The 72089-nt window shown below is 36.0% G+C and overlaps 1 protein-coding gene and 1 long non-coding RNA gene across 2 annotated transcripts; both read right to left on the reverse strand.

Annotated features, from left to right (window-relative positions):
- Positions 1-356: 356 nt before the first annotated feature.
- Positions 357-43009, reverse strand: LOC123819417 (ovostatin homolog 2-like). The gene is made up of 36 exons (XM_045839764.1): positions 42852-43009; positions 42361-42544; positions 41690-41846; positions 40406-40458; positions 39976-39996; positions 39390-39558; positions 38815-38899; positions 35522-35639; positions 31858-31969; positions 31294-31403; positions 30813-30971; positions 29930-30157; positions 28878-28932; positions 28294-28439; positions 27812-27961; positions 25592-25762; positions 24661-24799; positions 22093-22186; positions 19636-19864; positions 19137-19266; positions 13855-13973; positions 13132-13183; positions 12294-12377; positions 11396-11572; positions 10564-10645; positions 9821-9977; positions 8137-8211; positions 7095-7260; positions 5828-6039; positions 4695-4904; positions 4123-4247; positions 2961-3051; positions 2524-2592; positions 1688-1790; positions 907-982; positions 357-484 (listed from the first exon to the last, which is right to left on the reverse strand). Exons 1-35 carry the CDS (start codon positions 42914-42916, stop codon positions 930-932), a joined length of 4350 nt encoding a protein of 1449 aa, XP_045695720.1. The 5' UTR covers positions 42917-43009; the 3' UTR covers positions 357-484; positions 907-929.
- Positions 43010-69917: 26908 nt separating this feature from the next.
- On the reverse strand, positions 69918-71514 carry LOC123819339. The gene is made up of 2 exons (XR_006785803.1): positions 71404-71514; positions 69918-70381 (listed from the first exon to the last, which is right to left on the reverse strand). It is a non-coding gene; the product is annotated as an uncharacterized LOC123819339 (long non-coding RNA).
- Between the last annotated feature and the right edge of the window lie 575 nt (positions 71515-72089).

Consider the following 72089-nt stretch of genomic DNA (forward strand, 5'->3'; position numbering starts at 1 on the left):
ATCCAATAAATTTATCAGTTAATTTGTGATTCTGTAAGCAACCCCCCCACCATTCTTTGATGGTCTTTTACTGAAAAGACTTTATGGTTTTGTTGTTTTGTTTCTTATTTTATTTTCTTGAGCTCACATGAAGTCTTATTCAATTTAGTCTCTTTTTCTCCTCTTCATGAACCCTGACTTTCTCTCTTTCTCTGAATGTTGGGGCATTCCATGTGTGCTGTATGTCATAATGCCTAAAAACTTGAATTCAGAATTTATAACAATAAAGCAAATTATTTGCTATCAAATGAAGTCCTGTGTTTCTTAGGATGAAAATTATGGGCTACTGGAAGAAAAGAAAGTCATAGACTCTGATGTGAAATCACAGCATTTAATGGATAATAAAGAAAATCTGAGAAGAAGTCATAGCAGGTTGTAGATTCTGCATGGTTTTCTTTCATGTTTGATTCAGAAGAATGTTTCTTCAAAGCAAATACCTTTCTACCTAGGATTTAAAACATTCTTTAAACAATAAATAAAAGTGGGAATGTATATATACATAAATATAGATATACAAATGTATCTATATACACACATACACATTTAACATGTATATGAATATGTATAAATATACATACATACATATATAATGACCTATCTACCAACTTATGAAACAAAAATGAGAGATTTTTAAAATGAACTATCTGCATATTCTTTCATGCTATTTTAAAGAAATTAATAGAATCTTATTGTTATTAAGATTTTATATAATCTTATATAATATAGAATGCTCATCTAGTGCATAGCTATGCAAACCTCCTTAAATACCAGAGACTTCTCTTTGTTGTACTCAATATTTCATCTTTAGGTTTTAATTATCTTACCAGATGTGTTTTCAGTGGTTTATATTGGATACAATTTCCTTACCTTTTTCTGTGTTTTGTTTTGTCTCACAGGGAAACTGAAACACTGCTGATATTATAAGAAATAATGGCATACTCATCTGGAAAATAAACAGCAAATTCATCCATAGTAGAGCTCAAACTTTCTATAATCAGATTATGTTGGACAGTTGTAGGTACATGAAGCCTATTCTTTTCAGTAATTTTGCAAGACAGTCAATCACTTCTCTATTTTCTAAATCCAAAAATATGTTATTAAAATTTAAGGCACTTGATAATGTAAATATATTCTGTTAGTAAATGACAGAGTCAGAATTCAAATACCTCTGGACAAACTTTGTAGGACATTCAATATGGAACTAATAGCATGAATAATCCAGGGAAATTTTTTATGGTCTCTATAATATCTTAGTAATTGGTATGGAACCTAATCTGTTAACATTTCCTATAACATTTCAGAATAATCCTTTTCAGATTGAAGTTTATAAAGGTAGCGTGAAATGGTAAGTCTTGCCATGAACAACAAAAAGGACTTGACACTTAGCATAGTTTGTATTCCAAGTTAAAAGGGAGCTCTTGCACATTGTATCAGAAGGATTCTAGGTGTTAAAAAACTCTGGTAACTGGAAACTGGCCCAGTCAGAAGACATATCACAAAGGAACAAAAATTCAATATATAAAGTAGAACCATTGATTGTATAGTCTTTGCGGACTGAAGATGATTTTGGAAAATTTTGTAGCTCAGAGAATCTTAGATCTAGATAATCATGTTCAACAGCTTTAGGGCATGGTTGTGGCTTGCCTACCTTTTTCATAATAATTGTACACCATGACTGGGGCTGGCTGAATGTTGGACACAAGGTTGCTTTGCTCAACAGAGAAAGTGAAATTGTTTGCTGTTCCAGAAACCTATAAAACACAAATTACTAATACATCAGAGAAGATCTGGAAAAAAAATTTTCTGGAGAAAATTATTTCCAGAAGTTCATGATCTGTCCAATTAGATAGATGGAAAGTATCAATATTATACGTCTTACATAGGGACTTGATCTTAAATAATTAGTGAGATAAAATGAAATTGTACAAAAATTTGAGTTCTATTGCTTATATTGAGCTGCAAGAAATTTGTCTGAAAGCAGTAATGTAGGCACTTATGTGAGTGGCAATAATGTACACATAGAAAGGATGACTAGGAGGTTGGGATGGCTTGTGGGGGGAGTGATGGGGAGAAAATGGAGTCAACTGTACTTGAACAACAATAAATAAATAAATGAATGAATAAATAAATGAAAAGGATGACTAAAACTCATGTCACCTTCATCAGAGTTCAAGTAAAACTATAAAAGATTTATAGAGCTACTCTGTGACCAAACTATGTGAGATGCAATGAGGAATGAAAAACAGGGAAATTATGTTTCTAAACTTAAGAATTATCTAGTCAGATAGTCAAGGCATGCATGAAATAATGTTAGAGTTAGCCGGGAGAAGATAATCATGAGGATAGAAGACCACTGATAATCTGTAATGTCCAATATTGTTTGAGAAACCATATCATGAATATCTATAAGGAACAGACTCATTCAATTATCCTTAGAAGAAATAAAGAAAACCATGGAAGAAAAACCATTATTGCTCAGCTTACATTTTCCAAGTAGAAAAGAACATGGTCATTCTTGACTTCAGTTTTCATCACTTGGCCATTGTTTTCAAGCTTTGAAGGAATTGGCAGAGAAGGTTAGGCAATTATATTAAAGAGTACTATTTCAGTACTGAATACTTTATAATTTTTATTTAACCAATTATCAGGACTCTAACTTATGGAATGGTTCCTTGTGCCATGATATTTTCATAAGCACAAAGAGGAACTTAAGAAACAGACTACAGACTATGGGAAATAATGCTTGCTAATTGCTATAAGTTAAGAACACCATCCTTCAACATTACGTCAAAAATAAAAATATGAACTCTTGAATAAGTTAGTTTAAATGAAGAATTCCATAACTTGGTTTTGCTAACTAGTTATTGCGTCTATACACTATTGCTTTTTCTGTGTTGAAAGATTGGGTTTCTATTATTTACCTCCTCAATAGATGACATGGCTGGAGTAAATCCTGATAGCATTTTTACATCAACAAGGACCATATTGGAGTTATTGCGCATTCCAGTATATCTGAAATTTAAAAACAAAACACTAGTTTAGACATCAGTTTAGAAAAGTGACTTATGGCAAGTGTGGTGGGTACATACATACTAATGAGCTATACATCTGGAGAAAAGGCACAGCTGAAGAGAAAACACCTGAAGAAAGCCATTCTCAAACATCTCAGAATGGCACGGTTAGAATGATAAAGGATGAGATGAAATAAAGCAACATAAATTGCAGTAAATAATGAATTATCTGAACTTATAATTTCCCCAAATCCTGCTTTTAAGATTACCTGAAGTCTCAAAGTCAGAATTTATAAACAAAGCTTGTACATTAATATTACATTTGTCTGTGGTAGGTAGATTAAGATGTGCACAAAACCTAAAGGAAATCTTTGGTTAAAAAGTCAGATGTTGGTAGAGTCATAGAGGAGACATGTCCTTAAGAGAAGTTCTAGGGTGTGTTCCTAACACTGGATAGGATTGTTGGGATGTGAAGTTAATTTAGTTCTTATTTTAGTTCTGGTGTTCATGAAACTATCATTTGGAAACCCTAAGAAAATCCTTCAAAATAATGTTTCGTAGTGTTTCTTCACATATTAACTAAGGTTCAAACCCTTTGGCATGTATAGTTTATATTTTAACTTAAAAGAATTATTTTGCTTTTCTATCTGAAAAATAAAAATTTAAATATTACTCTGTATAATTATAGAAAAAACATTTACAGATATCCTCCTCTAGGCCCACCTGTGCATGTTTTTAGGTGGAAAAATAGTATCTCCACTAATAGTACTTCCATAAAAAAATGGAAGCATTGCTGGAGTGTCAGTGTGGCAGAAGCCTGCAAGTTATATTTGCATGCAGTACAAATTGTACTTGTATAATTTTAGCTCTGATTTAGTTTAAGTACTAAATTGTTGTGTCTATACAGAAAGCTATAAAACGACTGTGCTATAGAAATTACACACTAACAAGTAAACTCACATCATAGGTATCATCATTCATATTTTGTTATTTTGCTATAGTTTAAAATAATTCTTTTTTAATATATTACCCTCTCTCTAATGAGGAAGTTGATATTAAAATCGATACTTACTTGATGGTTACTGTCAGGTCAAAAGTACTCTGAAATATATCCAAAGAGTTTTTCTTTACCATTTCCAAGGAAAGGAAAAATCCAGATTCCTTCCTAGTTAGTAGCACATTATACCTAAGGGTAGCCTAGAAAAGATAGCAAATCATTAAAAAAAAAAAACCATCCATTTATTCAGTAGTAAAAACTAAAGGACTTGTTTCTCTTATTTTCATTACTAATGCACAATATCTTATATTTCTCTTCATCAAGGAATAAGGTTAAATGTAATTGTTTAGTTTTCAAAATACACAAGAATCTTTATAACATAATTTAATAAAAATATCAGAATACTTTCTAACAGTGACATTCCTCAAGAAACTTCTCAGTTACCTAGTTATCCTTAAGAGTAAATACTTCTTCATAAAATAACTTGCATTTTCAGTCAATGAGTAGAACATATCAATGGGAGAAAGAGTACAAATAATCATAGAATTATGAAAAATGGTAGAATAACACATTACATATAACTGAACAGATAGTCTGACATTTTTACTGAGAAATATTCATCTCCCTCTCAGGTAGGTATTTATTACCTGGATAAATGCACAGCCATGTCCTTCCACATCTACTGTGTATTGTCCGTATGCTTTAGTTAGCTCCGAACGTTGGACCAGTAAGCGGTTGTCATTATTAACCTGGAAAATCTCACTGGATTCTTCACCGCTAAAGGTGACATTGTTTTGACCATTAGAAAATGTTAACTTCATATAGTGGGTTAAGGCAAGAAGACAGACAGCAGTGTCCTGCACAGAATGGTAGAAGCAACGATATGAGCTCTCTTATGCTGCAGTATTTAAATCAGTCCACAGAAACATTCCTAAATAGGTCAATAGAACACCAAGAAGTGATATCCTAAAGATCAGGAAACTATATGATTGTGATAGTTGTTGCCATTTAAATTTCTTTTTTTTACTGATCTTAATCAGATTTTATTGTCCTAAAGGATTATATAAAGTATAATCTGCTGTTGAAAGCAGTACCAAATATTTTCTGATTTGATGTTATATAATTAAGTTGCCGTGCGCAGTGCTTATTTGTACCCAAACGTCTTTGAAAATGGGAAGTCAGACTCTTACGAGGCTGTTGGGAGAGTCACTAAGAAGGTTTTACTCTGAAATAAAGACAATAAAAAGAAAGCAAATAAGGAAGTGAAGATTTTCCCCAAGGGAGTAAAACTGCATTTCCTTGCATTTAAATGTTTTTTTTTTTTTTTTTTGGTTAGAAAGACATACATCATTTTATGTCATACCGATTTCTTCTGTTATACATTCATTTCATTTGCTTTTCCTGATGTGCAAACCACAAAAATATTTCTTTTTGACCATAATATCTAACTTATCATCAAGATTCTGGTGTTTATGACAACAATCTCTTCTAGACTTACATTCTATTGTTACTGTGTAAATGGAGATATAAATCAGGCATAGATTCCTTGAAAAGGGTTCTCATTTTATTCATCTGCAAATAGATAATTCCAAGTAGAGTTCCTGATACACAGAAACTGACCAATAAATAAGTGTTAACTAAATATAATAGGATTTATAACAGCAAATATCCTTTATCTCCTCAGGCATTTTCTATGGTTGTCTTTGCTGTCTAGAGTATGGTAGAGTAGTGTCTTTTGCATCAAACCTATTGTTATTAATATCAGACCCACATCCATCACCTGGGTGGAAGAGAAGCCTCCGTGGGAATTCATCTGTTGGACAAGCCACTGCACAATCTTACTAGCATAGGTGAGGTCAGGAGTTTTTTGGGAAATGATGGCCAATAGTACATAGCAAGTCTTCTCAGTCTCAGCAGCAGGTGCCCAAGGAATAAAGGATGGGGATGCTTCTGTCTGGGGTTTCTTAGCTCTTTCCCAATATATCACATTATCTGAGAAAAAAAATTTCACACAGTCCCTATGAAGAGAACTGACTACACATAAGAATGATGCAAATTTCATCATTCTTCTTGACCTCTGTTATGGTCTCAAAGGTACCCCTCAAAACTCATGTGTTCAAGCTCTACTCCCCCAAATACAGAATTGACAGTATTTGGAATCAGGGCCTTTGAAAAGGGGATTAAGTTAAAAAGAGGCCATTAGGGGCCTAATCCATTATGATTGGTGTCCTTATTAGAAGATGAAATTTGGACACATGTAAGAGACACCAGGGACATGTGCGCACGTGCACACACACACACACACACACACACACACAGTGTGAATACGGAGGGAGTAGATGGCCAAACAAGAATAAGGCCTCAGAAGAAGTGACACCCGCTGACACCTTGATCTTGGAATTCTGTCTTCAAGAACCGTGAAAAAATAAAAATGAACTTTGTTGTTTAAGCCATCTAGTCTGTGGCATTTTGTACAGCAACCTTAAGAAACAAATATAGCTTTAAATAGCAACTTCCAGCCCTGGCTGGCGTAGCTCAGTGGATTGAGCTCGGGCTGGGAACCAAAGTGTCCCAGGTTCGATTCCCAGCCAGGGTACATTCCTGGGTTGCAGGCCATAACCCCCAGCAACCGCACATTGATGATTCTCTCTCTCTCTCTCTCTCTCTCTCTCTCTCTCTCTCTCTCTCTCTCTCTCTCTCTCCCTCCCTTCCCTCTCTAAAAAATAAAAATAAATAAATAAGTATTAAATAGCAACTTCCTAAAATCAAAGTGGTATGTGATTAAGTTTTACAAGCAGTTTTTATTTGCTATAGTATGGTCACTAAGCTGGATTTCCTTTATTTTGCTCACTTCAGGAGAAACTACAGAAAAGAGAAAGTAGAAAACAGAAAATAGATAATGTTCTTTAAAGATAGAGGGCCATTCAGAAATTCCATCAGAGAAACAGAAATATACCAGTGAAGAGAGAGTTCCTGTATGATCTCTAAGTGTCATCACTTTATTCTCAAGGTCATCTCTGTTAGCAAAAGTAAATAAGAATGCTTACTTATTTTTGTAGCAGATTGATCCAGAATGTGGAGTAAGGATTTCACTTGCTTCTCTTTTCCAGCTAATGCAAAAGCATAAGCTAGCACTGCATAATCATAGCCATCGCTAACACCATTTTCCAATGCATCCTCTAGGCAAAAAAGCCCATGCCGTAGGGCAGGAAACTTGTCATGCAGAAAAACAACATATTTTAAAGTGATACCTGAACACTTGATAAGCTCACTGAATATTTAAACTAATCATTCTTTATACCATATATAATATATCCTTGAAGTATACTTTACATACAAACCTACTCATATATATAAACATATGTATTATGCTTTATAAATATCAATAAAATTAATTTTAAATGGATTACTAGTATTTGAGAAATAAAATTTAAATAGTCTGAAAAATGCCAGTTTCTATATTGGATAAGTCATATTTTAGTTAATAATAAAAATTTCTTATATGTGGCAAAGAATACAAACTTATTTTTATACTTAAGATACTTTATTCTAATACTAAAATAGAAACTTTCTAAAGATGATTTTCGAGATTTTTTCTGAAGATGATTTTTGAGATATGCAATGACTGTGAAATTTCCTAGTATCTTCTTTCAGGAATAGATTATGCAATCAGATAATTTGACCTTTGGATTGGGAGGCAGCCAAGAAGAGCAACACGTAGGTTGAAATGTTTACACATTGAATTGGTTAGTGAAACATAATATTAGGTTATGGTTAGATGCAGAGATTGGAGGCTTAATCTGAAATCCATAGCTGAACTTCAGAAGATCTGTAAACACCTGAAACGGTATGAAAAACTTCTGTATGTGTGCCTGTGTGCATATTTTCCCTAGGGAAAAACCCAATAGTGTTCATCAAAGGTTTCTATGAATGAAGAATAACTTGAGTAACATCAGCTTAAAGAGAGGTAATAAATAAAATGTTCTTTTGATGTTTCACCCAGTGTGAGAATTTCAAATAACTCCTATTTCACAGTCTGTTTAAGATGCATTCGAATGACTGAAACTGAAAGATGATGGGAATCCTTACAGTGAAGCTGAGCCCAGCTTCCAGGAACGCTCCCACAATGTACGCAGTGAGTGAAATGTCCTCTTCGTCTTCTCCCTAATACACACACATGCACAAACACAATGAGTCACACAGGAGAGCAATGCACAAGAGAACAGCTGTTCTTCTCCAGTGAAATGAAGTATAAAAAGAAACACAGAAACAATTACCATTATTCCTTAAAAGTCACCTAAGAGTGCAATTTTTAAATTAAATTGTTAATAACCATACTACCTGAGCAAAAATCCAACATAATCCAGGATTCAACATAACAATGAAAAATGGCATAAAATTAATCTCAAGTATACTTAATGACATATAACTGTATTTATGTTGCCTGATATTAAGTATGAATTCCAAGCAATTCATACAAAGAGTCATATTTTACTTTATTTGATATTAATTTGAAAAAGCAAACAAAGAATTTCTCATGGGATGGACCAGAAAGTTGTGAATATTCCTCAACATCCCTGGGAACTTATCCTGGAAAGTAACAATGATCAGGGGACTCGGATTCTTGTAGTGTAAGACTAGAAAAGTGTAAGTTACGTGGTTTACAAACTGTGCATAGAAACATTATGGGGAACTTAAACATTAAATGAACCAGTATGCACACAAGAGATTCTGATTAAAAAAGTCAGGAATAAGATACAAGGAAATGAATTTTAATGACTCTAGTGACACTGATGCAAATCACATTCCAATAGCATCTGGGATCTGCTGCTCTAGCATAAGCTTCTTCAGAAGAAAATATTTCTGAGTTCACTTATCAAGGTGTAAATAACTGCAGATTTTGGGTATGAAAATAAGATGTGGGGACCAGTGCAAGTTTTTACTTTTTTCTTGCTTCTTTCTCCCACCCATTTTAAAATGTGCACACACACACAGTTATGGAAAAAGATTGGGTAAGATCAGACAAACTGACATACTGACCAGTAATGAATCCAATCAAAAGAAATGTGGATGTGTTTTAGAAGGGAACATGAAAAATTCTGATTCTTCACATAACAACAGATTCTATTCTCTATCGGGGCCTCCTGCTATGAGAAATAGGTTTGAAATAATTTAAACACATTTCCCCACACTAGTAGTAATGGAATGCAGGTGAGCGGCAATCTACAAAGAAAGTAAAACAGGAGAGAGGATGCCTAGTGATTTAGCTACATATGAACAGGAAAAAGGAAGGAGTGATTATTTCATCTGACTTGTGGGGTCTTCATGCTTTGACTTGAGAAGGTATTGGAAGAGTGCTTCATTGAAACAATGTAAATTACTAGATACTCTCCCTGAACTTTCTTGTCACCCATGAATAGGAATAATGACCTATTCAAGGCCCCCTTCATTAACATACCTTTTGGCTCCAAACTTATGAATGTTCTCTCTCAAAGTTCTTTTCTCTCCCCATTCTCCTATTGCTAGTTTATATCCTAAAATAGATTGATTCTATGGAAGAGCTAAAGACAGTAAGGCAAATAATAGATTGATGAGTTATTTTTATCTAGCCGTGTTGCTGTTGACTAACACAACATAGGCCTATAACTGCCACAGACTCAGAAGGGGTAATATGCACACAAAAAATTTTCAAGTTCCAGATTAGTTAGGCCAGAAGTAGGGAAGGTAGGCAATACAAAAGAGCAGGGAAAGGCTATTTCTGTTAATCTCTCACCTCCCAGGTATTGTTGAAAAGCTTGCCATTACTTCTAAAACAGCCACCGCTTTCCTGTTTGCTTGAAAGCCAGATCAAGGTCTGTTGTTGAACTCGTTCATCAATGAAAACATGTTTCTTCATTGCCTCAAATATCTTAAAAGTAAGGGCACTGAACCTGTAATGCATACCACCAGTGAGGGGAAAGTTAGAAAAGAAAGAAATCATAATGTCAGCTACTCAAAGGATTCATCACCATTGTTTTAATCTGGCTAATGTTGACTGTAGTTAGTATTGATAGTGGCTCTTTACTTTGGGTCAATAAAAGGTTTTGAACAGCAATATGTGAATATTAGAGTAGGTAATTTCCAGCCTGTTTATACACAAAGTTCAAGCTGTGTAGTTCATTAGATTATCCACATGTGGTGAGAGATTGGGTGTAATTAGATACTTTGGGTACTTCTAGTTTTACTCCCCACATCTGCATGGGACTCTAAGAAATGCAGATTAAGTTGTGGCATTTTCCATGGAGTCAACAAGCTGTGGGAGTAGAGAGGGTGTCATTTAATTTGCCATGAGACTCTAGGTATATTGTATTAGAACTAGAATAATCAAATATTTTAGTATTAATGATTCACCTCTGTCGATTCCCTTTGAAACCCACTTTACTTTAAAATCTCCTATGAACTCAAGTCCTCTCATTCTCCCATAAACCCTCCTCAGATCCTCTCTACATTATTTCAAATAAAATGTTCATGTCTTACCGTATGCTTCCTTCCTGATTCCTCTGCCAAAATACACTATATGAGCCATCCGAGTTTTTGAAAGACAACTGTTTTTGATAGCCTAAAATACAACATTGTAGAAAATTGTTTTTTTAATCAAAGAAAGTCAGAAGAAAAAGAATGGTGTAGCATAAGCCTTGTGTTTTGGTGTTAGACAAACATGAATCACTAGATGACTATTTTAATTTATTTCTGAACCTGAGGTTCTCTATCCACATTGAGAAAAAATAACTTTTACCTCATAGAGTTTTAATGACAAATAAGATATTACATGTGGCAGAGCCTAGTTTAATAACTAGCATTTACAATATTTCATAAAGGTTCTTTTGTTTTAGTGTTATCTTTCTGAAAAGAAAACCTAAAGAAATCATACCCCTGGACTTCTCCTTAACATCATATTTTACAAGGTTTATACATCTTTTTCCTACATGCAAACCCAATCACTTCATTGCAATGAAGCACAATTGAAAGATAAATACAGAAGTTGATAAATAAACCATTTCTAGCTACTATTAATAGCAACAACAAATAAGGTAGCTTGGCAAAATATTAAGCACTAAAACATGAATTCATAATTTGAACTGTCACAGTTTTATATTGTGGCACTAAATGACTACACAGGTATTGAAGTCTAAAAAATTCTAAAAATACCAAAACCAAAAACCAAACACATAGTTCAAACTCAGAGCACCTTGGGGCAGGTCTGCTTTTTGCCTATGAGACTGCTTCATAATATCAGGTTTTTGGCATCTTGGGATTAGTAACAACTGATTTCATCTACTATGGGCAGAAATTACTTAAACCTTCTCACCATTAGATAAGAAAGCCAGAGCCTTAGATTTAACTTCCTCTGTCAATTGTTTAGTAGATTCCAGGTAGTCAAGGACATAGGTATCAGATGCTAGGAGAGCAATATTCTGCTCTTCACATCCACAGGGCATTTGGAGAAGATTCTCCAGATTCTGCATTGTAAATCCTAGAATATCCCCTAAAAATAAGAAAAGCAGAAAGCTACTGTTACTTCAAGTTGGTTTATGAGCATTAATAACTATAGTCTAAAGAGGCATAGTAGAAGTAGAAAATATTTAAAATTGAGTCTAAAAGGTGGAAACAAGGAAAATTTTCTTGAAGTAATTTTAAAGAGAAGACAGACATGAAGGGTGGAGTTAAAAGAGTTTCTGGTATGAAAAGTATTTCTGAAAAATCTCATTACCAGAGAAAAGAAAGTTTAAAAAATGTGTTTGTTTCCTTTTTTGTTTTTTGAGAACCTGACCCTATGAATTATAAACTGTATTCTATCCCTTTCCCCAAAAGTGTTGATGTTAATGATAGAGAAATTTAAATCTTGCAAAACAAGTTTCTCTTATTACTGAGGAAATTTCCAGCATTTGTAACAAGCAAAGATTATTCTGATTCTCCAAAGGGGAATTTAATATTTTACATTAATAAACTATAATAGAACTCTTTGTTTTCTAAACACCAGTCATCATCCACTAGAACAAATGTTTCCTAGGGACAGATTTGAAAATGGTGCTGTAATTCTTTAGATTCCTACATGGAAACAAGCTTAGAAGATAATCCTCAACAACAATTATCTTCAACTGATAGTAAATATAGAAAAATCTCTCCATCAAGTTATTTTAAGGAATTTTTAAAGACAATCTCCATCAATATTTTCAAATCAACATGAAACTCGAAGTTTAACTTACCCACAACAGTGAAAAAGGCCCTGGCTGATCCTTTTACCACATTGTCTGGCAAATCCAAAACCACAGGCATGGAGGCTTTGGTGTCTGGAAAGAAAATATCAATAAAACAAATAAGGGGGTGGCTTCTTTTTATAAGCAATAGCAGAAGACTTGTGGAACAAACATATTACATAATATATTACATTATTTCATTTTACAAGTTGCTTGTTAGAAGAGGTAAATTGTGGTTTTGATTAGTTTAGAATAACAATACATTCAGAAATGATATGTGCATCTGTGTGTTAGATAGTGGCTACTATTCTTCATTAGTTTAGTGCTTATACTACTGATGTATAAAAATGTCAAAAACTATTGACTATGACATATAAAAAGCACACACAATATATAAATCTTGGAGACACCTTTTAGGCATTAAAGTCATATTATCAACTAGATAAAACAATACTGTGATGGCCATTTAGCAGGCAATTGAAGGGCAGTGATTATTTCATCCCAAGATACAAAAGTAAAGGTAACATTATGTGTAATTCAGGCATAATCCCAATTTCCCACTCTTCAACAGTTTGTCACAATCATATGACAAAAGAATCCAAAAATAGACAAGATAGGAAAAATAGGTTGAGGCAGACCAATAAGCTGGGTGAACTAAAAAACAAATGATAAAAGCCTGTAACTACTATAGTTTTTCTTGGCTAAAATTATACCATAAAAATAGAGCATGAAATAAAATAATCCTCTATTAGGTGTTTTGAATAAACATCTGACTGAGGTACTCAGTATGGGAAGCATTGATAAATTTTCTTTAGGACTAAGTTGACCACCTAAAAGATCTTCTTACCTTTTGTACAGATAAGAAAACTTTGAGTCATTTCTTTTTCAATACCTTCAGGCTGTCAAAGAGTAAACAAAAACAAATAAAAAAATAATGAGTCTGGATCATCTTTCCATGAAGGAAAGGTAACAAGCCTCATCTTACATAAGTATGACTAGACATATTTGCCCTGGGGAGAAGATCCATTCATTGTCCTCTTCTTTTTATATCAGGAAGTTACCGTACATTAACAACATCCATTGAAGGCCCTGTGCTCCCATTGTTTGGACAGAGATAACTTCGATGTCATTTTGGGACACTTTCAACTCCTCTGATACTGCCTAGCATCTCCAATATACAAAGTGTTCTGCAGAGTAGGAACATGCCACCAGGTGAGGGTGATGGAAGCTACATAGAAGTGTAAGGACAGGTAGGTTTGTCTTGGATTTGAGTCAGTTAAAAAGGGGAAGGGAAAAAGAAGAAGCATACATAAAACATCATGAGTCAGAAGCAAACAAAAAGTCATCAAGCCTATTTTAAGTGATAAGTTTTACTATTCTGGGTCAGGTATTAGGTAAGAAAAGGATGAATTTTATTGCTGTTTGAAATAATTTCAGATGACATGTTTTGTATCAAAAGTAACTACTGTCAATTAAATACTAAAAAAAAGAGAATGTCTTTTAATATTTAACCCATTAGATACTGTCCCTTTCTCATCTGGAAGAACGTGATAGTTGTGCATGTACATACCTCCACCAACAAACTTTTGACCACAGCATCTTTCCAATTTAGATTCTGCTGCTCAGTTGCTCCATTTGGGCACGCACTAGTGTGTTTGGACTCAGCAACTACAGTGATATTCACTTTACCTGGAAAACATTTCCAAACATAAGTGAAAGTGATTATTGGCCACTTCTGTAATGGGAAATAATAAATAGCCCGTAAACCACATTTTGAATTGGATGCATTGAATTTTATCATATTTATGCTTAAACCAAAATATTTTCCTCTTTTACCTGACAGGAAATAATATGGTATATTCTGTTTTTACCTGTTTCAAGATTCCTCATGTTAAATACATGATTCATTTACTTAATTAGAACATAAAAAATTCTAAAGAAAAATAATAGTTCTGTAAAGCCAACTGAGAAGATTACTTGATATTGCTTACAAGGTACGTATGACAATATAGGGACATAACATCAGATAATCAGGGCTTCTAACTTATCCCAAATCAAATAAACAAAAATAATAAAATATGACAGTGTGGAAAGGGTACTGAATTTAAATCAAGTGCTAAAAAGGAATCTAGTTTCTTATTCCCTGTGATATCACCATACATGAAATAAAACTAATCTTTCAATAGTATGTTGAATAGAAATGGACAGTTCTACAAGGAGAACATACAGATGGCCCAGAGACATATGAAAGGATGCTCAGCAGCATTAGCTATCAGAGAGATGCAAATTAAAACCTCACTGAGATACCACTTTATGCTGGTCAGAATGGCCATCATAAACAAATCATCAAACAATAAGTTCTGGTGAGGTTGTGGTGAAAAGGGAACCCTAGTGCACTGTTGGTGGGAAGGCAGACTGGCACAACCACTGTGGAAAACAGTATGAAATTTCCTCAGAAAACTAAAAATGGAACCAGTGATCCTACTGCTGAGATTATACCCTAACAATCCTGAAACACTAATTCAAAGAACTTGTGCACTCCAATGTTCAAAGCAGCACAATTTACATTAGCCAAGTGCTGGAAGCAACCTAAATGCCAACTAGTAAAGTAGTGGATTAAAAAACTGTGGTACATTTACACAATGGAATATTATGCAGCAGAAAGAAAGAAGGAACTCCTACCTTCAGCACAGCACGGATAGAACTGGAGACCATTATGCTAAGTGAGATAAGGCAGGCAGTGAAAGACAAATACCATATGATCGCAACTGTAAGTGGAGTCTAATCAACAAAACAAACAAGCAAGTAAAATATAACCAGAGATACTGAGATAAAGGACCAATGGACAGTAACTGGGGTAGGGGAAGGGGATAACAGGGGAAGAAAGGAAGGGTCATCGGGAACATGTATAAAGGACCCATGGACAAAGCCAAAGCGAGAAAGATTGAGGGTGGGGGGTGGGGGTAGGTGGTAGCAGGAAAATGGAGACAACTGCATGTGAACAATAAAAAACAAAAACACACACACAAAGAAAACACAACAACATCAACTAATCTCCAGTTTCCCATTGTAAAAATTAGTGGATTGGAAAATCCACTAAATCTTGCTTTAATATTACCTGTAAACCTATATACCAATATGCATAACTAAAACACTGTTCTTGATTTTCTTTGTTGTTATACTTCATTTCTTTTAAACATTTTTATTGTATTTTTCTTATTACTATTTAGCTCTCTTATACTCTTTTTCCCCTGCAATCACCATGCTGTTGTCTATGTCCATAAATCCTTTCTCCTCTTGCCCTATCTCTTTACCCTTAACCTCTCCCTCCACCATAGCTGTCATCCTTCTTTCTATGAGCCTGGCTCTATTTTGCTTTTTAGTTCAGTTTGTCTATTAGAATCCTCATATAGGCAAAATTACATGGTATTTGTCTTTCTCTGACTGGCTTATTTCACTTGGCACAATGTTCTCCAGGTCCATCCATACTGTTGCAAAAGGTAAAATTTTCTTCTTTTTTATGCCCAAGTAGTATTTCATAGTGTAAATATCCCATAGTTGTTTTGTCCACTCATCTATTGATGAGTGGGCTGCTCATCAATGGCAGCATTTGGGCTGCTTTCATGTCTTGGTGATTGTAAATAATGCTGCAGTGAACATAGGGGTGATTATGTTCTTTTCAATTAGTGTTTTGAGTTCCTTTGGATATACTCCCAGAAGTGGGATTGCTGGTCAAAGGCAGATTCATTTTTAATTTTTTGAGATATCTCCATATTTCTTTCCACAGTGGCTGTACCATTCTGCATTTTCACCAACAGCGCAAAAGGGTTCCCCTTTCTCCACGTCCTCACCAGCAATTGTTTTTTGCTGATTTATTGATGATTGCCATTGCGGTAGTTTGAAGTAATATCTCATTGTGGTTTTAATTTGCATTTCCCTGATGATTAGTGACACTGAGCATGTTTTTGTATATCTATTGGCCATCTGTATGTCCTCTTTGGAGAAGTGTCTATTCAGACCCATTGTCCATTTTTTAGTTGGATTGTTTGCTTTTTTGGTTTTGAGTTTTATAAGTTCTTTATAAATTTTGGATCATAACCCCTTGTCAGATGTGTTGATGAATATGTTCCTCCATCCCATGGGTTGTCTTTTATTTTGTTGATGGTTTCCTTTGCTGTGCAAACACTTTTTAGCTTGATGTAGCCCCCATTTGTTTTTTTTTTCTTCTTTTGTTTCCCTTGCCTGAGGAGATATATCAGATAAAATATTGCTGTGAGCAATGTCCTAGAATTTGCTGCCTATATTTTCTTCTAGGATTTTTATGGTTTTGGGTCTAACACTTAAATCTTTGATCCATTTTGAACGTATTCTTGTGTGTGATGTAAGAAGGTGGTCTAGTTTCATCTATCTACACATATCTGGCCAATTTTCCTATCACCATTTATTGATTAAACTGTCTTTAGCCCATTGTATGTGCTTGCTTCCTCTGTCAAATATTGACTATAAAGGTGTAGGTTTATTTCTGGTCTCTCCATTCTGTTCCATTGATCTATGTGTCTGTTTTTATGCTAGTACCAGGTTGTCTCCATTACTACGGCCTTATTGTATAGTTTGATATTAGGTAGCATGATTCGCCAACTTTGTTCTTTCTCAGGAATGCTATTGCTATATGGGGCCATTTGTTGTTCCAAAATTTTTTGGAAATATTTGTTCTAGTTAGATGAAATACATCATTGGAATCTTGAAATGCTTTTCCTGCATCTATTGATATGATCATGTGATTTTTATCTTTTATTCCTGGAACAAATCCTACTTAATCATGGTATATGATTTTTTTTAAAGTGTATTGCTGTATTCAGTGTGCTACTATTTTGTTGAGGATTTCAGCATCTATGTTCATCAGAGATACTGGCCAATAATTTTCTTTTGATTTTAAAGTGTCTTTATCTGGTTTTTGAATTAGGATAATGCTGACCTTGTAAAATGAGCTTGGGACCCTTCCCTTCTCTTGAATTTTTTTGAAATAGTTTGAGAAGGAGAGGTGTTAGTCCTTCTCAGACTGTTTGGTAAAATTTACCTGTGAAGCCACCAGGTCCAGGACTTTTGTGTGTTGGGAGTATTTTGATTACTGCTTCAATTTCACTAGGTATAATCTGTCTATCCAGATTCTCTGATTCTTCCTGATTTAGTTCTGAAAGATTGTTATGTTTCTAGGAATGCATCCATTTTGTGGAGGTTGTCAGTTTTTTGTCATATAGTTGTTCACTATATATATTTTTTTACAATTGTTTGTATTTCTTTGGTGTCAGTTGTTATTTTTCTTCTTTAATATCTGATTTTATTTATTTGGGTCCTCTCTCTTTTTTTCTTGGTGAATCTGGTTAAAGGTTTGTCAATCTTGTTTATCATTTCAAAGAACAAGCTCTTGGATTCCTTGATCTTTTGTATCATTTTTAAAGGTTCTATTTGATTTATTTCTGCTCTGATCTTTATTATTTCCTTACTTCTGCTCATTTTGAGCTTTTTTTGTTGTTCAAGTTCCTTTAAGTGTAAAATTATATTGTTTATTTGAGCTGCCTCTCCTTCTTCCTTCCCTCTTCCTCCTCCTCTTCCTCCTCCCTCTCCTCCTACTTCTTCTCCTTCTTCTCCTCCTTCTCCTCTTCCTCCCCCTTCTTCTTCTTCTTCTCCTTCTCCTTCTCCTTCTCCTTCTTCTTCTTCTTCTTCTTCTTCCTTTTCTTCCTCCTTTTCTTCTCCTTCTCCTTCTTCTTCGAGAATGGCCTATAACGCTATGAATTTCCTGCTTTGGATTGGTTTCACTATGTCTCATAAATTTTGGGTTGTTGTATTCTGATTTCTATGTGTTTCAAGGTATCTTCTGATTTTTTTCCTTGATTCTCACTGTTAACTAATTCATTGCCTAGTAATTGATTTTTGAAGACCTTGTGTAGTTAGAATAATGCAAAACTTAAAATCTAATAGGAAAAGTAGTCTTAGACAAGTGAATATTATGGGTGAACTAAAATGATCTCATAAAAATACTCTGTTGGTGATAGAAGGAGATTTGACTCTAGTGGTGAACACACAATACAATATATATAGATGATATATTATAGAGTTGTGTATCTGAAACCTATACACTTTTAGCCAATGTCACCCAATAAATTAAAAAAAACAAAAATACAATAAATATGAGATATAAAATTAAAAAATTTAATGACACTCAACTTTTTAATTTAGTGATAGTGACCATCATGCATGGAGCTCATCTATCTTCTTTGTTTTCTAGACTCTTTTTAACTTTTTCCCTTCCCTTATATTTTCAAGAAGTATGTACAAATATATATTTTTATATTGCAGGTAATATCTGCACTGAGTTATGCTTCTCAATGTTTGATCTCCATCTAAGTGTTTTTTTGGTATCTCATAATGTATTTAATAAATTTGCAAATCCTGTCAAATTTATTGTGATTAAGGAGTAATTTTTGTATGGGTAAAACAGGTTCAGGATGTTAGGTGAAGGAACAAGTGAAAATTAAATTGGTTAGCATTAACGAAAATGGGGCCTTCATTTGGGGTAATATATACAGTCTTAATAGTTCATACAAATTAGCATCTATATTGTATTATGATCACATTATGTTTTTATATAAATGAAGAATGGTTTTGCTTTACACAAGCATTACCAACAAGAAATTAGATTATAAAAATAATATTTTTAATGAGAATTTAAAAAAAAGTCGAGTTAAAAATGTGATGAGGAAAATTGCATAGAGAATTTAAGGAAAATAAATAGAGGCAATAAAAATGGGCTGGTTTTCCATGAGGGATTGACATAGATAGATAGCTGCTTACCTAATTTCTTAGGTATAAGAGTCCAGACATATGTTTTCCTCTCTCCAGCTTGAATAACATCACTGCCATTGTTTTTAGGGGTGTGGACATTTGCCTCAAAATTCTGAGATTCTTCCAATTGAACAGAAATCTAAAAAGAAAGTCACGGTAATGAGGGTGGCACTCCAAATACTTTGCTGTTACTATTCCTCCTCCAATCTTGAGAAGATTCTGCTCTACCTAATTTAAATTAGCAGAGATAAAAGATACCAAATGACTCCTCTCATGCAAAGATAAATATGGTAGAATGCATGTCATGAAGTGACCTTCTCAAAGCAGCATTTAAATCATTGCTGTGCATTAAAGCAATTGCTTTCATTTGAGGATTATGGCAACAATTTTTATTACTTTATAGTACAATTTCACATTTGAGAATGAAAATAATATGTCAACCTTCAAGGAAAATATTAAGGACTTTGTTTGCCCTTATTAGACTTTGTCTCCAAAGGCAACAACTTACCTCTGCGCATGTATTCAGGTAGCTGAAGACATTGACAATCACATCAGATTGTTCATTTTGGACAACTGAAAAGGGGAGGGTCATTTCAATAAAGAAAGACTGTGAGACTTCCAGAGCAGTTGTTGATGAAATGCCAAATCCAGAATCACCATTTACACAGAAACCATTTGTATCCCATTGAGTTATAGTGTCAGGGATGATGAATGAAAGATTTGCTGAACCTGAGGAACTAGAAGGATAGATTATTGGTAAAATCAATTTATTTTGTTTAAACCAGGAAACTAAATTTAGTCCAGAGCAAGCAAAAAAAAGGTATTAACTGAAAGTTAAAAATGAGTTATATTGTTCAGATGGGCATTAGATAAAAGCCTTAAAATTTAACCTTAAAAAGACCACATTCCTTTACACACATTATTTTTTAAAGTAAGTTATGTTACATCTGTCTGCATGAAATTAATGAGAAACAATACTGAAGAAATATTAAAATATGTGGTCAACACACACAAATGAGTGTTATATTACATATTTTACAAATATGGTAATGCTTTATATACCCCAAAAATAAAGTTTAAATAAATAATAACAAAAAGAAAATAGAAATAAGGACTTCTGGCCAAGATGGAGGTGTAGGCAGACACACTGTGCCTCCTGGCACAACCAAAAGAAGGACAACAAAAATTAAGAAACAAAAAAACAGCCAGTACTGACAGAAAATTGAACTGTATGGAAGTCTGATAACCAAGGAGTTAAAGTAGACACATTCATCCAGACCAGTAGAAAGACCAGAGTTGGGCAGCCAGGCAGAGAGGGGTTGTGGCAAAAACAGTGGTAGCTGGTGGACCCTGGGGGCGCAGGTGGTGGTGCAAGGCAGCAGCGGGTGGACCCAGTGAGGTGGAGGATTGTGGAGAAGCCTGGCGTGCAAGGTGGCTTGCAGAACTGGGTGGTCCCACATTCTCGTGCAGACAAACCAGGCAAAACTGGGGAGCGAGACAGGCCACAAAACCCAGGGTTCCAGTGCCAGGAAATAAAGTCTCAAAACACCAACTGAAAACACCTGTGGGGTTGAGGTGCTGGGAGAGACAAAAAACATGGCCCAAACAGAAGAATAGATCAAAGCTCCAGAACAAATACAACTAAATGATGAAGAGATAGCTAACCTATCAGATGCACAGTTCAAAGCACTGGTGATCAGGATGCTCACAGAATTGGTTGAATTTGGTTACAAATTAGATGAAATAATGAAGGCTACAATAAGTGAAATAAAGGAAAATGTACAGGGAACCAATAGGAATGGGAAGAAAACTGGAACTCAAATCAATGGAGTAGACCAGAAGGAAGAAAGAAATAATCAAACAGAAAAGAATGAAGAAACAAGTATTCAAAAAAAATGAGGAGAGGCTTAGGAACCTCCAGGACATCTTTAAATGTTCTAACATCTGAATTATAGGGGTATATGAAGGGGAAGAGGAAGAGCAGCAAGTGGAAAAGTTATTTTAACAAATAATAAAGGAGAACTTCTCCAAATCACCATTTACTTCTCCAATTCACCATTTCTGGCAAAGAAAATAAACTTCTAGGAAGTCCAGGAAGCTCTGAGAGTCCCAAAGAAGTTGGACCCAAGGAGGAACCCACCAAGGCACATCATAATTACATTAGCCAAGGTAAAAATGAAGGAGAGAATCCTAGAAGCAACAAGAGATAAGGAGACAGTTACCTACAAAGAAGTTCCCATCAGACTGCCAGCTAATTTCTCAAAAGAGACTTTTCAGGCAAGAAGGGGCTGGAAAGAAGTATTCCAAGTCATGAAAGGCAAGGACCTACATACCAGATTGCTCTATCCAGCAAAGCTTTCATTTAGAATGGAAGAGGGGATAAAGTGCTTCTCAGATAAGGTCAAGTTAAAGGAGTTCATCATCACCAAGCCCTTATTTTATGAAATGTTAAAGGGACTTATCTAAGAAAAAGAAGATAAAAAAACATGTATAGTAAAATGACAGCAAACTCACAATTATTAACAACCACACCTAAAACAAAAGCAAAAACAAACTAAGCAAACAACTAGAATAGGAACAGAACAACAGAAATAGAGATCACATGGAGGGTTAGCAACAGGGGAGTGGGAAGATGAGAGAGGGGAAAAGGCAAAGAGAATAAGTAGCATATATAGTAGGTAGAAAATAGACGGGGAGGGTAAGAATAGTGTGGGAAATGCAGAAGCTAAAGAACTTATAAATATGACAAATGGACATGAACTAAAGGAGGGGAATGTGGGTGGGAGGGGTGTGCAGGGTGGAGAGGAGTAAAAGGGGGGAAATGGTACTACTATAGTAGTATACTCAATCCAATATATTTAAAAAATAAAAAAAATTTAGAGGTTCAGCAATAGAAAAATGATTTTTTAAAAAATTAAAAAATAGAAATAAAGACACATTGGATACAAAACTGTTGAAAGCTCACTCGACACTGACGAGATCCCATATCCATGTCTCTGGAAAGTTTGTTCTTACTGTTTCTGTTACAGCCCGTTCTACAAAGTCAGACGCCTCCATGACTTCACCAGGTAAAAGAAAAGAGAGATGTTTTATTTTGGAAGAATAAAAATACATGTTTCCATGACATGGACCTATAAGCTGTGCCTTTAAATATATATGCTTAGTGTGAAGCACTATAAGAAATTGCTCCTAGTGCTCATTGCCAATAAATGTACATCTCAACCTAGGCATCGGCATTTTGATGCTCAAATCTCTCCCAATAAACAAATAGTCAGCTTACATTGTTCCTCCACAGCTCAGTTTAGAAAAAGTGATGTCTATTCACTGAATTGGGGTTCTCATCGAACATCCTGGTGTCAGCCAGAAACCAGTTTGGTGCCTGCTGATGCCACTATGCTAACAGGACTTTCACTAAAGCTTTTAATGATGTTAATATTGCTGATTCTAAAGAACACCTTTTTCTTGCGTGGCCTCTAGGCTATTTGACATTCTTAATCACTATGTCCTTTTCAAGAGTCGCTATTGTTAACTTCTTTAATACCAGCTTCTTCTAGTTGTCTTCTCACCTCTTTGCCATTCTCTTTTGAGGATGTAATCTCCTCATCCTTGACTTGTTCCTAAGATCTCTGTTTCAGGCCCTCTTTTTCTTACTGTGCTCTGTTTCTGCATTCATATCCTTAGACATGGCTTTATTATAGTACTTATGCTGAGATTTCCTAATCTGTGTCTCCCATCTGGACCTCTCTTCCGAGCTCCATGCTGTACATACAGCACCCTTGTGCAATTTCCTTTTTGGATGCTTTACAGGCATTAAATTGTTCAAAAAGTTAACTAATTATATCTTCCCCTGCTGGTCTCCAGGCTTTTCCATCTCCATGACAGGTACCAGAATCTACCCATTTACCCAAATTGGAAATTTAAAAATTGTTCCTGACTCCCCCACCCACATCCTGCACTTCATATCGTTACCAATCAAATGAAAACAACTTTTTTACTAGTAGTCCAAGTAGCATTGTTTCTCAACTCAATTACTAGCTTTTATAACATTTCACGCAGTCTTAGACAGTACAAGTCCCAATCCCCTTTTCCAAAGAGCAGCAATATCTTTTGAAAACACATATTAGAATGTCTACTTAAAACTTGTCAGTAGCATGAATTACTGCATTAGAATGAATTCTGAATTCTCTAAATGTCTTACAAGATCTTCATGAGCTGTCTGTTTATCCCTTTTGCTTTAGCTATCTTTACTCTTCCCTTTGAACTATACCTTCTGCCATTCTGAAATGCTTTAACTTTCTACCTTATTTTTCATAGTACTTTTCCCTCTTGAAATGCCCTTCTAACTCCTTTTGTTGTGTATTACCATTCACATTTCAGGTCTAAGTATAAATGTAACTTTTTCCAGAAGAACATAATAAGCCCTTGAGAAATTTAGGTCTTTTCTATTGATCTTATTTCCATTTAATGCACTCTTGTCAGCTTTCTGAAATTACATTTCACTATAAAGCTTCCCTCATAAACTAAACATTCCAGGAGAGCAGAGATTAAGCCATTGCATTTGCAATACATAACTAAACCCCTGACCTCAATAAATGTTTGTTGAGCGAATAAATAAATGAATAACTGAAGAAAGAGATCATATGAATGCCTTTGGGTTTCAGTACATTTTAGTTAAAGATATTAAAAAGTTTAGATGTGTCCGACAAGCTCAAAATATGGTTTGATTTAGTAGCAGAAAAGTTGATAACTTCAACCTCTTGACCAAGACTTCAAAGTGGTTTCAACTTCTGGACTTGAACTCATGGAATCTATCCTTATAGAAAGTTGTGAGGCCTTTCTTTTTTCTCAAATGGTGTTTCTCATACCCATCTTTAGGATCAGCCCTACTTAAGTTACTCCTAGACTAATCTCAGTGGTAGGTCAGAAGGATTTAAGGGATGATATTCAAGTGTTTTCAGATTTAAAATATAGCTTTGATTTGGGTTATAATCTGATGACTTGTTTCATTTTGTTTCTGTGATGAAATTTCTGTATTGGAAATCTACCTAATTACTTTACTCATCTAAGACTGTGACTGAGTTTTGTGCTTAAAGTTCTTCCAGTAGGAAATAGTTCTTCCTATTTGAATACACTGCTCTGATGCCAGCTGTATGGCTGTCTGGGAATTAACATATTCTCTGCCTTGAACTCTGTGAACTATGGTCTATACATAACAAGGGCATAAGGGTCTTTTAAAGACACCTTATTCTCCTGTATCATACTCACTTATAATAACTGTCCTTCCATATCACAATGCATAACCTGCTCATATACACTTCTGATATTGTGTTCTATAAATCAAATTAAACTTCCTTTCATATCTGAAGCTAATTCTTCCTTTTAGCCCAAACCATTACCATTCTGCTTTATTTTGCAGGATGTCTAGTTGTAACTAAAAACATGGCATAATTTACATGTAAAATTCCTATTTTTATAGTTTTATCTCAAATACATCTTTGGCCATTTGCCAGACACAAAATTCTAGATTACTCACATCTGCGTTCATATAGGGCACTGTACATTGGTGAATGTCCTCTCTGTAGATACAATGGCCTAGGGAATGGCTCCCACTCCATTGAACATATTTCTGGTTTCCGATAATGGAGATTGGTAAAGACTTTCAGACCCATGGCCTTCAAAGAAACAAAGAACAAAAGAAAAGTTGTGAATTCCTTTCATGCAAGACCTAAAGAAGATCTATTATCTACATTATAATGATAAATATGCATGTATCCTCTGCTAACAAAGGTCTGGGATTTTAGAAGACAAATCACCTGTATTTGAGGTATTGAAAATTTTTAATTTGGAGGAAAAAATAATAATCAGTTTGATTTATCTAGAACTCATTATGCACTAGGATTTTGCTAAATATTTTACATCATTTTCCATTTAAGTCTAAGGAAAAATACTATTGAAATAGGCACTATAACTATCCTAATTAACATCAAACACACATACAGTCTCTCACACACTTACACAATGTACAGTTTGCAGTTTGAAGAGCTGGAACTGAAATAAAAATCTATGTAATTCCATGCTCCTTTTCTTCTATACCCGTGACTTCAACTATAAAGAACTTCCAGAGAGGTCTCAGCATATCTAATTGATAGCCCTGGTTTGGATAAAGCCCTGATTATATTACAGCTTCTTGATTCAACTATTTCTGTATAAGATTTGTTACAATAAATTGAAGACTGTCTCATTACTTCAAACATGAGGTTTTATAATTTCAGCCACCACTTAATTTATTTTCAACAAAAGCTAATATCTCCTAAGACAATTTCTGAGTGCTCTTTAAGCAAATGACTGATACCTATCTCAAATAATAGGAAAAAACTACATAAATAATAAAATATAGATATATATTATGAATACTAAAATGAAAATTGAGATAAGATAAATTAAAAAAATTTAACTGCTCTTACCTTGACAATATCATAGGTGTCTCCATCCCCATTGATGCTCACAGGTGTATAATATAAACCATTGTAAAACATATCCTTCTGAGGAATGCAAGGGTCTGGCTTGCCATCGTCAAGGTTGAGACCGTGATAGAAATAACCATGAAGTTCTATATTTGGAAGCAGGTTGTACACCTATGAGAAAATCACATGGCTCTCAGTGATGTTAAGCACTCCCTTTATTTTTACAAAATTGGTGAATTTGTGCTGTAATCATTTATTGTTTTTTTTTAAAGTAAAGCTATAATACTGGATCCAACATTTTGTGTCAACTCATTCTTCTAGAAGAGGAAAACTTTGTTTTAGGTGGTTAATAATATGTTTTAAAAAATTTCAGCTTTGGTGCAGGATGCAGATATCATGTAAGAAAGAGAGGCCTGAAGATCCACAGCTTAAGCCAAGGCCTAGAGTACAGATAATTCATTGCAATTACGATGCTTGAACTTCCAAATCTTGAGAAAAATTGTAGCTGTCTGATTCTAAATCTTCTTGTACATCATTTTAAAGAAAACATGATAACAAAGAGAAGAAGTAATAATATCCATGACTTGTGTTTTTAACATTACTAGGGTACAGATAATACTGTGACCTTCTAATTACTTGATTGTAGAGAAATAACACCAAATTCTAACAGAGCTTCTACTGCTGCTAAAGAGTCTAGGGCATAGAAAGCTAGAGAGGAGGGCTTAAGAGACAATCTGAAAAAGAGTAGCCTAGAGAAATTAGAGGAAATACACACAAAATCAACTTCAGATAAGAGAACGTACAACATTAAGTGTCAAAAAATGAGTCATTAGTCCTCAGACTCAGCAGGAAACAGGAAAGGGGCTTGAAATGAATGGGCCCGAAAGTGGCAATTCCAAAAAGCCTGGCTGATGGGAAATTATCAGATCATTCCAGGAGGTGTGGTGACTCTTGGGGACAGGGTGCTTTTTCTACAACACACAGGTGCTATAGACGTAATGTTGTTGCCTTCTCAAAATTCCTATGTCGAAATCCTAATGCCCAGTGTGATGGTATTAGGTGGTGGGATCTTTAGGAGGTGATTAGGTCATCAGGGAAGGACCCTCAAGAATGAGATTAATACCCTTATAAAAGATGCCCGAGAAAGTTCCCGGTTTCTTCCACCAGGGCAGAAGAAGTCTGCAATCAGGGAGACACTCTACCTGATTGTGCAGGCATGCTGATCTCAGGCTCCTGGCCTCCAGAACTGGGAGAAATAAACTCCTGTTATTTATAAGCTACCCAGTCTCTGGTAGCCCAAATGTTACAGAAGGCCAAATGGATTAAGACAATAGGTATACTTTTAATAATAAAAAATTTAAAAATTATTAAAATTTTAAAATGTTTAGTTTAATAATTTTTAAACTAAACATTAAAAAATTATTAGTTTTAAATATGATCATAAATTTCAAAAACAAACCATCAAAATTGAAACAGACTGATGGTACAGAGAACAAGCTGACATTTGCCAGAGGGGAGGGGTGTTGAGGTACTGGGTGAAAAAGGTAAAGGGATTAAGAAGTACAGATTGGTAGCTGTAAAATGGTCATTGGGATGTAAAGTACAGCTTAGGAAATACAGTCAATAGTATTGTAATAACTATGCATGGTGCCAGGTGGGGACGGGAAATAAGAAGGGTCCACTTTGTAAAGCATGTGGTCATCTGAGCACTGTGTTGTACACCTAACACTAAAACAAAATAATATTAAATGTAAAGTGCAATTGGAAAATAAAATTTTAAAAAAATTTCCATATTTATGTGTACTTGTGTTAAAAGAAAGGGAAATAATCAACAGTTATTAATTACAAAAAACTTGGTGTGAAATTCTAGGATTCCTAGTTTGAAGATAAATACCTAGATAATAACTTTAGACTGTATCCAAGCACATCTTTCAACACAGAGATTTAACTCTAGGTTTCCACACACATATAATTATATCTGTGATGTTTTTCAAAATCATATTGTTGCATGATCCCTAACCTGCTATAATTATCTACAGAATTCTGTATTGTTATGAGTGCTGGGTCAGCCAAGAGAAATAAGTATACAACCCATGAAGGAACAATGGAAGAGAATATTTGATACTTTCAACATGTTCCACCTCAAAAATATCATCCAAAAGGTTTGATTTGTAGGAGTCCAAGTAAAAATGGGGAAAATGCAGAAATCAGAGTGCTTACACTTTCAGCTGATAGCTCTTGCTCTGGTTTCAGGAGAAGAACACTTTTATCCACAGCCCGGAGAGCGCAGAAGGAGTCAGGGGCAGCTCTAAGGTACAGGCTAGTCCTGGAGCCAGGGTGTCCCTGCTCCTTAGAGAACTTTATGCTAACCTGAAGGAGAGAAAGAGAAGGAATGAGAGGCAGCTTACTTCATGTAAATGCTCAATCTCTTCCAAATAAATACTTATAGATTTCTGCACCTATCTCTCTCTCCTGGCTACTGTCACCCTTAACTCTCTTTGCAGGGCCATTCTCCCATCATCTCAGGACTGGCATTGTGGTTAAAAGTTATTCATTCTGTTTGCTGGTTCTCTCATCCCCCTAATGATTCATTACAAAACACTTACTGTGAGAATACCATGTAAAGTTTATAGTACTGAGATGACAGGGAGAAAACTGCTCACCCCTTTAGCTCAGGACCAGCAAGAAACAAGAAACATCACCTTGTTTTTAAAGCACTTGTCAACCTGGAATTTGACAGTGTCAGCCACAATTTCCCCGCTGGGGTGAAGGGTGTAGACGAGCATGACAGCCATAGGAGCCAGATCAGCGCTGACGTTGACAGGGAATGAGAAGTTTCCATTCCAGGCTGTGTAAACAGGAGATGTCATCAACAGATACAACACCAAAAATTTCCTGGTTCATTGGGTACACTTAGATAAAAGAGAATGACTTATGATAGAAAAAGCAAATTGGGCTTCATTTTAAATGCAAATGAATTAAATAATGGTAACTATATATACAAATATGAATATTGCATAATTTAGGCAACAGCAATATTTGGGTTTTGGGTATCATTTTTCTATAATGTATTGACAAACTGGCAGTAATAGAAACAGGTTGAAATCTCCATCAAAATATTTAGTAAGTTACCTTGGGCCATGCTAAATGTTGCCTTCCATTCACAAATCATAATGTTAAGCACTCTTCTAACATAACCTCTTGACTCTATTACTATAATATTTTCTTTAAAATAAGGAAAAATGAAGGTAGAATACATATTAAAAAATAAATGCATTGTATAAACCTTTGTTTCTGATTTCCTTTTGTCCACTGAAGATGATAGCTCCTTTTGCCATCATCTGTGCAGAAAAAAGAAAACACATATGTGGAATCATATTATTTAAAATATCATATCATCATTAAATAATTTATAATCTAGTGATACTTCTACTCTGTCTGATAGGGTATTTTCCATGAATAAATATTAAAAATGGAGTCTGCACAACTGGAAAAGAACAGAGAAAGTTACAATTGATTGCGACCCTATTATGTGCTGGGAACTTGTTGAAAAGTAGTATGCAGTGTCCTGTGTAAGGGGGTGCATAAAACTCTGAAATTGTTTAGCCTGCCTGACTTTCAGTTAAGCCAAGACATTTCACTCCCTCGTCTCTGCTCTTGTATTTGTAAAATGGAGCTATTCAGAAGGTGGAAGAGTGAGTTAACTCATGTAAAGCCCTCATAACACTGCCTGGCACAGAATACCTTGGAGACGTCTTATTATTTTTAATTACAAATATACAGCTCAGGAAGCTAAGGCTTAGAGAGTTTAAACAATCTGTCGAATATCAACTAGCTTGCATGAAAACAAGGAGAGGGTGGAGGATTTTAATTAGAAGTCTCAGTTTCCAAGTCTGTAGCTTTTCACCTTTCAATATGCCTTTTACAGACAAAGTGAATAAATATGAGGCAGAACCAAAAGGGTTAATTTCTTTTATTGTTTATCAAAATCAACCTTCTAAAAAAAAATCAGCCTTCTACTTTAGTCTCTGGTATCTGCATAATATTTTACTCTCACAAAGAGATGTAAGTATTTACTTTATGTGAGTTATAATTAAATACTTAAAATAGCAGACTCTGGAAAGTTTTCCAACCTTCGGGAAATTGAAATTTCCTTGGATCTTTTATGTGTTTGTTTGTTTATTTGTTTCTGTGTTTGTTTTCAATGGTTCCAATGGTATTCACCAGCAAAGTGAGATTGGCCTACCTGGACTGGCATGCATGCCTGATATAGAAGCTCTAGACTGTGCTGTGCTAAGCAGACAGACAAGATCCAAGGATCCACCAGCTGAGACTTACCAAATAAAAGAATTTTATGTTTGAATTGTCCCTATATGCATTACTGTTCAGGGAATAATGCACACTAATAATCTTTTGTTGATTGCAGCTAAGCAGCCTTGGTTCAGGAACAATCTTCAGGAAGCTGTTGGTTCGGGAGTAAAAGCGTGGGACTGACATGTGGGCACCCATGTACTCTGGTGTCAACCAGCCAGGACCATAGCAGCTCTTGGGGTGAATATATGTGGCCTGATAAGATAAAAGAAAACAAAGGATCTTGGAGGTAAAAAGACCTTTCAAGGCCAGTAATTATTAGAGAATGAAAGGCTTCTTATCCTTTCAATGGAGGGAGAAAAGTTAGTTTCTACCTTCCAATTAAACATTATCGGAAGTTAAAATATTAAAGCACTCTCCTGTTTTTGTATACAAAACAGGACCATAATTGTATGTCTATTTCATTAAGCTTAAAATGAATCATTTATTTTTACTTTGTAATTGAAGTCACAAAATAGCTTTAGGTTCTGTTGCCTTTTGGCTACATTTAAACACTGATATGTTGTTATAAAATTCTGTTTAAGAAGCAGAAAAAGGGAAATGATAGTATCAAAGTTCCATATCTATGCATAAAATGAACAAGGAAGTCAAAGCATTTTCATGAGCTATTTCTAGTTTCACAGATGAAAATAGGTTGTTAGAGCATTTATAACAATTATAATAGGCTATTATTACCTCATCCTCTTAAATAAGTATTCTCATGTATTATCTAATGAACAAGCAATTGCATAAAATACCCTAATTTTAAAACTTTGTTGAAATGCATTCTCAATACAAGTTATCTTGTAAGACATTTCTGATGTTCAAAATTCCTAACATTTGAATCCTCTGCATCTCTTTGGTGACTTACTTTCAGGTGGAACTCGGGATCAAAGATATCTGAAGTGTCGATGGATAACTGAGCTTCCCCATTCTCGTCTGTGGTGTACTCTCCTAACAATTTGTCATTGAGCTCCAATTGCAATAACTTTTTCACCATTGGGACATTATTAGGACCAGAAAATTTAAGCTGTATAGAAAAAAAAGAAGCATTAAATTTCAAAATTTGAAATGTCACATTTCTACTGAGAAGGAATTATCTGTTCATAAATGTAACCATTTATTTGTAAGTTTCTTAAATTCTAACACATAGATCTTCTATAAATAAACAGATGGTATGGAAATAATTTTATGTTTCACTTTCTTTTAGCCTAGGGCTTTTTCTAGTATATCAGATGCAGCAATGTCACAAATATGTTATGACAGTGGGAAAAATGTCCAGAAAATTTTGAAGGGCAATCTATTATCCAAGAAAATGAAATGAGAACATATATTTTTTTACTCAAACCTACTGTGCCAAAGTAAGGAATTCCTCTTCTATAGAAAGTGTCCATGTTCTCAAAGTTCACACTCCCAAGAAATTCAGTAATAGGAATAGAAGCCTTTTCACTGATCTGCACACCTGCAAGAAATGAGAAACAGTGTCAAAGAAGGTGTATCACTTGATGTGCAATCTTGTAAATTTCTCACCCTCACTTTGGCACTTGGAAATGTTCCCAGCTGTATTAAATCTGAGGCTGACAAACATCTCTAAAGGATCTGATAGTTATCACTCTAAGCTTTTGGACCACATGGTCTCTGTCACAACTTCTCAACTATATTGTTTTCTGAAGCAAGGTAAACAAATGCTGTCTTGTTCCAAGTTGAATGCAGCATTTACATCACAATTTTATTTTAAATATTATTAGAAAAACCTTACTCAAAAGCAATCTTCAAACTGACCTATTAGCAAATGTACTTCACCTCACTATATTGAGCAATGATTGATCTATAGTTGGTGAGTACCACTGAATTATAAAATTTCTCCCCATGAAGCTGCGCATCTCCTCAGGTTGCCCATAAAACATAACCATTACCTGTCCCAATTTCTGTAGCAGTTACAGTGATATGAAATAACATGAAAAATCCAGAACGGTAGAGTTGAAAGACTCTTGTATTTACAACTTGAGAAACACAACCATTTCTCAACTGAAAAATAAAGAGAAGGTACAATGAAAAAGTTAGGGATTCAAAAGTCTTTCAAGATTATGGTGTTTTAGCACAGGTATATATCTCCCTTCACACCCCATGGCTCTATCTCACATACTTGTTGAAAAGACCACAGAATTACAAAAGACTGAGGGAGGAGGGTTTTCATCAGCAAATGAAGTAAAGAGATATTGTATATTTTACAGATTTCAGGGCCATTCTCCTAGAAACACTGTAGGTGGAAACCAATTAAAATATAAAAATAAAACTGAATGATATTTTAAAAGTAAATTAAAATCATCCTGAGAGGCACTAATAACAGGTGGAATAGAATCGATCCTCCAATGTATAACACTAAAGTACGATTTAATGTCAAATAGTCATTAAAAATAAGGAAGCAATGTATGGATAATCTTTCCTTGGTAATATAAGTAGAGAAATATAGATTTAGTTATATTTAAAATAAAAATATTTATTGATTTCAAATTTAAACTATTAGAAAGATACAGCAACTCATTTGATTCTGAAAACTTCCATATGAGCTAGATACTGTGGTCGCCTCCAGTGTACGGGTATAAAAACTGAAGCACCGGGTAGGTCATATAATCTGCCCAAGGTCACACAGAAGGTTTTAGAACCAGTCAATCATTTGGACTGCAGAGTATGTCCTCCTCTGAACCATCAAGTATCATATCAACAGCAACAGAAAAGGCAATTTTACTATTTATCTAATGACAAGTATCTGATAATAGAATCAAATTAAAAAGAAATGATAAAAATACTCAAAAGAACCTTAACTGCTTTGAAATTAAGAAAAAATATTTTCCAGTAATACCAAGTCAAACAGAAAATGTGAGGTAAGTCAGTATGAATCTAGTATCAAGGAAAAACTGCTTGGTATCAAAGTCTATGGTGTTTAGTTATGGATGAGGAAAATGTAGAGCACTGTGTTTTTAACAAAAAGAACCAACTGACATTTTTAAAAGCCAGAAATATAAACTAAACTTTTATGGAAAAGAATTAATAGAAAACTGAAATAAATTATTTGGGAACACAAAAGTAATATTAGAAAGAAAATAATAATAGGTCAGAGTAAGACCAATAAAATAGATAAATTTTTTAGGAGCATGATTTAAAATAAAGAGAACAAAATTATATAAGATTAGGTGCTAACACAAATTATTTACCTGGAAGAGGGCTAAGTTTCTTATTCAGAACACAATAAAAAACTACTTTATGTTGATTAGTAAAAATTTTAAATTTTAAATCTTAAGAGTATACTTAGCTACATCTATAGCATAGTGGTAGGTGAAACCATTTTCTGAAGCTGAGAACCCAGAAACATTAAGAACTTTGGTATTTCAGATATACCATAATCAAAGTCAATATTTGACTTAAAAAACAATGTTTGCATAGAGGCTAAAGGACAATATTTAAAATGAAAGTTTATTTTTCACAGAAATAAGACAAGCAAGAATAATTAAGAGTTCTCAAAAACAAATACAAACTGATAAATATATAAAAATATACTCAAACTCACTAGTAATACATATTTTAAAAAATGTGTCTATCAAAATGACAAAAATTTTAAGCAATATATGTAAAAATGGAGACATTTTTAATTGGACAAACAATCCAATTAAAAAACAGGCAGGGTCTATTTTTGTCTTCCTCCTATTGAGTCATTTGAGTTCTTTATACATTTTGGAGATCAAACCCTCGTCCAAGGTATCATTGGCAAATATGTTTTCCCATATGGTTGGTTCCCTTTCCATTTTGCTGATGTCCTCCCTAGCTGTGCAGAAGCTTTTTAATTTGATGCAGTCCCATCTGTTCATTCCTTCATCTATATCCCCTGCCTGAGGACATATAACAGTGAAAATATTGCTTCTTCAAGGAGAACATACAGAGGGCCCAGAGACATGTGCAAGAATGCTCAACATCACTGGCTGTCAGAGACATGGAAACTGGAACCACAATAAGACACCACTTCATACAAGTCAGAATGGCCATCGTGAACAAATCAGCAAACAACAAGTACTGGTAAGGATGTGGAGAAAAGGGAACCTTATGTAGACTGTTGTGGCCACTGTGGGAAGCAGTATGGAATTTCCTCAGAGAACTAGAGATGGAATTGCCTTTTGATCCAGTGATCCCACTACCAGGTGTATAACCTAAGAACCGTGAAATACCAATTCAAAAGATCCCCTGTGCCCCAATGTTCATGGTAGTGCTGTTTGTAGTGGCCAGGTGCTGGACGCAGCCTAAATGCCCATCAGTACATGAGTGGATTAAAAAGCTGTGGTACATTCACGCAATGGAATACTACGCAGCAGAAAGTAAGAAGGAGCTCCTACCCTTCGGGACAGCATGGATGGAACTGGAGAGCATTATGCTAAGTGAAATAAGCCAGGCAGTGAAAGACAAGTACCATATGATCTCACTTATAAGTGAAACCTCCTAATCAACAAAACAAACAAGCAAGCAAAATATAATCAGAGACATTGAAATTAAGAACAAACTGACAGTGACCAGAGGGGAAGGACGGTGAGGGATGGGGGAGGGGGATAACAGGGGGAAACAAGGGGAAGGTTCTAATCTAGAAACATGTATGAATTGCCCATGGACATGGGCAGCAGGGTAGGGATTGACTGTGGGAGCAGGGGAGGGGTTGGGGCAGGGGTAGAGCAACAGGGGAAAAATTGGGACAGCTGAATTGAACCACAGTAAAAAAAAAGATAAGTTTCTGTCCATCTTTAGCAAGTATTGATATTTACTTAAAGGGTGTGCATCAAATTTGGTGAGTAGCTTCAGGACAATCAGATTCATAATATAAACTGTGCAGTATATAAGAATTTCACTTTTGGAGTCCAAAGATAATCCTTAGCGAGATGGGCAGGGTTTTTCACTTAAGGTTAAAATGCTACAGACTGAGAAAGCAAATGGTAATTTCAAAAGTGAGCTTTATCACATTGACTCAGACAATGATTTGTCAACTATTGGAAAGTAAAAGAGAAAAATGAGTTGATTTCCTATGAGTGAGTTAAACTTCATGATAATAGATTTTTTCTTACTTGTATTAATAATAAATGTTGTAGTCCAAAAAAAAAGTGAACTTTAAATCTAAAGTAATAAATATAGATACTTCGGATTGCAGAGAAGTTTGCAAATGACCTTTTTTTTATATAAGAATAATTCTAGATTCCATGGGGAATGTGATAAGAGATTCATTTATGTAAAGGGTAACTAATGAATCCCCAAAGAAAGATCAGGAAGGTCACCTAGACAGGTTATAAAACAAGGAAGCCAATAAGAGCTTTCAACTCTAAGAATTTATTAATCTATAGGCGGGCAACAATTTACATAGCCTAGAGATAAGAGACTATTGATAAACATTGTATTTTCTTCCTCATTATTTACCTTATCTAACTGCAACTTCCATTATAGACAAAATTAAAATAGTGTTATATCCCTTTTATAAGTGAAATCAAAGGAAGAATAATAATGAAAATGAACAAGACCTTTTTTTAGAATAAAGATTATGATCTATACCTGTACAATAGATTGCTCGCATATTTCATTGTTGTCTTTCTCACAATTCCCAGAGGAAAAATATTTTCTGCACACCCGGATTTGGGCTTTCCCTTGCACAGGCTGGCCAAAGGTGTATCTGGTAAGAGAAGGTGTATTGGTAATTATAGATGAGCAAAATCATGGTAATATTTTATGGCCTCCTTCAGAATTTGTGAAATTCAGAATTATGTGAAATCTGTAACCTATGAGTACCCCAATGACCAAATTCTGTTAGGAATCCTCACCTGTTGGTGATATCGTCCCCACAGAATGAACAGATTTGGCATTTGATCAGTTAGCAGAATTCAATTTCTTTTTAAAAATCAAATTCAAGGTAATGTAGACTCTAAAATTTCAGTGACTATGATTTAATGATTAAATTGAACTTTTAAAATTGTATTTTAATCTCATAAAAATAAATTTTTTGCAACACTTTTTCCTTTAGCAAAATATGTATGTAAAATAAATATGTTTTGATCAAAAGTACAGTGTCTTTATGAGGTGGGGTTAAATAAATATTTCATTTTTTTCTGAAACATACAAAAAATATAAGTGTTTTAAAAGTTTAATCGAAGGCAAATACAATTGATATGAGGGATTTTTTGTTGTTAGTTGAGGATTTGGTCCACTAAGATTCAGGAAAACAGATAAATGTGAAATTAGTATATAGCAAAACTTGATATAATTAAATTATCAGTTACACTTTCTTCTAATTGTTGGACACTGGTATATATCTGGTGTTTATGAACATTATCTTATTTACTTTTCCTGGTAATTGCGGGATGTACGGTAGGTATATTGTCCCATTTTACAGGTTAGTAAACTGAGGTCAAGTAACTCATTTCTCCACATTGTAATTGATGGAATTAGAATTTAAACTTAGATCTTCCTCACTCCAAGCCCACGTTCTTTTCCTTCCACTAATTCATTTCTCTCTTTATAAAAATTCTTAATATTTCTGAGATTTTGATTCAGCCCAAATCATTCAACTCCTCTGTCAGCTCTAAATATCAATTACATATGAAAGAGACATAAAACTAAGTTATACCTGAAATATCTTATTTCTTCTCACTGTCTTTTATGCATAAAATAAAACTTTTATTGTAGTATTATCTATAGGATAACACATGTCTGTAAAATATGTAGCTTAAATTTTCACACAGGTCAAAATAAACATTCTCCCTTTGTTTTTGACTTAAAAACTTTAGTTAAGCTTTCATTCGGTTAAATTCAGGTTATAAATATGTCTGCCTGTCAGCGAGTTTTCTTCTTCCTTAAAAGTGTAAGTCATCTCTGAAGTTGTTTGCTAAAATAATCTAATTTGCCATTATTTTCTCTAGCTGCTCCAAGATAAGTCCCAGGGAACACTAAACAAACAGTGCACAGGCACAGTGGCATACAACTTGAAGCAGACAACTAATTGATGCACTGATGTAATTCCTAGACATACCGCTCTGTTCATCATATTCTCACAGCCTGCCCAGAAAAAACCTCGTAGCACACACAGCTCCTGTCTCAATTGCCTGGTCCTATTGCAGGATATTATAATTGCTGATACGGAAATACTATTTAATATCAAATTGAAGTAGAATATAACATTAAAGAAGTTTCAAAAAGTCCCAATTCCATATCAGTATTTAGCTTAACAAGTCTTTTATGAAACTGATGCTTCCTAAATATTTTCGTTCTTCCGATATGAATTTTTAGCGTACTATTGGGCAGATCAATTATAGATGTTAATCCCATTGACAATCCTGGCTTTGTGTATGGTTTTCAAGTGAAGCCAGTTTAGGATCTTGGATTTCTTCAAATTTATGTTGATTATCCTATTATTTTGTTAACAAGATAATCTACAATCTCTCAAATATTACATTTATTAAATTCTGACATATGTTCAGCTACTCTTCTTGAAACTCAAAAAAATATTATGATTATTTTCCTAGAGTCCAAAGAACATTTTAAATATTATAAAAAAGCTAGAAAGTGTTTTTCAAGCTTCTTTGTGGCATTCATGAGCACTACCGCATCTGTTCATTAGATAGCCCTTTACCAAGTGTATCTTTGATATACTACTGAAAATATCAAAGGCAAGTAATTTGTATTAATGAATTAAACAGTATTTAAAAATGTGGCAAATACTAGTATTTTTAATTGCTTACATAAGTTACAACAGAGGTTTTGATTAGGAGAGTAGTTCTGGAGTCAAATAGTGTAGATCTAAATCCAAATTCTGTCATCAAAAAGCTCCATTAATGTTAAGTTATTTTAATTCTTTGTGTCTTATTATCTCTCTATATAAAATAAAAGTGATAATAGCTATCACATAGCATTGTGGTGAGAATATAATAAATGCATACTTAGCACAGTATTTGGCACTCAATAAATATTAGCTATTTTAAATTATTTTTTAGAAAAGCGAGAAAAAGCATCATACTTTTTAAGACGTTAAATTGCATTAGAAATAATTTCCCAAAAAGAAAATAAATATTCTCAAGTCACATAAGAACTTTTTTTACATTAAAAGAATTCAAATGAATTCAACTAAATTGATAAAATGCCTTCTTTTTACCAAGACACTTGTGAAAGTTTCTTTTCTTATCTCTTTTGTTAATGAAAACACCCAAGACTATGAAGGTTCAGGGAGGCAGGTAGTTTTGCACCAGCACCTGGAATTGTACCTCAGAGTCACATACTTGGTGAGCAAAGTGACAATCAAAAGACTAAAAGAATATTACATATTTTGCTTTGGTAATTCCAATTCTGGAAATCTTTCTTAAGTAATTTTTAAATAAAAAACTACTTCTTATACACTTATACACAAAGACATACACTATATTATTTTTTAGTACTAGAAAAACAAAATGGAACAGCTTACATGTTGTAGAATAAAAGAATGGTTAAATAAATTTGGAATGACCATTTAGAGACATTTGTGTAGGAAGGAACTGGAATTCATGAAAAGACTGGCATACTATAGGGACATATTTTCTTAATTATAAGGGGTAGAAAATTATGATTGCAATTGTGGAAACTTTATAAATGTTTAGAGGAAAATAAATCCCACTATTAATTGTGTCAGTAGAATTAATATATAGGTAATTTCTTATGTTTTTCTTTGTATTCTGAAAATATTTTACAAGGACAATCCATTTCTTGTCTGATAATTTTAACGTAAGCATATAAATAATTAACGTTACATTGTTAATTTCATTTCTCATTCTCTCTGAGCCTGTATTGACCTGTGGGGTCAAATCTCCTGAATAAATACTTACTTAGCACATGCGTCCACTGGGAATTCTTCATCGGAAATAGTTACTGTTTGTGGTACACTGACCTTTACTTCAAACTTAGGCAACACTGGAAACAAAGGGAAACATAGTTCAGCCCCCACAATCACTGGAGAGCAAAACATCACAATTATGAAACTAAGTATGCTTCTGTGCACAATATTTTTCTCTGTATACATCTGTATAGACCACCCTTCAATTGCTTCAAAATCTGTGTGGCATTAGTAAATGATGGTGTCTCATTAATGATTAATTATTCCCTTTTCCTTTCTCTTCTTTATTCTCGTAACTTTACATTTTATTTGTTGTAATCCTTTAGACTTTTCCTGGAAGATTGTGTGGATTCTATAAAACGAAATATACCTTAGGAAGAAAAGGCAGGGGCCAGAAACAGGACACTGGCAAGAAGTGAGCAGCAAGAAAGATGACAAAGCAGGAAAGGCCAAGAAAGGAAGAAGGCAGAACACCAAATCCAGCTTCGCCTACGATTCCTAATTTTAATGTAAAAGTTACATTTTTGAGTCCTTTGAAACCTTGGAACAACTATAGGTATCGGATACCATATCTATTCACAGTAAATTGGTGCACCAGCATCTTTCCTGATGTCCTTTCTACAACAATGGAGTAATCGCCAAACATTGGTTCTGAAATCAGTTGGAATGAGAGCTGGGTAATATTTCGAAAAGAAGTCACATTTTTCCATTGAAAAATCCCATTGTTTTGAGGATCCTAGAAAATAAAGAAGATATAAAAATGGAAGCCATATGAGAGTATTATCCTTTCCTTCATGTGGGTACTTTGTGTGGATAAGGGAAGTAAAGAAAGTTCTAACATTCTATTGAACTGATAACTCAAATTGTAAAAAACAACATAATTTCCTAGATGTTCAGATTCAATCTTATAGTGTATTTTTCTAAAGTCCAAAAAAGAGAAAAAGCATAATTCTAATTCTAAAACCTAAGTTACCGCATTTGTCACAAAGCTTTGACTAAAAGTGACAGCCCTCTATGTAGATCTTTGTCTGATGTGTTGCATTGTGTATATAAAGATTTACCTGAATTTATAACTATGCATAATGAAAATTAGACACAAATCACTATTTACCTGAATATTTAAACTGATGGGAATGAAAAATCGATCTCTTACCTGAAGTGTGATTAAAGGATACTGAAAGAGGGAAAAAAATGCAAGTTAATATTGTAACAGTGCATTGCTTTTTGGCCACATATTTGTATTTATAAAGACTATTTGAAGTAATTTAAGTATTGAGGCTTAGCCCTCACTTTCCCAGAGGGCAAAGTTTTACTGCTTCAGGTAAACCCATGTTTTACCTTTAACATGCAACCCACACTTTTCCTACATAATGAAAAGTCTTAAAGAAGTATAAATGAAGTCATGATGAAGAAAAATTTTATGTTTAAATGTGAGATCTACCAATGAAACTACACCTATATGGTTCTCCATGTTACATCTATTTTCATGCTTATGACAAGCTTCCCGACAACACTTTATATTGCAATAAATTTATTTAATTTGATTAAATTTTAATTGTACCATTAGAAATTATTGAACTCACCAAATCCTCAACAGGTGTGAAATGGGTATTCAGTGTCACAATACGAACTTGAACTAAAAGACAACAGAGAGGGGGGCAATTTTTTTCTTATTATTTCTCTCTCAAGTATTCTTGTTTACATATAGGCATGGAAATTAATTGCCTTGCTATGACAGAATACTGCCCTCCCTTCTCCCCTAGCTCTGATTTGATCCTTTGAGATTTGAATTTTATTTGGAAGGGTGTCTTATTGCACATTTGTAATTTCTCATGTTGAGGAAGCTGACTGTTAACAAAGCTGACACTAGCTGCTGCCACCACTGGAACTGGTGGCAGAGTTAGTCATAGAAGGACAGAGGTAGAATATTTATGGTAGGAGTTCGACATAATTTTTCTGGGAAAATGTACTGATGCTAGTAAACATTACAGCACGTTAATTTCAGCAGAATTCTAGAAAACCATTCTAGCTACTTTTGTACACATACCTGTCATCAGAGCACTTTAATAAGTCCAGAGAGAGAATATAATACAGCAAAAAATCTCACCATATAATTGTTTTAATTAATTTATTTCTTTTCAATAAATCATAAACATATATAATATTAAAACAAAATGTATAGATGCTCTCATTTAACCCTCTACTTTAAAAATGAGAAAACTAAAAATCTCTAACATCAGAATTTGATTGACAGAAGCCAATCATTTATTAAAACAGTCAAGACAAAGAAACATCTTTCTGAACCCTTGTTTGGTGTTTGTTTCTATCTTCTATCTAAAAAATAAAGAAAATTGTAGGGTTCTGCTTTGATTTTCAGATTTATGATTACTTTTACTGATATGAAGAATAATAATAGTAATAAAATGTCATTTATGGAGTCTTTATTATGTGCTAGGTACCGTTTGACACTAACTATTCTCACAATATTTACATAAGGGAGATACTTTAATTATCTTCATTTACAGATAAAAACACTGCGTCTAAATAGAGATTTAACTAGCAAATTATGGAGCAATAACTCAAGCCAAATAATTTTGCTCCACATCCATGGTATGTAAGCCTGTCACTAAAATTTGTACAAAGTAATAGCAGTCTGCAAAATTTTAAGAAGCAAAGCATTCAATTACTGGATTTGGAGGGAATTATTTTATAATTGACTCAGTCAACCAGTAAAAAGTCTAGAAATACATGATCCCATAACATTAAGAATAAATTTAAGACTAAAATCCCTGTATTTGGATTACTCTAAATTTGAAGACTGTGTTCTCAAGATCAATGATACAAAGAAAACATGAATATTGACTCACCCTTCTCTCCAGGTTTGTAGATGGGTTTATCTGTCTGCACAAAGGTTACCGTCTCTTCCGAAATGAGTGCTACAGACCTCCTCTCAAAGATTTTCACAGTATCTCCCTTAGCCAACAATGTCACAAAAGCTAACTGTGTAGAGGAGTTCTGAGAAACCTGTTTCATGTTAGAGAACAGAGATTGGGGCAATTATTTTTAGGTGTTTAGAATGTGAACAATGAATATCTTTATTTAGTTTCTCAGCCTGAGAGAGACTTATAAGCCCCTAAGGCTTATTTCTCAATGAGAGCTTTAGTGATTACTTGTTACAATTTCCTTATCTAGAACGAAAAAAGTTTCTAATAAACTTTTTATGTCTCCTTTCTTTTTTCCTGTTGACCTAAGTTCCACTTACGCTGCCTTACATTCCGTTTTCTCATATTTTTAAAGTTCTCTCAAAAAAAAGCAGTAATTATATCCTATAATTGCCTCCTATAATAGAAAAATGGTAATATTTCACTTTTTTGCCTATGTTAATTTTCATTTTATTTTTTTGCCTCTCAGAGATTCTCTAGTGTTATTCTCTAACTTCCATAATTCATCAGAAATCAAAGTTTGTTATTCTAATAATTTTAAATAACAATTTCATCTTCCCACCTAAAGTTCTGAAATAGTCTGTTCAGTACCTCACCTTGAAATCTGCACAAGCATAGAAGCTCTCCTCATCCACATACTGGTCAAAAATAGTGGTATTGACTTCATCATACTCTAAGACAATGCTCAAGGATACAGACTCATTAAGATTTAAAAGGTGGAGACAGGCCTTTTCTGTAGAGTGACTCTGAATCACAGAGGAGACCCATAGAATATATTGCCTATGCAAAGAAAGTAACCAACACTCTGAACAAGTACAAGAGAAATCCAAAACATGCATGAAAAGCATTGTTAGCTTATTAAAATAGTCCCGAAACACATTTTTCATTACTTTAAACTCTGAGTATGCAGAGAGAGATATCTTAAGAAAAATATGTCAATTCCCTTCATACACTTGTTTAAAATTTTTAAAGCAAACCAGAACTCTGTCTCAGAAGTGTTAAAACATCAAATTTTAACGCAGAACGTATTTAATAGGGTCACTTTGCTAGTACTTTAATATGAATAAACAGCGTAACATTCCCTTACGGTTCTGAAGCCACAGCAACAGTAAAATGAAGCCAAATGGTGCTCAGAAATATGATGGGCAACATTTTATCCCAATGTCTGAACAATAAAGAACTAAAAATAGATATTCTTTCTATCTCTTTGTCTCTTTTTCCCTCATTACAAGTCAGCTGCCTCAACTCTCCAGTCTTTCTATCCTTCTACTCTGCATCTGTCTGTATGGTGTTGCTTTTATAGCCACACAATGAAAAATCAATTACTTTCTTGGGGCAAATATGAGAACCATCAGTCACACTTAGATCACCTTTCTCATTATTGCTCAAGGGTTGTTACTTGATACAGGACTTCCTTCTTAAATTCACTGATGCTGCTCTGTTTTTGGAATTAGCAGCACAGGTGGACAGGAAGAAAGAGAAACAAAGAAACAGTTGTGTGACACTTAGGAGTTCATTCATTTAATTTAGCACCTCACTCACAGGGCTGACAGCAGTATCAAAAGCATTATTTTTTTTTGAGGAATCAGCACTTTGAAAGAAAACTGCACCTCCAAAGAGCTGTAGCTATTTCAGCGCCCAAAAGGTCAATTTTCCAGGCTTCTGAGATAAGTGCCATATCTGATGTTGCCAAAATCCAGATGCAAACAGGTATCTCAATCATGGCTCATTTTACAAATAATTGAAACTGGTAAGTTATTTTTCATAATTTCATAATATAGAATACAACATTTAAAATGACGATATGCCCTAGCTGGCGTAGCTCAGCGGATTGAGCACAAGCTGTGAACCAAAGCATCACAGGTTTGATTCCCAGTCAGGGCACATGCCTAGGTTGCAGGCCATGGCCCCCAGCAACTGCACATTGATGTTTCTCTCTTTCTCCCTCCCTTCCCTCTCTAAAAATAAATAAATTAAAAATCTTAAAAAAATCAGTAAAATAAAAAAATGATGATATGCATTCAACATTTACTATAATTTTCTCTTTTCAAGGGCCTTTGGCCTTTTTTAAAAAATTGATGTTTAAGTACAGTTGTCTCCATTTTCGCCCTACGACTCCCCCCAACCCCAGCCATCCCCACCTCCCACCCTTGATCCTACCCCACTTTGGCTTTGTCCATGTGTCTTTTATACATGTTCCTTGACAATCTAGTATAATTTTCTTGTAAGGTTTTTCCCTTTATTTTTTTAAACAATATTCAGTATCCTTTTATACTTTAAGTATAAGAAGAAAGGAAAGAAAATGTGATAAATATATGTGCATGCATACACAGATGTCACAGGCGTGCACAGGTGTGCACAGGTAACCAGGTTCTTAGTGATCGAGGACAAAGAATTGAACCGAACACACAAAGTTTATAGCATAAAGAAAGAGGGGAGGTTTATTAAGTGATAGTACATACCACAGGACACGGGAGTGGGCCAGCTCTGAGCAGAGGAAAAAAGGGCACGTGGGCTGGGGGATTCTATTCTTATAGGGGCAGAAGCCCCCCTGCTAGTCTTTGGTGGGCTTTTCCTGCGCAGGTACAAGGAGCTGGATTTCAAAGCTACTGAGCATGCATGGTTTCCCATGACTTTCTTGATTGGCTACTGGAGAAGGGAGTCCCACAATGTTATTTCATTATAATGATATTATAATGAATCAGGGGTAGTGCGCAGGCGCATTCTATGATTCAGAGTTATCCCAGAAAACAGGAACAACTCGTCTTAGGGGGTCTTTGTCATGTATAGATGTTTTCTACCTCAGCCCTGCGGGGCCTCGGGAGCTTCCTTCCTGACTACCTCCTGCCTCAACTTCCCCCTGAGAGACATGGTTCTCAAAAAATCTTTTTGGGGTTGTTGAAGGATGAAGATCCGTCTTCCATAGCTGCTTCAGGCTTAGATTGGACAGTAGACCCTGCCTATTGAGAACCACGGAACTCTCGCCCTATTCTATCTAGGGGTTGACGAGGAATTCCTAAGGCCACCGCAGATGCTGTATGTTGGTCAGATTCGACATCGTTCTCAGGGATTGGTTGGAAACCTTGGAGCGTCATCAGTGTGACGTGAAACTGCTTAAGTCTAGAAGAAACAAATTTAACAAGTAAATTAAATAAGCAAGGTCCTAAAAGTAGTAAAACCAGCAGTGTTATTAAGGGCCCTAAGAAGGGTAATAACCATGTTAAGCCAGGGAACCAGGAGGTCAGGGTTTCCTTAATCCCTTGGCCCTGTTGATTATACTTATGTAGCCATTCTGCCTGTTCATAAATTTTCTTTATGTTAGTTTCAATCATTCCAGAGTTATTTACATAGGTGCAGCAGGTTTTATTGATAACAGCACATACCCCCCCTTGTTCTGCTAGAAGATAGTCAAGGGCAAGGCGGTTATCCATGACTACATTTGCCAATGAGTCTACTGATCTTGAGAGTCCAGCTACAGTACCAGCAGTATCTTTGGAGATTTCTTCTATAATCTTAGTGAGTTCCCTTAGAGTGGCCTCATGATAGGCGAAGCCTCCCCAGGGGGCTGCAGCGGCTATAGTGGCAGCAGCTCCAGCCACTACTAGACCAAAAGCTCATTTTTTTTCTGCTGAGAGATGGACTCTCAGGACCCATGGTTATATTTATAACGGTAAGGTCTTGGGGTGCCAAGGTCCCTAAGGTACAGTCACCCCCATGTTTAGAGTTGCTGAGATGAGTATAAGCAATAGCTTCTTGAAGTTCTGAATGATCCGTTAGCCAGTTATTGGGAGTCCCACATAGCCAAATGAGCCCCGGGGGTGCTGCAATAACTGTGGCATTAGTGGAGTTATATTTGTTAAGGAGGGCATATGGCAAGGGGGAAAGGCAGTCCTTAAAAGGGCCTAAGTTATTTCCTTGATCTTTCCCCCCCTGCAGGAGGTGGTAGAAATTTTGCTAATACTCCTTGAAGAGATTGGTTTAATTTCCAAGTAACACATTTAGAAGTATCATTTGTATCTGCATTGTGAGTTTTGTCAAAGCAACAATGGGTACTATTAGGAATACAGTTAGAATCATAATTCGGGTAGCATACTATATGTGACCAATTTAAAGGTCTGAAAATTTCTTCCTCAGAAAGATTCTCTAGAAAGCTGGAACTTGAAAGAGAAGCCAGGGCTTTAAATGGGTCAATGGTCCTTGTATGAGTATTATAACATGGGGTGCATCCCATCGTACTGTCGCACTTAAGAGAGGTGCTGGAGTAATTAAATGGCTTTAATTCTAGTGGGGTCATACGGAAACACAAAGGAGGATTTCGCTCCCATGTGACTGTTAAAGAAAAAGAGGAACGCGTGTAATTGGCAGAGGAATTCAAAGCACTGATTAAGGATTCATTAGCTATTGGATAGGCTTTTATATGAGTATTATATCTGGAAGGAGTTTCCGGGTTAGGATGACATATCCAACATTGGGCCAGGTTTTCTCCTGCTGCTAAGGTTCGAGAAGCATTCACTAGAAAATTTTCAACCCATTCCGTTACACAGGGTGCAGGCGAGTAGAGAATGGTTAATAGAAACAACAAAGACATTTTCATTTTAACTGGATTTTAACCGGTAATGCAGTCTTTGCTCTTCCAGGAATCCCTGACTCCCAAACTAGTGCGTTTACTGCATCCAGAACTGAACTTGGGATTTCTTCCTGATTTCGAACACTACTGATTATCATCACCTTACTTAACTCAAATGGCACTTCAGGGAACAACAAGATGGTTCCCATCTGAGCTAAAAGGTCCCGGCCTAACAGAGGAATAGGGCACTGAGGAACAATTAAAAAGGAGTGTTTGAATATTCGACACTCAAATTGGCAAGTGATAGGGAATGTATAAAAATATGCCTTAGGATTTCCTTCGACCCCCATTACCTTAACTGATTTGGAGGAAAGAGGTCCAGAGTAAGAGTTAAGGACAGAGTAAGTGGCCCCTGTATCAACAAGAAAGTCGATTTTCTTACCTGCCACATCTAGAGTTACCCGGGGCTCCTCGGTAGAGATGGGAATATGAGTATTCCCTGGGGCCGACCTGTTCCCTGGGCACCTTCAGTCCTCAAGAGTAGCCATGGCCTTGGGAGATGACCCCTTTCCACTATGGGAACAGGGGCAGTCTACCTTCCAGTGCCAGGGATCAGAACTGAAGTTCTTGCATAGAGGACAGGGCCTCGGAAGTGGCTGAGTGCAGTTCTTTGACCAGTGTCCAGGGCGCTTGCACTTATAACAGGTCTGATCCTTTTGCCCCTGATTCTTTTGAGGCCTCCCTGAGCTCCCCTGATGGGGCTGGTTTCCGCCAATGGCACTACTAAAGGCTAGTGCAAGGAGCTCTGCTTGCTTCTCCCTTTCCTTCTTTCCCTGTTTTCTTTCCTCCAAATCCCTATTGTTAAAGACTGAAAAGGCTGTATCCATGAGCTGATCTAAGGGGGTCTGCGGGCCCATTTGTAATTTCTGAAGCTTCTTGTGAATATTAGGGGCAGATTGAATTATAAAATGCTGTCCTATCAAGATTCGACCCTCTGGGGATGAAGGGTCCAAGTTTGTATATTTTTGGAAGGCTTCTACTAGTCTGTTTCTGAAGAGAGCTGGGTTCTCTTCCTTGCCCTGAGAGATTTCCCTAACCTTTTCATAATTCACAGGTTTCTTGATGCAGTTTCTCATTCCTGCCAGTAAGCAATCTATCATTGCATCCCTACTCCGGATATCTGCCTGAGTATTGTATTCCCAGTTAGGTTCCTGGTCTGGGACAGCTTGGGCAGCTGGCTGGTTAGTGCCAGGGTTCTGGGTATGCAGCTGATCTGCATACTTACGAGCCTCCTCCCAGATCCGCTGTTTCTCGTCTGGGGAACAGCAGGTGGTCAGAATTATGTACAAATCCCTCCACGACATACTAAATGCTAGAGTAAGAGTCTGGAAATTACTAGTGAAACGTGAAGGGTCCTCTGAAAAACTCCCTAGCCTGCCTTTACATTGTTGTAAATCAGTTATAGAGAATGGCACTTGTACCCTTATAGCACCTTCAGAGCCTGCTACCTCCCTCAAGGGTAGGAGTGCAGGAGTGGTACGGAGATAAGAAGCGCCACTTCTAGTATGTCCTGCAGGGCTGGGTTTTTCCTCAGCTGGTGGCTTTAGGTTATCCATAGCATAAGGTGGTGGAGAGGTCACTCCCTCTAAGGTAGGGGCAGAGACTTCAGAACTCTGGGGTTCCCTTAATCTCCCTTGAGGGACAGGTGGGGAGCTAAGGAGGGTATCTTCTAATTGATCAACACTTGGGCCTGTAGGTTTTGTCAGGGGTGGGGCTGGAGCAAAAGCGAGGGATCTCGGTACAGAGCCATAAACGCCTGCATGTAAGGAACTTCAGACCATTTGCCTTCCCTCCGGCAGAATAGATCTAGCTGTAGGATAGTATTATAATTTGTGCTCCGATTCTCAGGCCATATCTCTCCACCCCTTAATTTATACTGGGGCCAAACAGTTTTACAAAAGAAAACTAATCTCTTCTTTTTTAAATTTTTTGGGTCAAATTTATCCCAGTTGCTAAGAATGCAACCCAATGGTGATTTGGAAGGGATGGAAGATGTAGTTCCCATCTCGACTGCGGTGATCCTAAGAGAAAAGAAACACAAAGATACTCCTTTGCAGACTAGAGGCGTCCCTCTCTTTGCTGCCCTCAGGAGATTCCTAGTGGGCCATGGGCGTCCCCTGGGATCCCACCGAACTACCAGACGTCTCTGGCGAAAGAGATTCTAGTGAGAAAGATACTCCCTTGCAATCGAGAGGTGTCCCCCTTTTCTTGCCTCAGGAGCTTCCTAGTGGGCCATGGGCGTCCCCTGGGATCCCACCGAACTACCAGACGTCTCTGGCGAAAGAGATTCTAGTGAGAAAGATACCCCCTTGCGATCGAGAGGCGTCCCCCTTTTCTTGCCTCAGGAGCTTCCTAGTGGGCCACAGGGCATCCCCTGGGATCCCACCGAACTACCAGACGTCTCTGGCGAAAGAAATCCTAGTGAGTGTCGGTCGACAGAAATCGAAAAGACTTGAGAGAATCACCACAGTCTACTTTTGTCTCTAACTATTGGGAAGGAACCAGTCTTGCATTCTTGAGCAATTGCCTATAATCCTGAAAATCCCAGACTCTACCCTTGTGTCCCTAGTACATTTCCATTTCTGTATTCTTCATCTACGGGGACCCTCATTTTCCTGTAAGCTTTAAGATCTGGGGCAAAGGAAGTGTCTTACTAAGAAAATAATTTCTGGCCCTGTAAACCATTCAGAGGAGCACCAAGATGATCTTATTATAAAATGACTCTTTTCCAGATCACAAAGAAGACCCTTAAATATTCCATGCAACTTTCCAGAACTTTAAGAAATTGTACCTGCGTCTGAAATCTCCCAGAAGGGACCTCAAGAGATGTCTAAAACACCACCTTTCATACTGGAGGCGGATCTCATGGAGGGACAATGAACTGAGAGGGGAAATTAAAATACCCTTATAGAAACAAGTAAACCACCTTAGAATTCCAAATTCAATTAATTAGGTAAGAGTGGCTCTACATAGCCATTCTAGTAACCAGCGACCAGCAGGCACCTGTTGTGCAGTTCTGAGCGATGTTGCTGCTTACAATGATAGTATACATGTGGCAAAGATGGGAGTGGCTCATTCCTGCAACTGTACTTAGCGCTAGCCTCTCAATGACCCCAAGGTAGATATCTTAGTACAAAGACAGCAGGAACCCTTCATACATAAAAAGGCAAGTGGGGTGTGAGTGAAGGTATAAAGATCAGAAGTCAGTTGGGGAGGAAAAGCATAAAAGACTGTCCGTGGGCCTGATGAAAAGACTGCAAAAGGAAGTCATAGCGCAGGTGAGGTGGTGACTGATATCCCTCATGGAAGGTCTGACTATGCCTACTGGGGGAGTGGCTGCGGGGTGGGCAGTGTTTTGTGCTTTCCACAGTGTGCCTGACCGTTGTGCGGACATTTTCTTGTACCTGGCGGGGACTAAGGCTAACCCCTGTTCCGCATCCAAGTTATCCTATCACAGGAGTCTTCAAGCGGCGGGCGCCCTTGTGGCTTTTAACTGCCCGACCTGTGCCCGCAAATTAGCAGCCGACCTTCCATCACGGAACATCAGAGTCACCGAAACAGAATAGGTGATAACGGAAAAGGGCATCCCGGGTGTCAGAGCAGCAAAGGGGGCTTACCACTCCAGTGTCTTCTCCTAAGCTGGCTCGCCAAAAACTGTCACAGGTGTGCACAGGTGTGCACAGGTAACCAGGTTCTTAGTGATCGAGGACAAAGAATTGAACCGAACACACAAAGTTTATAGCATAAAGAAAGAGGGGAGGTTTATTAAGTGATAGTACACACCACAGGACACGGGAGTGGGCCAGCTCTGAGCAGAGGAAAAAAAGGGCACGTGGGCTGGGGGATTCTATTCTTATAGGGGCAGAAGCCCCCCTGCTAGTCTTTGGCGGGCTTTTCCTGCGCAGGTACAAGGAGTTGGATTTCAAAGCTACTGCGCATGCGTGGTTTCCCATGACTTTCTTGATTGGCTACTGGAGAAGGGAGTCCCACAATGTTATTTCATTATAATGATATTATAATGAATCAGGGGTAGTGTGCAGGTGCATTCTATGATTCAGAGTTATCCCAGAAAACAGGAACAACCCGTCTTAGGGGGTCTTTGTCATGTATAGATGTTTTCTACCTCAGCCCTGCGGGGCCTCGGGAGCTTCCTTCCTGACTACCTCCTGCCTCACAGATACTAGTCACTTTTGGAAAAAAATAATTTATCATAAATTTGATTGCAAAACATTTCTATATGGTAAATGAGCCATACCAAAGAGAATGGCACCCTCTTGACAGAGTCTCCAGTGTGACCATTCTCCCATTTACTGTGCTTTCTTTAACACTCTTTCTATTTCAAATGTAGATAGAGTTAATGCCTCTGGCTTGAAGAATATTACATTGGGTAACAAAAGACACAAACCCGTGTCAGTCTTAGAAAGAGGCTTGCAATACTGAGTCAGCAAATGCAAAGGAAAAGACCAACATGACTAATTCTAATAGAGGAAGGATGTAATGGGAGGTAAAACACAGGCAGCTAGGAGACCTAGGGAATGTGACAACTAGGGTTCCTTGTTGACCACATTTCGTACTTCAAGGCATAATTGTGTTCATGACCACTCTGACCATATTTTTCTTTTAGTTAATTAAAACATTGCCCCTTTCCTATATCTGTTTAGGGGTCTTGTTTTTTCAACTGTTGACCTGCCCTACCTGTTTTGAGATTTACTTTCTTTCCACTGGATCATTGAACTGTTAGTCTCTGTTTTCGACCAGTACCTTTCTGTAAGTCCCTTAAGCTTGTTATTAGAACCACCCTCTACACTCTCCTCTCAATGTTCATAAGATAAATTAAATCACTAGCTTACAAAACAATCAAAGCTCACAACTTTCATTCATCAGCATTCAAGACAAGCAGCACTACACTGTAGATTGTTTATAAATTGAGGCAACCAATTCTTTACTCCCAATGCTGACAAATCTCAAGTAATAAAACTTCTTTAAAATAGTTTTATTTTTACAAATGTGATTTTTTTCTGAGTAAATGACTCAATTTATCTAATCTGGTTAACATGGCCCTGAGGTTGATGGGCTCATATTTCAGAAAATTCAGATATGAATCTAACAAGATATATTGAATACTTGCTATTTATTAGTGACAGTGCTGGCTTCTAGAGACAACATGATGAATAAGACACAGTTCTCTAAAAGAGTTTCCTTCTGGTAGAGAAGGGAAGAAAGGAAGAGAGAAAGGGAAGGAGGAAGAATGGGAAGTGGGGAAGAGATGGAGAATGGCCATGAAGCAAGGGGAAGCTGTTGAAGAGAAAGGGTGTTTGCTGAGTGCTTAATATACAGCAGGCAATGTGCTAGGACTCATATTGACAGTATCTCATTTCATCTTCAGAAAATGCAATTTTAAATTTATTATTTATTCTTATTTTATAGATAAGAAAAATACAGTATCAGAAAAAGTGATTAATTTTCATAGGGTTCCCCAGATGGTAAGTGATTGGGAAGACTATCTTTTAACAATTATAAATTAAGTGAGATTGAAGGATAGTTTCACAAGTAATAATACAATGGGACATGGATTAATGTACTATGTTCTAAATACTCAGTATGTTTCTACTGAACAAAGGGATATATAATAGAAAACAGATATTACATAATCATCACTTACCAGACTCAATACTTTTTATGTTTTTGGTGTTTCCTGCTTTGGAAATACTTCTTTTTCACACATTCATATAGTACCTATTTATTGATTAGTTACTATCTGCTGGAATTATTGTAGATGGTTGCAGTGAAAAGGTAAATGTAAGTTGTTGGAGTTATGCTATCAATAAAAATAGAAATTTAAAACAAATTGCACAATTTATTATATCACTCCAGTTAAGGCAAGGGTTACAGAGGAAAATGAACTATAGAGCACCATGAGAATGTACACTGGGGAGAATTTAACATTGGACCAGGTTCTGATGATAAACAGATAAGTAAGACTACTTATTTTCTTAGAGCAGTTCACTGTCCACTCAGCAAAATATGTAAACATAAATTGCAATGCCATGTGATACAAGGACTATCCCACTGAAACTATGAGCAATGCTTAATGGAATCACATTAAAAAGATATATGGAGAAATTAGAAAAGAATTTAATAAGGAGGTTTTGAGTTGGAACTACTAACTTGATTATGATTTTTTCAGATAGAGTAGAAACTGAAGAAATTTACTGCAGTTACAGCTTTTGAAGAAAATTATGATTATAAGTAAATGTTGTGTGTTTTTAAAGTGGTAGGTTTAGTTTTGCTGAAGAAAAGTGTGTGGTATGACATGACATTAAATAAGCCTACAGATAAAGGTTTGTAATTGGCTTGTAAAAAATGTTCCTCTTGCATTAGAAGTTTGAATGCTATTTTGAAGAGTAATGAATATAATGATTCTGTCCTTCATAGAGAATGAGTGAGAGTAAAATAGTTGTTAAAGAAGTATGAGTCTGTTCAAAGACTATCCTAGGTTACCGAGGTGAGGGCTTGAACAATGGCAGTATCAAACAACATATTTGTACTCCAGTTGTTAGAACTTTAGATGGTTTTGATATGGGGATGAAGAAGAAAGAGAGTAAGACTGACACTGATCATGAATGCTGTTGCAATTAGAAAAGAGAGGGAAGACAAAGTGAACGTATAGATGAAGCAATGATTTACATTTGGCATGTTAAGTGTGAGGTTACTGCACTACAACAGAGATGTGATACCCAGCAGACAGTTAAAATAATGAATTTGGTGCCCCCCCAAAAGTTGAAGATGTGGATAGAGATTTAGGAATCACCACACCACCTATATAATGTTTGATATCACAGATATTGCTAAAATTATACAGAAAACCATTTACAAATGGAAAGAATACAGCCAAAGGCAGGAGAAAGACTTGTGAAGATCTGGCTGGCTACTCGGCTACCCAAGCGTGGCGCTCCTCATCACACATGGGACAATATTGGTTTATTTTCCCAGGACCACTGAGCTGACTTTGAGGCAAAGCCTTGAAATGTTACTTTTTAATTTAATCTGTATGTATTTTTTCCATTACCATTAATTCCCATATAACCCCTTCTCTGCCAGCAATCACCACACTCTTGTCCATGTCCATAAGTCCTTTTTCATTTTTGCTCGGTCCCTCGACCCCCTAACCTCCTCCCTCCTTAGCTGTCATCCTGCTCTCCATCTATGAATCTGTCCCCATTTTCCTTGTTAGTTCAGTTTGTTCATTAGATTCCACATATAAGTGAAATCATATGGGATTTGTCTTTCTCTGACTGGCTTATTACATTTAGCACAATGTTCTCTAGGTCCATCCATACTATCGCAAAGGGTAAAATTTTCTTTTCTTCACGGCCAAGTAGTATTCCATTGAGTAAATGTCCCATGGTTGTCCAACTGATCTACTGATGGACACCTGGGCTGCTTTCTTGTCTTGGTGATTGTAAGTACCACTGCAATGAACATAGGGATGCTCATATTCTTTCGAATTAGTGTTTTGAGTTCTTTCAGATGTGTTCTCAGTAGTAGGATTGTGGGGTCAAAAGGCAGATCTATTTTTAACTTTTGGAGGTATCTCCATACTATTTTCCACAGTGCTTGCACCAATCTGCATTTCCACTAGCAACAAAGGGTTCCCGTTTCTCCCAAGCCTTGCCAGCACTTGTTATTTGTTGATTTATTGATGATAGCTGTTCTGACATGTGTGAAATAGTATCTCATTGTGGTTTTAACTTGCATTTCTCTGATGGTTAGTGACATTAGCATCTTTTCATATGTCTACTGGAAATGTTATTTAGGCATTGCATGTTTTAAAAATTCTTGAAACAACAAGGGAACATTTTCCTGATTTTCCCAACTGAGTAAATAATGATAGCTCATTTTAAATGTCAGAAACTTAAAATCTATTTCACAGTTTCTGAGAACATCTTGAACTTCTAGTTCACTTTTATGAAATGTTTAAGCAAACACTACAAATAAGAGTGTTGCCCAGGACCAGCAATGTATATGCTCTCAACTACATTGTCAGCTAAACTAAACTATTGAGTTCCTGATGTTGCAATCCATTAACAGGGAAGTCACCTTTTCCTTACAAAGGAACAACTAGCTTGGCAAGTGAAATTGCCCTTGTTGCTCTCAAATGTTTATCTCCTGCAACACTGATTAACTGTTACTAGAATTGCTAAGAAATTTCTAATCCTACAATACCCACCTGAGGATAACTAACACCTCCCCCCCCCAAAAAAAAAGGAATGGGGGAGAAACAGATGGGTAATGAATGGCCAAGTGAATTCTTATGAAGTGACTGGGCTTCTAGAATCACTTGTTTTTCAAACGGGTAAAGTTCAACTTTGTTAAGAGTAGGATTTTACCCTAGGCCACTTAGGGTCAGTTTTCATAATTCCTTTTGCCTAAGTGTTCACCACCAATCTTAAATACTATCGTTTCACCTAAATGAAAGACAGACAAAAAGACAAAGGTCAAATGGAGTCTTACCAAATGTTACCAGCAATATGGTACTTCAGACATCTTGGGTTTTATGATTTTTTCTTTACTAGAGAAAATATTAAAAGCTTGGGATGAATGATGGATAAGGTAGGAAACGGATGTGTAATAATGATAAAAATATAATGTAGTATTCATAATTAAGTAACCCATCATCAAAACCAACATCTCCCTGGATATTTCTGTTACAATCCTTAAAGAAACATAGCCTTTGAAAACACTTGGATTTCAACTAATGTTATCCATTCAATACAAACACTTATTCATTGGCTTAACAATATTTTGTTAATTGTTTTAGATTTTGTCATTGAGTAGAAATAAAAAATAATATATATAGTTTATTTTCTTCATGAATATGGTAATATAATTGGTGAGATAAGCACAAAATCAACTCCAGGCCATGTACATGCAGTAATAGAGAAAGATACATTTTAGAAAGTTTTCTATCTGGAGAATGGCAGGGTGAAAGAGCATTGTACCAAGAAGATGTCACCTGATAACCTTCAAGGTTTTAATTTTATTATTATCTAAAACTCAGAGGCCTTAATCAAAAGTTGTACTCCATGCCTGGGACTATTATTACACCATAATTTGAATATGCTGAATGATGCAACAATAAATGAAACCTGAAAGAGGTTATTAAGCTGTGGGGCAAAAAAAGTGTTTAATATGGAACCTGGACATTAAGTATGGGTGATGAGATCATCTGATGGTGGGGCAAAGGTGTAATGGGCATCATAACACAAAGGTACTTAAAACCAAAGAATGATGCAGGCAACTTCATAGAATATAACAGAATTTATTATGGGGTAATTTCCTCATGACACTGTAGGGTCAGAACAGACAGATGACCCAGCAATCTGTGCAGATTCTTCTCTGCTTACAATTCCTGTTACAGCACTTTATTTTTTGTATAGTATGACTCATGTGCTAATGATTGACAAGACAAAGGGACAAAGAATGTTGTTACCTCCTAGTCATCTTGTGATGGACGATTATAAGATGCTATTGATACTATCACCTGTTTGATACTGATCTCAGTTGTTATACTATTCTGGTCTTTACTAACAAAAATATTTATGGCTACATTTTAAGGAACACAGATAATCATCAACTAGAAGGCTTTGCTAAGGACCGTGAGATTGGTTAAAGGTCACAGAATGAAAACTTGAAGACATCTGGGACACAGAGATGGAGTTGGTTTCTGTTCACAGCCACATCTATAAACCATATGATTTTCTACTTCTCCCCAGAATAGAAGGAGGTAAAAGTTAGCTAATCTGGGATTCTGTGTTCTCCAAAGCAGTGGAACTGTCCGCTTCTATCATCAACTCCTAGACTGATAAAACAAAGATGGCACTTTTTAAAGAACGAGGGAGGTGCTGGAAATTATATCCTTATTTCCTTACATATTTTTCCTTTACATGTTAAATGAAAAGATAATAACAAAAAAGTGAAGTAACCTTACCTGAGTGGGTACGGCCCACTTCACTGTGGCCATTTGAGAAACCCTCAAGCAACCTGGGATAGCCCTTCTGATCTGGACATTGAGCTCACTGGGATTACAATTTTGATAGTTAAAAGAATATTTTTATATATGACTCTTACCATATTATGTTATATAACTTTACATACCATTTTTCTGCCACTTCCTAATATCACAGCAGTGCAGTGATGATGCATTTAATGGAAATATGTTGTGTTGCTATGGCCTGAGCTGTATTTTCAAAAGTACTTTCTCACAGCTTATTTTGCCTGAGGCCAATCCAAATTTCCTCCTAAATCCAACTTTGTGACTCTGATGATAAATATCAAGTGTGTTAATCTGAATTGCTGTTATGACACTTGTGGAACAAAATATGACATAATTCAATAATCTGGCTTAATTGCCATTCTATAATAAATCCATTCATAAGTGATCATGAACTTTCAGGGATACCTCCAGGGCATGCTGCCAAATTGCTAACTGTGGAGTTTATCATTTCCCTTTCATTTCGGACTCCCGTCAATGCCTACTCGCTAAGTATTGCTTAAAAAGGCCTCCAGGTAATTAATTCGGTAAAAATATGAAAAGCAGGATAATTTGTTTAAAAGAGTTTGTCATTTATTTAACAAATGATTACTGGACACTCACTATCTGCCAAACCTTAAAAAAGGCACTAGGAATCCAACCATTAATTAACAAGGCATGTGTGATTTCCACTCTAAGAGGTTTTACAACTAATGGGGTAGCCATTTTCAGAACCAGGTACTCTGTAGTGTGGAGCCCTGATGGGAGCAGTGCAGGGTGGAAGGGGAGCACATGGAGAGGTGCCCATCGCAGACCTGAGGAGCAGGCACCCTACCTCCTTGAAAGTGTGAAAACATGGTTGGAGTAAACAGTAGGTCACAGATGCAGTTTAAAAATGTACCAAAACTTAGAAATAAGAAAGAGTTCATCAAGGACAAGGATTCAGAGTGACCCGAGAAGCTAGAATGCAGGACAAGAGATTAGGATGCAGTGAAACTGGAGGCAGCAAGCAAACTAAAGTGCCAGCTCAAGGGGCCATTTTGTTTTTATTTTGTCCAAATGGCAACTGTGATCCATTAAAGTATTTTCAATGCAGAGAGACAGAAACAGTTCTTTGATTGGGAATTGGATTCCAGAAAGTTCTGAGACTGGTATTATGCAAATTAGCAAACTAAAATATTCAGAACATTTAGAATGAACTTCAGTATTTACATTTATCAATCTATCCAGCATCTGTCCAGCATGTGAGATTCCCATTTTTCCTTTTTGAGGAAACATTGGTGAGTTGTTTCAGGTATCTGATTAGGCAGCAGTGGACTTATACCTGGAGAAAATGTTTATTACAAAAAAAGATTTAAAGGGAAATATTAGAAAAGCAACATTTATTAAACTTTCACTATGTGCCAGATGCTGTGACAAGTACTTCTATGAACATTTTCTACTGCAAATTTACCTTGGAAAAAGAGAGGTAATGAGAAATGCACTGGATTAAATGGTAAACAACTCAGACCCACATGGCTTCAAATATGGGTCAAAGTGCTTAGTAGGAGTCAGAATCCCAGGAAACAAGGCCGTGCTGTCCTTTCTAAAAAGTGTTGTCCTCAAATGCCATTAAACTGCTCTCTTGTCAACACAGGGATTTCTTTATTCCTTTGATCTCCTGGATCAGGGTTTCTCAATATTGGCATTATTGACATTTGGGGCTGGATAATTCTTTGTTGTGTGGACTTCCCTGTGCATTGTAGGGTGTTTAGCAGAATCCTTAACCTCTACTCAAGATATTAGTAGCACATTCCCCAGTCATGATGACCAGAAATATCTCCCGACATTGCCAAATATCCTGGGGGGCAAACTTATCCCCAGTGGAGAACAAGAGCAATGCTTCTCATCGATGATGTGAGAATGTGTAAGAATAAGATATTGGAGTTGGCAAAGTTTGCTTTAATCCTTGGGGAAATAAGTAAACCTGACAACAAATTCAGTTCTTCATTCTGAGTTTATCTTCTTTCTCCCTTCATGTTTTGGTATCAAATGTCCTTTCTTTCATAGAGTAATGGTAGAAATACATAAATAAATGATCATAGTTTTAGTTTTTAATTCCTTACTTGACATAATAAAAAATCAGCCACCTTTTGTCAATTTTCCAATTTTTATTTTTGTGTTATTTTTTTATTGCTTTTCAATTATAATTGTCCCCATTTCCCCCCTAGTACTCTCTTCTGCCCTACCCACCCCTACCTCCCACATTCAATCCTCCTCCATTGTTGTCTTTGTCCATGGGTTCTTTATACATGTTCCATTTGTGTTATTTTATTTTATTTTATTTTGTTTTATTTTATTTTATTTTATTTTATTTTATTTTATTTTTGTGTTATTTTATATTCATTTATGAAATCCAAAATATCTTCTATAGAGAAAATTTAATGACTACCTCATTAAAAGGAAAATATTCTTACAGCATCTGGGAAGAATACATCTGGGTTAATTCTGACTAGATAAGGAAGTTTGTTTTAGAATCCTGTACATTCCATGTTATCCCCCTTCTGAAGAAACTCCTTCTGTCACTTATAAGTTTATTCTGATAATAGTGAAAGAGTTAACTAATCTGGGCATATGCATTTTAATATAAAGTGAGTATATGCTAGAAAACTTTTCAAGGTCAAAAAGAAAGTCTCTTTAGTAGTAGAATTTCAGGTACAAGCAATTGAGGAATAATGAAGGGCAGGGAGTCTGGCTTAAATTATATTAATTTTGCTGCCAAAATTAGTCCTCTAAAGTGACATAATTTCCATAGAAGTTAAAAAAAATCAGTATACCTGCATACTGAGGAAGGAAAATGAATAAAGCAATGTTTTAATAACATATAAAGTTAATTTGTTTTCAGGTTACAAGTGCTCTTTTTTAGTTTTCAATAGTGATTTGAAACAACACTCATAAAGCATACTATTTTTTTAAGATGCTAATATGTTCCAGGACATTACAGAAGATGGGATAATATAATTCTTCTGTGTGAAGTAAGGGCAGTGACTGGGTTTCCAACTCCTGTGAGTAAATCTATTCTCCAAGATCTATGCTACTGCAGAATTTTTGACAAAGTACCGAAACATTGTTTCTGGCTAGTCTGTAGCATCATGTGTTTCCATATCCCCGAGGCTTCTGTTTGGTTGCTTACTCTTCTCTTTCTATTTCTTTCACACACAGACCTGTATTCCCTGCATCGCTAACATGCAAAGTTTTTGTATGCTCACAACGGAATATCTGAATCAGAGAGAACTGACATTATGCTGAGAGCTCTCCTGAAATCCCCTCACAGTGCTGGAGTGATTTCGTAAGTTCAGTCTGAACAAACTTCAAAGTAACAGTGACTATTTGCGCAAATGTGTGAAAAGAAAAAAAAAAAATCTCATCTTCCAGCTGGATGCAGATAAGAACCAAAGCAGGTCAGTTTACTTTATTCAATTTTATTTAACAATAAATTCACTGAGAACTTTGAATTTTCTGTAACTGATATCATAAATATTCTATTGACATTAATTTTAATATATATTTTGTAAATAAAATTTTGATGAACTCTTTCAATGAAAGTTGTAGAATTCACTGTTTGCTAATTTGATGTTTGGTGTTTCTAGGTCAGTGTTTTCTAATTGAGTTTCCTAAATCAAAGTGAGCGGATTTCCTTGGCTAAATTTTTTTATGTTAACTTCCATCTATGTTGCTGTGTTTTGTTTTGTTTTTATTTTTAAAATATTTTATTTATTTATTTTTAGAGAGGGAAGGGAGGGGAAAAGAGAGAGAGTGAAACATCAATGTGCGGTTGCTGGGGGCCGTGGCCTGTAACCCAGGCATGTGCCCTGACTGGGAATCGAACCTGCGATGCTTTGGTTTGCAGCCCGTGCTCAATCCACTGAGCTACACCAGCCAGGGCTATGTTGCTGTGTTTTTTTAAAAAGTACATTTTCATGAGAATTGTAAAATGAGTTTTTTATTTCTATGGTACAAATTTCAAAGTGAATATTGGTGAATTATTGAATCTATATTCCATGGATCATCCCTGGAAACTGCCATCTAGAGCCACATGAAGCCAGAATAATGTCTAGTATTATTTCGTTTGTATAGACTGACCTCAGTCTGGATGGTGTAAAACCTTTCTAGTCAAATCGTGGGCCCTAGATCAGCAGTACTGACTGCTTGTTAGAAATTCAGCATCATCTCCCCTCCTGGATCTATTGAATCAGAATCTGCAGTTTACCAATATTCTTAGGTAATTTGTGCACATAAAAAAAAGACCAGATTGATAATTAACCCATTTGCCCTTTCCTTCTGGTTTACCACTGCTTAGCAAAACAACTACTTCAGATTTCTCGACTTTGTTCCCTTTATAAAACAAGCATTAAGAACATGATAATCTCTAAATTTACCTTAAGTTCTAAAACTCATTGCCAAATGTGTAGCATTTTTAAATACATTTCAAGAAGCCAAATATACTTTAAATGTTTTGTTCTTTAAAATGGAAGTAATTTAAGAAAGAATTTGACCTTTTTTGAAAATAGTGGAAGTCTGAAATTGAAATTATTTCTGTATGAAATGCTTCACTAAACACTTAATGCAATTCAAATATTTTGATAATCTAACTTTTCCTTACCTTAATATGTATGCTTGTCATTCTTTTCTTTCTTTAGACCTGTATGTTTTAAGTGATTCATAGCATTTTTGTCTTTTAATGATATGAAGTAGTTGTGTATATTATGTCTGACAATGTCCAAGCAAAAGGGCACTAGGCACATTGGGTGAGAAACACTCTAAGCTTTGCATCTAGTTCACTTAGCTGAAACGTTTCAAATTATTATTAGTATTTTATCTTCAATGCTTGTGCTGTCGAATATGTATATTCTGCTGTAGAGAAGAAATGGGTATTTCTATTGAATATATTCACTCAGCCAGTGTGTATTGTGTTCTGTCTTCTCTATGGACAGAAACTGGTTGTTCACAAGGATTTTCGAGGGAAGAGCACAATGCCTGAAGTATAGTGAGATGCAGTAAGTGTATGTTGATTGACATATGAGATAAAGGAAAATGTTATTGATTTAAAACTCTTGGAGAAAGTAGGTCTGCTCAGTTATGGAGACTTAGCCATGACCTCTTGGTACTCTACTGTTCCTATCCTTTCTCACTATAGTATTCCTTGGAATTACAAAGAATTATGTACATGTGTTCCAAGACACTCTCTAGATAAAATGTTTACAGCTTATATTAAAACCAGCTTCCTTCATTACATACCTAGAACCTAGAAATGCCAGAATTTTTTCTCTTCCTCTCATGAAGTGAAGAGGAATCCTGCAAACTTTAAGTATGATGCACACGCTTCAAGACCTTCTCATAGAATGTTCTTTCCATAAATCTTTAAGGTTCACATCCTGATCAGCTTTAAGTCTTTCTTAAATGTTAACTATTCACATGGAGAACCTGCCTCCCTATGTCCATTCACCTGGTGTGCATGGGTTAATGACATTGACTGCTGACTCTCCCCAGGGCATCAAAGTCTTTCTCATTGAGGACGACCTTACTGACTAGTAAGCAGGTCACCACTGAGGGCCCTGAGGGGACTCCGTAGACCAGAGCCCTGTTGGGCGTGAAACTTCTCGGGAAAGACTTTCTGGCTTCCCTGCCCAAGGGCTACTTCCTGACCAAGTTCTACCAGAATATGGATGCCAATGATGAGATCTGCATGGACTGGACAACCAAATTAGGAATCCAAAACGTGTTACTTATTTACCCTAACCTTGAGTCTGCCCTTTACCAGGGAGCGGGTCGTCTACATTGGAAAACTGCTGGGAGTACCTCTCCCCAAGGTATGGCTGACCTCCGGGATCCATGGGGGGCTGTGCGGAAGGAAGCCTCCTCCACTCACCCCGTGGCTCCGGGTACCTGGGAGGAGCGGAGGGCACCATGGACAAGAAGCACGCTGGCAAGCATGATAAGAAGGTGGGGGCCAAGAAAAAGACGAGAGGCAATGCTGCAGTGGCTGTACTGGGTTCCTCTCCTTTCCCACCCCAACCTAACTGGACCCCTAACTCTGTCTGTTTCTAAGTTATTTAATTACGGCCGGAGTGGGAGAGGGTATGGCAGCACTGGGGCCTGGACTGTCTCTCTAAATAAAGTTGGAAAAGCAAACATAAAGGTAAGGTTTTGTCTTCTCCAGTTATTTTAAATTGCATTGTCTGGGTGTGTGCCTTGTTCTTTGCTTTATTTTTCTAAAGGCATTTATTCCCCTTAAGACAAAGTATATACTAATAATATATACATATGTGATATTTATGATATATTAGTATACATTAAAACATATTAAATCTGTGTTAAATGTAAAATATATAACACTAATTTCCACTAAAATGAGGGCAAAGATTTTGTATTTCTAACACCTAAAAAAATGCCTGGTACCAAATATGTGTTCAATTAATACTTATTAGGTGAATAAATTTAGGGGTTCCTCTTGTATTTTCCCTGCCTCAACCCCAGAATTCCCATGTCTTGCCTCAGTGGTTTTGCTTTTTAGAATTTTCATAGCTTTTTGATTGCTTATATTTCTATAACAATTTGAGAATCATCTTATTTCCAGGATAAAAGAACATCTGTTGTCAGTTTTATTGTGGTACATTACATTAAAGAAAACTGATATCTTTATAAAATGTTGAGTTTTCCCATTTAATACTTTCCCACATATGTTTCTCCTGTCAAGCCTCTTTTGTGTCCTTCAGGGATAGTTTAATGCCTTCTTCACACAATTTTTAATACTTTGAGTTTATTCTGAGTTATTTTATTTTTTATTATTAAAATGGTATCTTCTATTATATATAAGGGATATATTTGATTTAATTTTTCATATGAGGACTATTGGTAGCTGAATATTTATTTCATATTTTACTAACTTGTTTTATAGAAACATTTCAAATGATTCTTTTGAGTTTTTCAAGAGTACAATAATATTGTCTACAAATAATGAGAGTTTCAGATGCATACTATTTACTTCCATTTAGGAAAAAAATAGTTCAGATTGTAATTGCAGAGGAGAAAATTCAGATTTTGACAGTCTCAGTGTACATGAATTTGTCCCTTGCCATTCACTCATGAATTCATCATATTTATTGAGTTTCTGCTATATGCCAGGCACTGGGAATTATTATTTTAAAAGCAAAGAAAAGAAAGAAGCTGGGTTTTGTTTATGCCTTAGGGAAAAAATGCATTATTCATTTTACTCATTGGAAATTAAAATTTGTTAGTATTAACTGACTAGAAAAGGAAGAAAATTCTGTAGTGTAAATTCCTAAAGGAACATTGTTTCTTATTTTTAATATGTAATATATTTAATGGATTTAGTGTTGAACAGCTTGCTACATTTCATAAATGCATCCATGAGTACAGACATTAGAAAGGGATTCACTGTATCTAAACTGATAAATAAAATATGTATTAAACTAGATTAAGTAATTATAGTTTATGTTTTTAACATTAAAAAATAAGGTATGTAAAACATGACTAACAATATATTGATATAATGAAAATGTGTATAGTTTCACATATCTGTGTAAATTCATTAGGAAATATTGCTCATTATAAGGTATTATAGAGAGCTGGAATATATTATGTTTAAAGTGTGGGCTGTGGAATCTGACAGGGTTCAAATCTAGGCTCTCTTAAGTAACAAAAGTCAACTCAGTAAATTTGAACATCTAATTGGCTCTGTTAAGCCATTTGTGAATTTGGCAGCAAATAGAAGGGCACTGGAAAGTATTGTAAAACAGGGAAAGTTTTAGAGGAAGAAGAGTGTGGGAAGGAATACATTAGCAAAAAGAAAACAATGGATTGTTTTTAGACCAGGATGTCTTCTTTTGGGTGGAGTGGTGGACAAGCCAAGTGTTCTCTCACGCAGATTGCCTCTTCTTCTTCTGGGCAATGGAGAGGGCCCAAGTAACAATTTATCTCAGCGGTGTTGAGTAGAAAATTCCAGACTGGTTGATTTAAGGTTATATTTCTGCGAAAGGTTGAAACTGTAACTAAATCAGGTATTGAATCTAGGTTTGGTATTGTAACAGGGTAGTCAGGCCAGATGCTGGGGAGTGGGGGAGACCCCACTGGGGTGGGGGGGAGAAACCTGGTCTGACAAGAGGCTGCACTCCCCTGGAGGGTTAGCACCGCCCAGGCAGCAGAATAAAACTGCCTGAGGCAGGTGGAGTCTGCCTGAGGCAACTGTAAACAAAACAAGCCAGCGTGTTCCCTGGCAACCTAGAAATGCAGCAGGGACCTAGCAGGGGAGGGGCTATGGGAAAAGGCTGTTGACCACAGCAGAAGTAAACATCATGTGTGGCCCCTCGGAAGCGGGCGGTTAGTGATCAAGCTAGAGTGAATTTGTATTGAGGCTGCTTGTGCCTGTAAAGGTCAAAATACACGTATATGTTGGAGGTCAGCAAGCTGCATCCGGGGCTGGATGTGCCACCCTGGGGCCAAGACACTTGTGTGCCTGTGCAGAGCTGGGAAACATCTGTTCCCTTCTGCAAAATGGTGACTGGAACAGCGACAAAGACAGTTATGACAAACATGACCGACATTGGCTCACATTGGTTGAAAAGCTGGACACTCCCACAGCAGTGGGATTCTGGAAGGCGGCTTTAAAACGGAACATGCACAGAAGCCTCTCTGTCTTGCTTGCCATGTACGCCCGGTTAGGGTGTGCTTGCGGAGTGCCCACCGGGCTGGCAGATGCTGGGCCCACTTGGAGCTTAGGCCTCGCACAGTGGTGGAATCCCGTGCTGGGAGGTGTGCCTCGCTGGGCACCAGCTGTTGGGATACTACAACACTGTGCAACACACTGCACAGGTCATGAACTGCTTCCACTCCCTTGGCCTGAGAGCAGCACGTGGAAGCTGGGAGCAACATAGGAAAGCATGAGCTGGGAATGTTCCTCTGCCCGCCGCAGGGGTGCAGGCAGCCTCCTGCGCCAGCGTCCAACGGATGGATCTTCTCCTGCGTGACCGTCTGGAGTGATCTGGCAGCACACCCCAGGCCCAGGGGAGCGCGAGAGAGAACTGTGTGAGGCCATGGCAACGCTAAAACCCACAAGTGTGCACCAGAGAGAGAGGAAGCCTGAAGATGAAGACCCGTTTGTGTAGCTGTCTTGAGCTGCAAAAGGACAGATAAGCAATAATGGAAAACTTTGGGGCAAGGATTTAGAGTTCAGTCTGTCTGGGAACATGGGAATTTCTGTGCTTTGCAGAAGAGGTTGGCTAGGAGCCGGAATGCTCTCAGGTCCCCCCAATTGGGTACCCTGTTAATGAAAACCTCTTTTGTTCCCCCCAAATCTTTGTGTTAAGCTTGTACATGGCAGCAAGCGGCTGGACCCCAAGTTGCCTGGTTCCAGTTCCATGGGTTTTTAGCACAAGTGACACGATTTTGAGCCTGTGGCTTTTTTTTAACAGCTCTTGCATTTACAGACTGATTGATATTGGATATGTTGAAACCTCCTGGAAACTACTTTTTCATCTTCAAAATGAAAAAACAAAACAGTACCAAACTTCAGTATTTTTATGATGGTGAAATGTGTTTTACAAGGATAAAAGTGTTTAAAACAATCATTGGCACTTAGTAAAAAATAAATGTTAAGAAACATAAGGTGAACTAGACACTGGGAGTAAGCAGAGTAAAATTCTTTGATCTAGCCTCACATTTGTTTTTGTGGAATATGGTCATTGTAAAGTACATAATCTCTGTGATTCTCCCCATGTTTATACAGCTCATCTCTTTGGTTAGATTATATTCCAAGCCACAGAGAGGTTCCAAAGCAGTGATTTGCATTGTTCCAGGAAGGAGGATCAGTTGTTTGCTATGTGTTGGACTCTGCCCAATTGGCCTGGAATTGTGCAAAATTAGTACAACAATATTTGATTAATATAGTCCAACACAAACATGGGGAAATGTCTTCCCAATCAACTCCATCCATCCGGACTAAAAAGAAAATCCAAATATAACTGAACTCTTACAAAACCAGGCATTTTCATTTATAAACTTAAGATTATATAAATAAGAAAGCACTTGTTTGGGATTAGAAAACATTCTAAAGTCAAGAAATCACTAAGGTCTTTGTTGAAAGCCTTTAAAGATCTGAGTGGTGTATGTTTCCTTTTGTTCATTGACCTGTGGTATTTTCAAGGTATTATACAAAAGTAAAGAGAGGAACTACTAACTAATTATTTCACATCAAACAATGAGAAATAAATGCAATATTTTTATTGTAATTTTTTTAAGTTCTAGAAAGCCCTGAACAAAAATAATATACTTTAAAAAAAGCATGGCTTACTTTTGAAGAAATAGCACAACTATACAAATTAATCCCTTTTAGAGCCAAACTTTTGGTGGCCCAGCTAAGCAAGTCACTCTGCATTATGGGTGAATTCATTTACTTTTTCAAAGTTTTAAATTATTATATCAATAACATTGAGAACATCACATGTGATTTCACTCCACATCTGTCACACAGTTTCAAATATATTTCAATCCATTTTCCTCGCTTCTTTCTTTTTATGTAGGATGATTGTGTTCTTTCTGCATTTGGGGACAATTCTTTCATGACTTGTATTTTAGATCCCATTCTGTCCATGTCTTTGATCTTACTTTTTAAACAATTGGTCCATATCTGAAACAAGTTAACATTTTGAATTACCTAGTTTTTGCCTCATCATATGTGTAGGAATACCTAATTTTGATAATGCCTTTGCAATATGCAATTGAACAAAAAAAAAGTCAGTTAAACTTGGTGAAAGTATTTCCTTTTTTAATATTTAAATCAAATCACATTTACTGTCTCCTATATTGCAATATCCAAGGCTATTGATTTTAGCCTACTTAATGAATAGTATCAAGATTAAACCTAAGGCTGGTGGGGCTGAGCATTAAGACATGACCTTGTATGGAGTCAGTGTAGCTGATGAAGGTCAGGATTATAAAAAGTAAAGGGTGCTTTTTGAAGTTGTGGAGAACTGGCACTCTTTGCTTTTACACTTACATAGCTTTAGAATAACACAAATTTTGTTATATAAAGTGGGGCTTGTTTTTCAAGCCCCACTTTATATAACAAAGTCTAAACTCAACAAAATTCTATAACAAAAGCAAATGAGTTATAAACAAGTTTGCCCTACTTCAGAGCTAGTGGGACTTCTTTCAGTTTCTCAAGTAGAAAGGTCTTTCTCACGAGGCTTTTATCCATGAGTTTTAAAGTGTTTTCATAGTGTATCTGTATTTAAAATATAAACATATTATTGTAGGCCAATATTACCACTTATTGGTAAAAAGTTCTTTTGGCAAGCCTGTTAGCACTTAAGAACTCTAATATTTATAAATCTCAGAGGACTAGGTACTTTATTATGCTTTGGCCATAAGCATTGCCTTTCCTATTCTTTTCAGATTACATTAAATTAAAAAAATATTGGGGAGAGTCAGATGTGTTCCAAGGACCCACCAAAATGCTTGAAGTACAAAGATGAATACAAAATGATTCTAGCTTCAGATTAGCTTGAAAATATGTGCCATTGCGCTCCTTGTAACTACAGTTATATAATTTTCTTGTATTATTCTTGCAATTCCCATTATCTAGAATGGGGCAAAAGTAGGTTTATGATTGTGAGTGTGCAAAACAGAGAGTATTATTGTACAAAACCCTTGTATTATTAATTATTATTAATTACTGTATTATTTTCCATACAAACAACTGTAAACCTACTTTTACCCCACCCTGTATAATTGAAGTTCAGATCTCTAAGCACAGTGCTGGCTTAATAGATATTATATTATTTTAATCAGAATGAATTATATATTAAATAAAGTTCTTGGAACTTTTTCTTGTACGTATGTTCCTCAGCCCAAGTCAACAAATTATAACCCCCCCACCCCTGAATGAACTATGTGTAGAAGTGATCAGTCTGCTGCATTGTGGCACAAGAACAGTTTCTGTAAGATTATCTTGGTTTCATTTATCCTACCATCCTCAGCTTGTATTAGTAAATCTGTTTTTTCCTGAGAGTTTTTATGTGTTACACCAGAGGCAGGGACATGTGAGTCCCCAAATGTCCAGATAATAACTTCCAATTCAGTGGAATTCTTAATCATATTAATGAAAATATATTTCTTTCCTGGGTTCTAAAACCTTTAAATCAGAAAAGTCCATTGTCTGCAAAGGGAAAAATAAATATTTTACAATAGCCATTGCCAAATCCACACCTTGACTCCCAGAGTCATATGTTTCTATCTCTGCAAGAAGGAAGAATAGGCACTTCAATATAACTCATTCTTAAACCTCCTTGCAACAATCCCCCATAATGTCTTGTTCTAAATTTATATCATCCTGCAACAAATTTGGTAAGGCCGATAAAATGGTGTGGTTCTTTGCCTCAGGCCATTTAATGGCCTTTTTTTTATATATATATTGTGGTAATTACCCAAAATATGGCTTTCATCTCCAAAGAAATAAGTGAGAGAACTCCATTTCTGGATTACCTTGATGCCAGGGAACAGATAAGTGATGTAGTTTCAACCAATTACATGCATTGTTGTGAGACCTGAAATCAGAAGTGAGTGAAATGAGGAGGCAGTGGGGGAAAGTGTGAGCATGAGTAGCAATTTCTAGTTCCTTGGGGATAAGATAAGCAGAACGCTTTTTTACTTCTAGTCCAATGTGTTTATTCCACAACTCTAGGAGTCAAAGGTGGGGATTCTGATCATCGCTAGTTACACCAATCATAACCACACAATTGGGAACTGAATAAACAACCAGGAGATGGATCTGAGCTCCCTGAGGTCTACTATGAAGCCAACTGGCATCAAAATTCCAGTTTTTGATTGTCATAATCCTTTTCTCTCAGGTATTATTAGCATGGTAGTATATAATATTTTGTAAAATATTTTTATACCTTTCTTTCCCAGATCTCATGTACTTTATAAAGTGTTCAGGTTGTATATCTTTGGAAAAGCTAGGAGGAAGATCATAGGTAAGTTTTATCTACACAACTGAGGTAGAAACCAATGAAAGTTATGTAAATATTTGTGGATAAAAATTCAGCTGTCCATATCACATATTGGTGGAAAAGGTAATTAAATAATCTCCTTTTCACCATTAATGAAGCACCCATTGAGAGCAAGCATTTTTACTGCTTAACATGTAGTACTGGGCTGAATACTTCTAAAAGTTCTAGGAAAATGAAAAAGAAATGACAAGCCCAGAATGCTAACCCTTCTCATCCAGACTTCTGTAACAGAATTGATTCCTAAATTCTTGATGGATGTAATGAATTACCTTCTCTCCTATGCATTCAGAAATGTACTATGTATGCATTATCCTTGAAAATACTGAGAAAACAGTCATGTAAATCATTCTCTGTGGGACTTAATTCTCTCATATTATCCAGGTGAGAAAGGCTGCTCTTCTCACTGAGAAAGAGCAAGGTGAGAAAGGCTAAAGATATGCACTGAACACAGATGTCACCAAGATGGCAACACAGGAGGCTCCTAGAATTCCCTTTCCCTATGGATGCGCCAAGAATACAGCTACACATGGATCAGTTCACTCTGGGAGAAATCCAGAAACTACTTGAGTAACTCTTGCATATAGAAAATGATCAGCATATATAAACACAGTGATTAAAATAAACAATTGAACTTTTTGAGTTCAATGCTTATAGAAAAGCATGAATTTATGTGCATGGTAATTAATATGATTTGTCTGTTCATTAAGGACATTTTCATATTAAGACAGTAACTTCAGTAAATATAGATATTGTTCTATATTATAACTATACTATTATGTATTGTAATATAATTTAGACTTTGTTCCATTTAGTAAACTCTGTCTCTGTAATTGCCTCCTTGCTTCTTTGTCCTCCATAGTCGTTTGTCCACACAGACACCAAATTGATTCCTAAAACAAAAATAAAGCCACATCATATTCTTACTTTCCTTTTAACCCATAATGACTTCCCATTTCCCAGAGAAGAAAAGCCCAAGTCCTTACAGTGGCCTGTTACATGATCTCACTTTGTTACCTTGGCTGTCCCTTCATTTACTCAGCTCCAGGCATTTTTACCTTCTTGCTGTTCCTAGAACATACTGGCCATACTTTTGTTTTTCACAGGCCTTTTCCTTCTCTCTAGGTCTTTCTCTCTTTCACTGTGATAGTCTGTTTTCTAATTTATCTCCTTCGTCATCTATTGGCTTTTTCTCTCACCCCTCTGAAGCCATTGCTCGTTATGTATGTCTGACTTTGACTATCTTACCTGATAGTCTACACCACTACCATTGCTCACATTCTTCACACTTTCTTACCTTTTCTCCTTCTTTAATATTTATTACCCTTTACAGAATTTACTTACTTTTATTATTTATTGCTAATCTAACCATTAGAAAATGTAAACAAAATTTATATTATAAATGGAAACATTAGAAAATATAAACATTGGCAGGCATTGTAGGTCAGTCAGTATTTCTTCAATGAATAATTAACCCTGAACTTTAATGTACCATAAGTATAGATTAAAAGTTATCTAAAGAAATGTTTTAAAATATATGTAAAACATACAGAAATGAAGCTTTGCCATACAATACTACATTTACTGGGTTCACTTGACTAAAGATTCAGTAGGCTATAACAGGCTATTATATAAATAATAGGGCATATTTGTGAGATACATCAAAAAACACATCCTTTATTTAAAAAAATTACATGGTTAAATATTTTGTCATTATTTTATAAATTATTAAACACTTTAAACAAAAAACTCAATACCTGGAAGAAAGGAAAGCACTTTTTTAAACAATTCTTGAATTGAAAAGAATTTCCAATAGTAATTAGAGTATTTATAATAAATGATACTAACAGCATTGCATATCTAAATGTAAGAGATATGGCCAAAGTCCTATTCAGTCATGCATTCAAGTCCTCACCAGTTCATTCATGTCCCGGACCATGACCATTGCCATATGCCTCTCTCCAGTGCTCTGCTCTTCGACCACGTCTCAGTTTTCTTAGAACCCATTAGCATGTTTTTTCGTAAGGCTTCCTCTGTGGTGAGCATAGCTGACCTCTAGAGACCCCTGGTGGCAAAATGAAAAGATAACGAGAAGAGTGTCAGCATGGTGTGCTTTGAGCTAAATTGTGAAGGGATGCTTTTCTGTTGCCCTTCAATGCTGTTTCTTCAGTGTTCTCCTTCCCAGTTTCTAGTGCCCGCTTTGAAACTCTGATGCTCCTGCTCTGCCTCTGTTGTCCTCTACACAGCCCACCCTTTTCAGCAATAGCACATGTATCAAGATTTTCTCCATCACTGGCCAGTCCACCCAAACTCACTTGTAATTTCATGAACAAAATAGAAACAGGCTTATAGATACATAGGACACACTGACAGCTGTCAGGGGGGAGAGGGGTTGTGGGGGGCTAGGTGAGATAGGTGAACAGATTAAGCCAAGAAAAAAAACACCTTATAAATGTGACAATACTACGGTGATTACTAGAGGGAAAGGGGGATGGTGAGGACAGGTAGAAAAGGACAAAGTGGGGATAAACGGTGATGGAAAAAGACTTAAATTTGGGTGAAGAACATACAATACAATATACAGATGATGTATTGTAGAAT

The sequence above is a fragment of the Phyllostomus hastatus genome, unplaced genomic scaffold, assembly GCF_019186645.2.
Source record: "Phyllostomus hastatus isolate PE091 unplaced genomic scaffold, TTU_PhHast_1.1 phas_contig_308, whole genome shotgun sequence".
Taxonomy (NCBI): Eukaryota; Metazoa; Chordata; class Mammalia; order Chiroptera; family Phyllostomidae; genus Phyllostomus; species Phyllostomus hastatus.

What these genes read in the sequence shown, in the direction of transcription:
- LOC123819417 (XM_045839764.1), bottom strand. Translation starts at nt 42,916, where the DNA reads ATGTTGCCCATCATATTTCTGAGCACCATTTGGCTTCATTTTACTGTT. An exon ending in TCAAAAGTTTGTTGGTGGAG is followed by an intron (nt 13,184 to 13,854) that starts GTATGTACATGC and finishes ACTCTTTGACAG; the next exon opens with CCTGAAGGTATTGAAAAAGA. An exon ending in ATGGCTGTGCATTTATCCAG is followed by an intron (nt 4,248 to 4,694) that starts GTAATAAATACC and finishes TATCTTTTCTAG; the next exon opens with GCTACCCTTAGGTATAATGT.